The sequence below is a fragment of the Hydractinia symbiolongicarpus genome, chromosome 3 (genome assembly GCF_029227915.1).
Source record: "Hydractinia symbiolongicarpus strain clone_291-10 chromosome 3, HSymV2.1, whole genome shotgun sequence".
Taxonomy (NCBI): Eukaryota; Metazoa; Cnidaria; class Hydrozoa; order Anthoathecata; family Hydractiniidae; genus Hydractinia; species Hydractinia symbiolongicarpus.
The window spans coordinates 7,358,829-7,430,917 of record NC_079877.1 but is presented as its reverse complement, the minus strand read 5'-3'; positions in this window follow the sequence as shown (position 1 = coordinate 7,430,917).

Here is a 72,089-nt window from a genome sequence, read left to right as displayed (position 1 = left end):
GGCTAGGATTGGTCCCACAGTACAAAATGACTTATTTATCTTAGTTTTTAAATAAAGCGTTACCACAGCGCCTAGTGTAATCGCTGAGTTCCAGCAATCATGTCAAACTAAGAAGAATGTCATTTCTTGTAGTCAAAATGACTAATTTATCACATTTATAAGGTCAAAGTCCAAAATCAGTTCAACTAACTCCCACAGTCAATCGTTTCACTGTTGAAAGCGATACAACTTAGTAATATCGGAAGGAAATCACTAAATACATGTTGGTACGAATATGTGACGCAACCGTTGTAACTCAAACGGATTGACACGGTTAGAAAGTCAATGAAATGTAGTTTTTGAAACTGTCTCTATTTCTTCAACGCGCGATAACGGCTAGGATTGTTTCCACAGTACTAAATGACTTATTTATCTTAATTTTTAAACAAAGCGCTACCACAGCGGCCAGTGTAATCGCTGAGTTCCAGCAATCATGTCAAATTAAGAAGAATGTTATTTCTTTTAGTCAAAATGGCTTATTTATTATATTTATAAGGTCAAAGTCCAAAATCAGTTCAATTAATCCCACAGTCAATCGTTTCGCTGTTGAAAGCGATACAACTTAGTAATATCGGAAGAAAATCACTAAATACATGTTGGTACGATTATGTGACGCAACCGTTCTAACTCAAACGGATTGACACCGTTAGAAAGTCAATGAAATGTGGTTTTTGAAACTCTCTCTATTTCTTCAGCGCGCGAAAACAGCTAGGATTGGTCCCACAGTACAAAATGACTTATTTATCTTAGTTTTTAAATAAAGCGTTACCACAGCGCCCAGTGTAATCGCTGAGTTCCAGCAATCATGTCAAACTAAGAAGAATGTCATTTCTTGTAGTCAAAATGACTAATTTATCACATTTATAAGGTCAAAGTTCAAAATCAGTTCAACTAACTCCCACAGTCAATCGTTTCACTGTTGAAAGCGATACAACTTAGTAATATCGGAAGGAAATCACTAAATACATGTTGGTACGAATATGTGACGCAACCGTTGTAACTCAAACGGATTGACACCGTTAGAAAGTCAATGAAATGTGGTTTTTGAAACTCTCTCTATTTCTTCAGCGCGCGATCACGGCTAGGATTGGTCCCACAGTACAAAATGACTTATTTATCTTAATCTTTAAATAAAGCGTTACCACAGCGCCAAGTGTAATCGCTGAGTTCCAGCAATCATGTCAAACTAAGAAGAATGTCATTTCTTGTAGTCAAAATGACTCATTTATCACATTTATAAGGTCAAAGTCCAAAATCAGTTCAACTAAGTCCCACAGTCAATCGTTTCACTGTTGAAAGCGACACAACTTAGTAATATCGGAAAAGTATCACTAAATACATGTTGGTGCGAATGTGTCACGCAACCGTTGTAACTCAAACGGACTGACACCGTTAGAAAGTCAATGAAATGGAGTTTTTGAAACTATCTCCATATCTTCAGCGCGCGCTAACGGCTAGGATTGGTCCCACTGTAAAAATGACTTATTTATTTAAATTTTTAAATGAATCGCTACCACAGGGTCCAGTGTAATCGCGGAGTTCCGGCACTCATATCAAATTAAGAAGAATGTTCTTTCTTGGAGTCCAATTGTCTCATTTATCACACTTATGAGGTCAAAGTCCAAAGTTAGTTCAATTAATTCCCACAGCCAGTCGTTTCACTGTTAGAACGATGCAACCTAGTAATATCCGAAAAATTTCGCTAAATACATGTTGGTACGAAGATGTGACGCAACCGTTGTAACTCAAACGGAATTATACGGCCAAAAAATCAATGAAATGTAGTTTTTGAGAATGTCTTTATTTCTTCAGCGCGTGCTAACGGCCAGCATTGGTCCCAGAGTAAGAAAATCTTATTTATCTAAATTTTTAAATAAAGCGCTACCGCAGAGCCTAATGTAACCCCTGAATTCCGGCAATCATGTCAAATTCATAAGAATGTTACTCCTTGGAGACTAATTGGCGCATTAATCACATTTATAAGGTCACAGTCCAGAATCAGTTGAATTAATTCCCACGGTCAATCGTTTCACTGTTAAAAGCGATACAACTTAGTAATATCGGAAGGAAATCACTAAATACATGTTGGTACGAATATGTGACGCAACCGTTGTAACTCAAACGGATTGAGACGGTTAGAAAGTCAATGAAATGTAGTTTTTGAAACTGTCTCTATTTCTTCAGCGCCCGATAACGGCTAGGATTGTTTCCACAGTACTAAATGACTTATTTATCTTAATTTTTAAACAAAGCGCTACCACAGCGCCCAGTGTAATCGCTGAGTTCCAGCAATCATGTCAAATTAAGAATAATGTTATTTCTTTTAGTCAAATTGGCTCATTTATTACATTTATAAGGTCAAAGTCCATAATCAGTTCAATTAAGTCCCACAGTCAATCGTTTCGCTGTTGAAAGCGATACAACTTAGTAATATCGGAAGAAAATCACTAAATACATGTTAGTACGATTATGTGACGCAACCGTTGTAACTCAAACGGATTGACACGTTTAGAAAGTCAATGAAATGTAGTTTTTGAAACTGTCTCTATTTCTTCAACGCGCGATAACGGCTAGGATTGTTTCCACAGTACTAACTGACTTATTTATCTTAATTTTTAAACAAAGCGCTACCACAGCGCCAAGTGTAACCGCTGAGTTCCAGCAATCATGTCAAACTAAGAAGAATGTCATTTCTTGTAGTCAAAATGACTCATTTATCACATTTATAAGGTCAAAGTCCAAAATCAGTTTAACTAAGACCCACAGTCAATCGTTTCACTGTTGAAAGCGACACAACTTAGTAATATCGGAAAAATATCACTAAATACATGTTGGTACGAATGTGTGACGCAACCGTTGTAACTCAAACGGACTGACACCGTTAGAAAGTCAATGAAATGGAGTTTTTGAAACTGTCTCTATATCTTCAGCGCGCGCTAACGGCTAGGATTGGTCCCACAGTAAAAATGACTTATTTATTTAAATTTTTAAATGACTCGCTACCACAGGGTCCAGTGTAATCGTGGAGTTCCGGCACTCATATCAATTTAAGAAGAATGTTATTTCTTGGAGTCCAATTTTCTCACTTATAACATTTATAAGGTCAAAGTCAAAAAGCAGTTCAATTAAGTCGCACAGTCAAACGTTTCACAGTTAAAAGCGATGCAACCTAGTAATATCCGAATACTTTCGCTAAATACATGTTGGTACGAATATGTGACGCAACCGTTGTAACTCAAACGGAATTATACCGCCAAAAAATTAATGAAATGTAGTTTTTGAGAATGTCTTTATTTCTTCAGCGCGTGCTAACGGCCAGCATTGGTCCCAGAGTAAGAAAATCTTATTTATCTAAATTTTTAAATAAAGCGCTACCGCAGAGCCTAATGTAACCCCTGAATTCCAGCAATCATGTCAAATTCATAAGAATGTTACTCCTTGGAGACTAATTGGCGCATTAATCACATTTATAAGGTCACAGTCCAGAATCAGTTGAATTAATTCCCACGGTCAATCGTTTCACTGTTAAAAGCGATACAACTTAGTAATATCGGAAGGAAATCACTAAATACATGTTGGTACGAATATGTGACGCAACCGTTGTAACTCAAACGGATTGACACGGTTAGAAAGTCAATGAAATGTAGCTTTTGAAACTGTCTCTATTTCTTCAGCGCGCGATAACGGCTAGGATTGTTTCCACAGTACTAAATGACTAATTTATCTTAATTTTTAAACAAAGCGCTACCACAGCGGCCAGTGTAATCGCTGAGTCCCAGCAATCATGTCAAATTAAGAAGAATGTTATTTCTTTAAGTCAAAATGGCTCATTTATTACATTTATAAGGTCAAAGTCAAAAAACAGTTCAATTAAGTCCCACAGTCTATCGTTTCGCTGTTGAAAGCGATACAACTTAGTAATATCGGAAGAAAATCCCTAAATACATGTTGATACGATTATGTGACGCAACCGTTCTAACTTAAACGGATTGACACCGTTAGAAAGTCAATAAAATGTGGTTTTTGAAACTCTCTCTATTTCTTCAGCGCGCGATAACGGCTAGGATTGGTCCCACAGTACAAAATGACTTATTTATCTTAATTTTTAAATAAAGCGTTACCACAGCGCCCAGTGTAATCGCTGAGTTGCAGCAATCATGTCAAACTAAGAAGAATGTCATTTCTTGTAGTCAAAATGACTAATTTATCACATTTATAAGGTCAAAGTCCAAAATAAGTTCAACTAAGTCCCACAGTCAATCGCTTCACTGTTGAAAGCGATACAACTTAGTAATATCGGAAAAATATCACTAAATAAATGTTGGTACGAATGTGTGACGCAACCGTTGTAACTCAAACGGATTGACACCGTTAGAAAGTCAATGAAATGTGGTTTTAGAAACTCTCTCTATTTCTTCAGTGCGCGATAACGGCTAGGATTGGTCCCACAGTACAAAATGACTTATTTATCTTAATTTTTAAATAAAGCGTTACCACAGCGCCCAGTGTAATCGCTGAGTTCCAGCAATCATGTCAAACTAAGAAGAATGTCATTTCTTGTAGTCAAAATGACTAATTTATCACATTTATAAAGTCAAAGTCCAAAATCAGTTCAACTAAGTCCCACAGTCAATCGTTTCACTGCTGAAAGCGATACAACTTAGTAATATCGGAAAAATATCACTAAATACATGTTGGTACGAATGTGTGACGCAACCGTTGTAACTCAAACGGATTGACACCGTTAGAAAGTCAATGAAATGTGGTTTTTGAAACTCTCTCTATTTCTTCAGCGCGCGATAACGGCTAGGATTGGCCCCACAGTACAAAATGACTTATTTATCTTAATTTTTAAATAAAGCGTTACCACAGCGCCCAGTGTAATTGCTGAGTTCCAGCAATCATGTCAAACTAAGAAGAATGTCATTTCTTGTAGTCAAAATGACTAATTTATCACATTTATAAGGTCAAAGTCCAAAATCAGTTCAACTAAGTCCCACAGTCAATCTTTTCACTGCTGAAAGCGATACAACTTAGTAATATCGGAAAAATATCACTAAATACATGTTGGTACGAATGTGTGACGCAACCGTTGTAACTCAAACGGATTGACACCGTTAGAAAGTCAATGAAATGGAGTTTTTGAAACTGTCTCTATATCTTCCGCGCGCGCTAACGGCTAGGATTGGTCCCACAGTAAAAATGACTTATTTATTTAAAATTTCAAATGAATCGCTACCACAGGGTCCAGTGTAATCGCTGAGTTCCGACAATCATGTCAAATTAAAAAGAATGTTATTCCTTGGAGACCAATTGGCGCATTATTCACATTTATAAGGTCACAGTCCAGAATCAGTTGAATTAATTCCGACGGCCAATCGTTTCACTGTTAAAAGCGATACAACTTAGTAATATCGGAAGGAAATCACTAAATACATGTTGGTACGAATATGTGATGCAACCGTTGTAACTCAAACGGATTGACACCGTTAGAAAGTCAATAAAATGTAGTTTTTGAAACTGTCTCTATTTCTTCAGCGCGCGATTACGGCTAGGATTGGTCCCACAGTACAAAATGACTTATTTATCTTAATTTTTAAATAAAGCGTTACCACAGCGCCCAGTGTAATCGCTGAGTTCCAGCAATCATGTCAAACTAAGAAGAATGTCATTTCTTGTAGTCAAAATGACTAATTTATCACATTTATAAGGTCAAAGTCCAAAATCAGTTCAACTAAGTCCCACAGTCAATCGTTTCACTGTTGAAAGCGATACAACTTAGTAATATCGGAAAAATATCACTAAATAAATGTTGGTACGAATGTGTGACGCAACCGTTGTAACTCAAACGGATTGACACCGTTAGAAAGTCAATGAAATGTGGTTTTTGAAACTCTCTCTATTTCTTCAGTGCGCGATAACGGCTAGGATTGGTCCCACAGTACAAAATGACTTATTTATCTTAATTTTTGAATAAAGCGTTACCACAGCGCCCAGTGTAATCGCTGAGTTCCAGCAATCATGTCAAACTAAGAAGAATGTCATTTCTTGTAGTCAAAATGACTAATTTATCACATTTATAAAGTCAAAGTCCAAAATCAGTTCAACTAAGTCCCACAGTCAATCGTTTCACTGCTGAAAGCGATACAACTTAGTAATATCGGAAAAATATCACTAAATACATGTTGGTACGAATGTGTGACGCAACCGTTGTAACTCAAACGGATTGACACCGTTAGAAAGTCAATGAAATGTGGTTTTTGAAACTCTCTCTATTTCTTCAGCGCGCGATAACGGCTAGGATTGGCCCCACAGTACAAAATGACTTATTTATCTTAATTTTTAAATAAAGCGTTACCACAGCGCCCAGTGTAATTGCTGAGTTCCAGCAATCATGTCAAACTAAGAAGAATGTCATTTCTTGTAGTCAAAATGACTAATTTATCACATTTATAAGGTCAAAGTCCAAAATCAGTTCAACTAAGTCCCACAGTCAATCGTTTCACTGCTGAAAGCGATACAACTTAGTAATATCGGAAAAATATCACTAAATACATGTTGATACGAATGTGTGACGCAACCGTTGTAACTCAAACGGATTGACACCGTTAGAAAGTCAATGAAATGGAGTTTTTGAAACTGTCTCTATATCTTCAGCGCGCGCTAACGGCTAGGATTGGTCCCACAGTAAAAATGACTTATTTATTTAAAATTTCAAATGAATTGCTACCACAGGGTCCAGTGTAATTGCTGAGTTCCGACAATCATGTCAAATTAAAAAGAATGTTATTCCTTGGAGACCAATTGGCGCATTATTCACATTTATAAGGTCACAGTCCAGAATCAGTTGAATTAATTCCGACGGTCAATCGTTTCACTGTTAAAAGCGATACAACTTAGTAATATCGGAAGGAAATCACTAAATACATGTTGGTACGAATATGTGATGCAACCGTTGTAACTCACACGGATTGACACCGTTAGAAAGTCAATGAAATGTAGTTTTTGAAACTGTCTCTATTTCTTCAGCGCGCGATAACGGCTAGGATTGTTTCCACAGTACTAAATTACTTATTTATGTAAACTTTTAAACAAAGCGCTACCACAGCGCCCAGTGTAATCGCTGAGTTCCAGCAATCATGTCAAATTAAGAAGAATGTTATTTCTTTTAGTCAAAATGGCTCATTTATTACATTTATAAGGTCAAAGTCCAAAATCAGTTCAATTAAGTCCCACAGTCAACCGTTTCGCTGATGAAAGCGATACAACTTAGTAATATCGGAAGAAAATCACTAAATACATGTTGGTACGATTATGTGACGCAACCGTTTTAACTCAAACGCATTGACACCGTTAGAAAGTCAATGAAATGGAGTTTTTGAAACTGTTCCTATTTATTCAGCGTGTGGAAACATCCAGGATTGGTCCCACAGCAAGAAAAGACTTATTTATTTAAATTTTTTAAAAAAGCGCTACCACAGATCCTAAATTAATCGCTGAATTCCAGCAATCATGTCAATTTAAGAAGAATGTTATTCCTTGGAGACCAATTGGCTCATTTAACACATTTATAAGGTCACAGTCCTGAATCAGTTCAAGTAAATCCCACAGTCAATCGTTTCACTGTTAAAAGCGATACAACTTAGTAATATGGGAAGAAAATCACTAAATACATGTTGGTACGAATATGTGACGCAACCGTTGTAACTCAAACGCATTGACACTGCTAGAAAGTCAATGAAATGTAGTTTTTGAAACTGTCTCTATTTCTTCAGCGCGCGATAACGGCTAGGATTGGTCCCACAGTAAAAAATGACTTATTTATCTTAACTTTTAAATAAAGCGCTACCACAGCGCCCAGTGTAATCGCTGAGTTCCAGCAATCATGTCAAATCAAGAAGAATGTTATTTCTTTTAGTCAAAATGGCTCATTTATCACATTTATAAGGTCAAAGTCCAAAATCAGTTCAATTAAGTCCCACAGTCAAACGTTTCACTGTAAAAAGGGATGCAACCTAGTAATATCCGAATACTATCGCTAAATACATGTTGGTACGAATATGTGACGCAAACGTTGTTACTCAAACGGATTTACACTGTTAGAAAGTCAATGAAATGTAGTTTTTGAAACTGTGTCTGCGCGCGCTAACGGCTAGGATTGGTCCCACAGTTAAAATGACTTATTTATCTTAATTTTTAAATAAAGCGCTACCACAGCGCCCATTGTAATCGCTGAGTTCCAGTAATCATGTCAAATTAAGAAGAATGTTATTTCTTGGAGTCCAATTGGCGCATTTATCACATTTATAAGGATACAGTCCAGAATCAGTTAAATTAATTCCCACAGTCAATAGTTTCACTGTTAAAAACGATACAACTTAGTAATATCGGAAGGAAATCACTAAATACATGTTGGTACGAATATGTGACGCAACCGTTGTAACTCAAACGCATTGACACTGCTAGAAAGTCAATGAAATGTAGTTTTTGAAACTGTCTCTATTTCTTCAGCGCGCGATAACGGCTAGGATTGGTCCCACAGTAAAAAGTGACTTATTTATCTTAATTTTTAAATAAAGCGCTACCACAGCGCCCAGTGTAATCGCTGAGTTCCAGTAATCATGTCAAATTTAGAAGAATGTTATTTCTTGGAGTCCAATTGGCGCATTCATCACATTTATAAGGTAACAGTCCAGAATCAGTTAAATTAATTCCCACAGTCAATCGTTTCACTGTTAAAAGCGTTACAACTTAGTAATATCGGAAGGGAATCACTAAATGCATGTTATTACGAATTTGTGACGCAACTGGTGTAACTCAAACAGATTGACAACGTTAGTAAGTCAATGAAATGTGATTTTTGAAATTGTCTCTATTTCTTCAGCGCGTCATAACGGCTAGGATTGGTCCCACAGTAAAAAATGACTTACTTATCTTAATTTTTAAATAAAGCGCTACCACAGCGCCCAGTGTAATCGCTGAGTTCCAGTAATCATGTCAAATTAAGAAGAATGTTATTTCTTGGAGTCCAAGTGGCGCATTTATCACATTTATAAGGTCAAGTCCAGAATCAGTTAAATTAATTCCCACAGTCAATCGTTTCACTGTTAAAAGCGATACAACTTAGTAATATCGGAAGGAAATAACTAAATACATGTTGGTACGAATATGTGACGCAACCGATGTAACTCAAACGCATTGACACTGTTAGAAAGTCAATGAAATGTAGTTTTTGAAACTGTCTCTATTTCTTCAGCGCGCGATAAAGCTAGGATTGTTTCCACAGTAAAAATGACTTATTTATCCTAACTTTTAAATAAAGCGCTACCACAGCGCCCAGTGTAACCGCTGAGTTCCAGCAATCATGTCAAATCAAGAAGAATGTTATTTCTTTTAGTCAAAATGGCTTATTTATCCCATTTATAAGGTCAAAGTCCAAAATCAGTTCAATTAAGTCCCACAGTCAAACGTTTCACTGTAAAAAGCGATGCAACCTAGTAATATCCGAATACTATCGCTAAATACATGTTAGTACGGATATGGGACGCAACCGTTGTTACTCAAACGGATTTACACCGTTAGAAAGTCAATGAAATGGTGTTTTTGAAACTGCTTCTATATCTTCAACGCGCGCTAACGGCTAGGATTGGTCCCACAGTAAAAACTGAGCTTTTTATCTTAATTTTTTAATGAAGAGCTACCACAGCGCCCATTGTAATCTCTGAGTTTCGGCAATCATGTCAAATTAAGAAGAATGTATTTCTTGAAGTCCAATTGTCCCACTTTCACATTTATAGGGTCGAAGTCCAAAATCAGTTCAATTAAGTCCCACAGTCAAACGTTTCACTGTTAAAAGCGATGCAACCTAGTAATATCCGAATACTACCGCTAAATGCATGTTGGTACGACTATATGACGCAACCGTTGTAACTCAAACGGATATATACCGCTAGAAAGTCAATGAAATGTAGTCTTTGAAACTGTTCCATTTATTCAGCGCGTGTTAACGGCCAGTATTGGTCCCACAGTAAGAAAAGACTTATTTATCAAAATTTTTAAATAAAGCCCTACCACAGAGCCTAATGTAATCGCTGAATTCCAGCAATCATGTCAAATTAAGAAGAATGTTATTCCTTGGAGACCAATTGGCTCATTTATCACATTGATAAGGTCACAGTCCAGAATCTGTTCAATTAATTCGCACAGTCAATCGTTTCACTGTTAAAAGCGATACAACTTAGTAATATCGGAAGAGAATCACTAAATACATGTTGGTACGAATATGTGACGCAACTGTTGTAACTCAAACGGATTGACCCCGTTAGAAAGTCAATGAAGTGCAGTTTTTGAAAGTGTCTCTATTTCTTCAGCGCGCAATAACGGCTAGGATTGGTCCAACAGTAAAAAATGACTTTTTTATCTTAATTTTTAAATAAAGCGCTTCCACAGCGCCCAGTGTAATGGCTGTGTTCCATCAATCATGTCAATTTAAGAAGAATGTTATTTCTTGTAGTCAAAATGGCTCAATTATCACATTTATAAGGTCAAAGTCCAAAATCAGTTTAATTAAGTCCCACAGTCAATCGTTTCACTGTTGAAAGCGATACAACTTAGTAAAATCGGAAGAAAATATCTAAATACATGTTGGTACGAATATGTGACGCAACCGTTGTAACTCAAACCGATTGACACCGTTAGAAAGTCACTGAAATGTAGTTTTTGAAACTGTCTCCATTTTTTCAGCGCTCGATAACGGCTAGGATTGGTCCCACAGTAAAAAATGACTTATTTATCTGAATTTTTAAATAAAGCGCTACCACAGCGTCCGGTGTAATCGCTGAGTTCGCACAATCATGTCAAATTAAGAAGAATGTTATTTCTTGGAGTCCAATTCTCTCACTTATAACATTTATAAGGTCAAAGTCCAAAATCAGTTCAATTAAGTGTCGCAGTCAAACGTTTCACTGTTAAAAGCGATGCAACCTAGTAATATCCGAATACTATCGCTAAATAAATGTTGGTACGACTATATGACGCAACCGTTGTAACTCAAACGGATATATACCGCTAGAAAGTCAATGAAATGTAGTCTTTGAAACTGTTCCTATTTATTCAGCGCGTGCTAACGGCCAGTATTGGTCCCACAGTAAGGAAGGACTTATTTATCTAACTTTTTAAAAAAAGTGCTACCACAAAGACTAATGTAATTGCTGAATTCCAGCAATCATGGCAAATTAAGAAGAATGTTATTTCTTGGAGACCAATTGGCTCATTTATTACATTGATAAGGTCACAGTCCAGAATCTGTTCAATTAATTCCCACAGTCAATCGTTTCACTGTTAAAAGCGATACAACTTAGTAATATCGGAAGAGAATCACTAAATACATGTTGGTACGAATATGTGACGCAACCGTTGCAACTCAAACGGATTGAGCCCGTTAGAAAGTCAATGAAATGCAGTTTTTGAAACTGTCTCTATTTCTTCAGCGCGCAATAACGGCTAGGATTGGTCCCGCAGTAAAAAATGACTTATTTATCTTAATTTTTAAATAAAGCGCTACCACAGCGCCCAGTGTAATGGCTGAGTTCCATCAATCATGTCAATTTAAGAAGAATGTTATTTCTTGTAGTCAAAATGGCTCAATTATCACATTTATAAGGTCAAAGTTCAAAATCAGTTCAATTAAGTCCCGCAGTCAAACGTTTCACTGTTAAAAGCGATGTAACCTAGTAATATCCGAATAGTATCGCTAAATAAATGTTTGTACGAATATGTGACGCAACCGTTGTAACTCAAACGGATTCACACCGTTAGAAAGTCAATGAAATATAGTTTTTGAAACTGTCTCTACTTTTTCAGCGCGCGATAACGGCTACGATTGGTCCCACAGTAAAAATGACTTATTTATCTAAATTTTTAAATGAATCGCTACCACAATGTCCAGTGTAATCGCTGAGTTCCCACAAACATGTCAAATTAAGAAGAATGTTATTTCTTGGAGTCCAATTGTCTCACTTAAAACATTTATCAGGTCAAAGTCCAAAATCAGTTCAATTAAGTCCCACAGTCAATCGTTTCACTGTTGAAAGCGATACAACTTAGTAATATTGGAAGAGAATCACTAAATTTATGTTGGTACGAATATGTGACGCAACCTTTGTAACTCAAACCGATTGACACCGTTAGAAAGTCACTGAAATGTAGTTTTTGAAACTGTCTCCATTTTTTCAGCGCTCGATAACGGCTAGGATTGGTCCCACAGTAAAAAATGACTTATTTATCTTAATTTTTAAATAAAGCGCTACCACAGCGTCCGGTGTAATCGCTGAGTTCGCACAATCATGTCAAATTAAGAAGAATGTTATTTCTTGGAGTCCAATTGTCTCACTTATAACATTTATAAGGTCAAAGTCCAAAATCAGTTCAATTAAGTCTCGCAGTCAAACGTTTCACTGTTAAAAGCGATGCAACCTAGTAATATCCGAATACTATCGCTAAATAAATTTTGGTACGACTATATGACGCAACCGTTGTAACTCAAACGGATATATACCGCTAGAAAGTCAATGAAATGTAGTCTTTGAAACTGTTCCTATTTATTCAGCGCGTGCTAACGGCCAGTATTGGTCCCACAGTAAGGAAGGACTTATTTATCTAACTTTTTAAAAAAAGTGCTACCACAAAGACTAATGTAATTGCTGAATTCCAGCAATCATGGCAAATTAAGAAGAATGTTATTTCTTGGAGACCAATTGGCTCATTTATTACATTGATAAGGTCACAGTCCAGAATCTGTTCAATTAATTCCCACAGTCAATCGTTTCACTGTTAAAAGCGATACAACTTAGTAATATCGGAAGAGAATCACTAAATACATGTTGGTACGAATATGTGACGCAACCGTTGTAACTCAAACGGATTGACCCCGTTAGAAAGTCAATGAAATGCAGTTTTTGAAAATGTCTCTATTTTTTCAGCGCGCAATAACGGCTAGGTTGGTCCCACAGTAAAAAATGACTTATTTATCTTAATTTATAAATAAAGCGCTACCACAGCGCACAGTGTAATCGCTGAGTTCCAGCAATCATGTCAAATTAAGAAGAATGTTATTTCTTGTATTCAAAATTGCTCATTTATCACATTTATAAGGTCAAAGTCTAAAATCAGTTCAATTAAGTCCCACAGTCAATCGTTTCACTGTTGAAAGCGATACAACTTAGCAATACCGGAAGAAAATCACTAAATACATGTTCGTACGATTGTGTGACGCAACCGTTGTAACTCAAACGGATTGACACCGTTAGAAAGTCAATGAAATGTAGTTTTTGAAACTGTCTCTATTTCTTCAGCGCGCGCTAACGGCTAGGATTGGTCCCACAGTAAAAATGACTTATTTATCTAAATTTTTAAATGAATCGCTACCACAGGGTCCAGTGTAATGACTGAGTTCCCACAATCATGTCAATTTAAGAAGAATGTTATTTCTTGTAGTCAAAATGGCTCAATTATCACATTTACAAGGTCAAAGTCCAAAATCAGTTCAATTAAGTCCCACAGTCAATCGTTTCACTGTTGAAAGCGATACAACTTAGTAATATCGGAAGAAAATAACTAAATACATGTTGGTACGAATATGTGACGCAACCGTTGTAACTCAAACCGATTGACACTGTTAAAAAGTCAATGAAATGTAGTTTTTGAAACTGTCTCTATTTCTTTAGCGCGCGATAACGGCTAGGATTGGTCCCACAGTGAAAAATGGCTTATTTATCTTAATTTTTTATTAAAGCGCTACCACAGCACCCAGTGTAATCGCTGAGTTCCAGCAATCATGTCAAATTAAGAAGAATGTTATTTCTTATAGTCAAAATTGCTCATTTATCACATTTATAAGGTCAAAGTCCAAAATCAGTTCAATTAGGTCCCACAGTCAATCGTTTCACTATTGAAAGCGATACAACTTAGTAATACCGGAAGAAAATCACTAAATACATGTTGGTGCGAATATGTGACGCAATCGTTGCAACTCAAACGGATTAAAACTGTTAGAAAGTCAATGAAATGTAGTTTTTGAAACTGTCTCTATTTCTTCAGCGCGAACTAACGACTAGGATTCGTCCCACAGTAAAAATTGACTTATTTATCTTAATTTATAAATAAAGCGCTACCACAGCGACCAGTGTAATCGCTGAGTTCCAGCAATCATGTCAAATTAAGAAGAATGTTATTTCTTGTAGTCAAAATTGCTCAATAATCACATTTTTTAGGTCAAAGTCTAAAATCAGTTCAATTAAGTCCCACAGTCAATCGTTTCACTGTTGAAAGCGATACAACTTAGCAATACCGGAAGAAAATCACTAAATACATGTTCGTACAAATGTGTGACGCAACCGTTGTAACTCAAACGGATTGACACCGTTAGAAAGTCAATGAAATGTTGTTTTTGAAACTGTTTCTATTTCTTCAGCGCGCGCTAACGGCTAGGATTGGTCCCACAGTAAAAATGACTTATTTATCTAAATTTTTAAATAAATCGCTACCACAGGGTTCAGTGTAATGACTGAGTTCCCACAATCATGTCAATTTAAGAAGAATGTTATTTCTTGTAGTCAAAACGGCTCAATTATCACATTTATAAGGTCAAAGTCCAAAATCAGTTCAATTAAGTCCCACAGTCAATCGTTTTACTGTTGAAAGCGATACAACTTAGTAATATCGGAAGAAAATAACTAAATACATGTTGGTACGAATATGTGACGCAACCGTTGTAACTCAAACCGATTGACACTGTTAGAAAGTCAATGAAATGTAGTTTTTGAAACTGTCTCTATTTCTTTAGCGCGCGATAACGGCTAGGATTGGTCCCACAGTGAAAAATGGCTTATTTATCTTAATTTTTAAATAAATCGCTACCACAGCGCCCAGTGTAATCGCTGAGTTCCAGCAATCATGTCAAATTAAGAAGAATGTTATTTCTTATAGTCAAAATTGCTCATTTATCACATTTATAAGGTCAAAGTCCAAAATCATTTCAATTAGGTCCCACAGTCAATCATTTCACTATTGAAAGCGATACAACTTAGTAATACCAGAAGAAAATCACTAAATACATGTTGGTGCGAATATGTGACGCAACCGTTGCAACTCAAACGGATTAAAACAGTTAGAAAGTCAATGAAATGTAGTTTTTGAAACTGTCTCTATTTCTTCAGCGCGAACTAACGACTAGGATTCGTCCAACAGTAAAAAATGACTTATTTATCTTAATTTATAAATAAAGCGCTACCACAGCGCCCAGTGTAATGGCTGAGTTCCCACAATCATGTCAATTTAGGAAGAATGTTATTTCTTGTAGTCAAAATGGCTCAATTATCACATTTATAAGGTCAAAGTCCAAAATCAGTTCAATTAGGCCCCACAGTCAATCGTTTCACTATTGAAAGCGATACAACTTAGTAATACCGGAAGAAAATCACTAAATACATGTTGGTGCGAATATGTGACGCAACCGTTGCAACTCAAACAGATTAAAACTGTTAGAAAGTCAATGAAATGTAGTTTTTGAAACTGTCTCTATTTCTTCAGCGCGAACTAACGACTAGTATTCGTCCAACAGTAAAAAATGACTTATTTATCTTAATTTATAAATAAAGCGCTACCACAGCGCCCAGTGTAATCGCTGAGTTCCAGCAATTATGTCAAATTAAGAAGAATGTTATTTCTTGTAGTCAAAATTGCTCCATAATCACATTTTTTAGGTCAAAGTCTAAAATCAGTTCAATTAAGTCCCACAGTCAATCGTTTCACTGTTGAAAGCGATACAACTTAGCAATACCGGAAGAAAATCACTAAATACATGTTCGTACAAATGTGTGACGCAACCGTTGTAACTCAAACGGATTGACACCGTTAGAAAGTCAATGAAATGTTGTTTTTGAAACTGTCTCTATTTCTTCAGCGCGCGCTAACGGCTAGGATTGGTCCCACAGTAAAAATGACTTATTTATCTAAATTTTTAAATAAATCGCTACCACAGGGTTCAGTGTAATGACTGAGTTCCCACAATCATGTCAATTTAAGAAGAATGTTATTTCTTGTAGTCAAAACGGCTCAATTATCACATTTATAAGGTCAAAGTCCAAAATCAGTTCAATTAAGTCCCACAGTCAATCGTTTTACTGTTGAAAGCGATACAACTTAGTAATATCGGAAGAAAATAACTAAATACATGTTGGTACGAATATGTGACGCAACCGTTGTAACTCAAACCGATTGACGCTGTTAGAAAGTCAATGAAATGTAGTTTTTGAAACTGTCTCTATTTCTTTAGCGCGCGATAACGGCTAGGATTGGTCCCACAGTGAAAAATGGCTTATTTATCTTAATTTTTAAATAAATCGCTACCACAGCGCCCAGTGTAATCGCTGAGTTCCAGCAATCATGTCAAATTAAGAAGAATGTTATTTCTTGTAGTCAAAATTGCTCATTTATCACATTTATAAGGTCAAAGTCCAAAATCATTTCAATTAGGTCCCACAGTCAATCATTTCACTATTGAAAGCGATACAACTTAGTAATACCAGAAGAAAATCACTAAATACATGTTGGTGCGAATATGTGACGCAACCGTTGCAACTCAAACGGATTAAAACAGTTAGAAAGTCAATGAAATGTAGTTTTTGAAACTGTCTCTATTTCTTCAGCGCGAACTAACGACTAGGATTCGTCCAACAGTAAAAAATGACTTATTTATCTTAATTTATAAATAAAGCGCTACCACAGCGCCCAGTGTAATGGCTGAGTTCCCACAATCATGTCAATTTAGGAAGAATGTTATTTCTTGTAGTCAAAATGGCTCAATTATCACATTTATAAGGTCAAAGTCCAAAATCAGTTCAATTAGGCCCCACAGTCAATCGTTTCACTATTGAAAGCGATACAACTTAGTAATACCGGAAGAAAATCACTAAATACATGTTGGTGCGAATATGTGACGCAACCGTTGCAACTCAAACAATTTAAAACTGTTAGAAAGTCAATGAAATGTAGTTTTTGAAACTGTCTCTATTTTTTCAGCGCGAACTAACGACTAGTATTCGTCCAACAGTAAAAAATGACTTATTTATCTTAATTTATAAATAAAGCGCTACCACAGCGCCCAGTGTAATCGCTGAGTTCCAGCAATTATGTCAAATTAAGAAGAATGTTATTTCTTGTAGTCAAAATTGCTCATTTATCACATTTATAAGGTCAAAGTCCAAAATCAGTTCAATTAAGTCCCACAGTCAATCGTTTCACTGTTGAAAGCGATACAACTTAGGAATACCGGAAGAAAATCACTAAATACATGTTCGTACAAATGTGTGACGCAACCGTTGTAACTCAAACGGGGTGACACCGTTAGAAAGTCAATGAAATGTAGTTTTGGAAACTGTCTCTATTTCTTTAGCGCGCGATAACGGCTAGGATTGATCCCACAGTGAAAAATGGCTTATTTATCTTAATTTTTAAATAAAGCGCTACCACAGCGCCCAGTGTAATCGCTGAGTTCCAGCAATCATGTCAAATTAAGAAGAATGTTATTTGTTATAGTCAAAATTGCTCATTTATCACATTTATAAGGTCAAAGTCCAAAATCAGTTCAATTAGGCCCCACAGTCAATCGTTTCACTATTGAAAGCGATACAACTTGGTAATACCGGAAGAAAATCACTAAATACATGTTGGTGCGAATATGTGACGCAACCGTTGCAACTCAAACAGATTAAAACTGTTAGAAAGTCAATGAAATGTAGTTTTTGAAACTGTCTCTATTTCTTCAGCGCGAACTAACGACTAGTATTCGTCCAATCAGTAAAAAATGACTTATTTATCTTAATTTATAAATAAAGCGCTACCACAGCGCCCAGTGTAATCGCTGAGTTCCAGCAATTACGTCAAATTAAGAAGAATGTGATTTCTTGTAGTAAAAATTGCTCATTTATCACATTTATAAGGTCAAAGTCCAAAATCAGTTCAATTAAGTCCCACAGTCAATCGTTTCACTGTTGAAAGCGATACAACTTAGGAATACCGGAAGAAAATCACTAAATACATGTTCGTACGAATGTGTGACGCAACCGTTGTAACTCAAACGGGGTGACACCGTTAGAAAGTCAATGAAATGTAGTTTTTGAAACTGTCTCTATTTCTTCAGCGCGCACTAACGGCTAGGATTGGTCCCACAGTAAAAATGACTTATCTATCTAAATTTTTTAATGAATTGTTACCACAGGGTCCAGTGTAATGGCTGAGTTCCCACAATCATGTCAATTTAAGAAGAATGTTATTTCTTGTAGTCAAAATGGCTCAATTATCACATTTATAAGGTCAAAGTCCAAAATCAGTTCAATTAGGTCCCACAGTCAATCGTTTCACTATTGAAAGCGATACAACTTAGTAATACCGGAAGAAAATCACTAAATACATGTTGGTGCGAATATGTGACGCAACCGTTGCAACTCAAACAGATTAAAACTGTTAGAAAGTCAATGAAATGTAGTTTTTGAAACTGTCTCTATTTCTTCAGCGCGAACTAACGACTAGTATTCGTCCAACAGTAAAAAATGACTTATTTATCTTAATTTATAAATAAAGCGCTACCACAGCGCCCAGTGTAATCGCTGAGTTCCAGCAATTATGTCAAATTAAGAAGAATGTTATTTCTTGTACTCAAAATTGCTCAATAATCACATTTTTTAGGTCAAAGTCTAAAATCAGTTCAATTAAGTCCCACAGTCAATCGTTTCACTGTTGAAAGCGATACAACTTAGCAATACCGGAAGAAAATCACTAAATACATGTTCGTACAAATGTGTGACGCAACCGTTGTAACTCAAACGGATTGACACCGTTAGAAAGTCAATGAAATGTTGTTTTTGAAACTGTCTCTATTTCTTCAGCGCGCGCTAACGGCTAGGATTGGTCCCACAGTAAAAATGACTTATTTATCTAAATTTTTAAATAAATCGCTACGACAGGGTTCAGTGTAATGACTGAGTTCCCACAATCATGTCAATTTAAGAAGAATGTTATTTCTTGTAGTCAAAACGGCTCAATTATCACATTTATAAGGTCAAAGTCCAAAATCAGTTCAATTAAGTCCCACAGTCAATCGTTTTACTGTTGAAAGCGATACAACTTAGTAATATCGGAAGAAAATAACTAAATACATGTTGGTACGAATATGTGACGCAACCGTTGTAACTCAAACCGATTGACACTGTTAGAAAGTCAATGAAATGTAGTTTTTGAAACTGTCTCTATTTCTTTAGCGCGCGATAACGGCTAGGATTGGTCCCACAGTGAAAAATGGCTTATTTATCTTAATTTTTAAATAAATCGCTACCACAGCGCCCAGTGTAATCGCTGAGTTCCAGCAATCATGTCAAATTAAGAAGAATGTTATTTCTTGTAGTCAAAATTGCTCATTTATCACATTTATAAGGTCAAAGTCCAAAATCATTTCAATTAGGTCCCACAGTCAATCATTTCACTATTGAAAGCGATACAACTTAGTAATACCAGAAGAAAATCACTAAATACATGTTGGTGCGAATATGTGACGCAACCGTTGCAACTCAAACGGGGTGACACCGTTAGAAAGTCAATGAAATGTAGTTTTGGAAACTGTCTCTATTTCTTTAGCGCGCGATAACGGCTAGGATTGATCCCACAGTGAAAAATGGCTTATTTATCTTAATTTTTAAATAAAGCGCTACCACAGCGCCCAGTGTAATCGCTGAGTTCCAGCAATCATGTCAAATTAAGAAGAATGTTATTTGTTATAGTCAAAATTGCTCATTTATCACATTTATAAGGTCAAAGTCCAAAATCAGTTCAATTAGGCCCCACAGTCAATCGTTTCACTATTGAAAGCGATACAACTTGGTAATACCGGAAGAAAATCACTAAATACATGTTGGTGCGAATATGTGACGCAACCGTTGCAACTCAAACAGATTAAAACTGTTAGAAAGTCAATGAAATGTAGTTTTTGAAACTGTCTCTATTTCTTCAGCGCGAACTAACGACTAGTATTCGTCAAATCAGTAAAAAATGACTTATTTATCTTAATTTATAAATAAAGCGCTACCACAGCGCCCAGTGTAATCGCTGAGTTCCAGCAATTACGTCAAATTAAGAAGAATGTGATTTCTTGTAGTAAAAATTGCTCATTTATCACATTTATAAGGTCAAAGTCCAAAATCAGTTCAATTAAGTCCCACAGTCAATCGTTTCACTGTTGAAAGCGATACAACTTAGGAATACCGGAAGAAAATCACTAAATACATGTTCGTACGAATGTGTGACGCAACCGTTGTAACTCAAACGGGGTGACACCGTTAGAAAGTCAATGAAATGTAGTTTTTGAAACTGTCTCTATTTCTTCAGCGCGCACTAACGGCTAGGATTGGTCCCACAGTAAAAATGACTTATCTATCTAAATTTTTTAATGAATTGTTACCACAGGGTCCAGTGTAATGGCTGAGTTCCCACAATCATGTCAATTTAAGAAGAATGTTATTTCTTGTAGTCAACATGGCTCAATTATCACATTTATAAGGTCAAAGTCCAAAATCAGTTCAATTAAGTCCCACAGTCAATCGTTTCACTGTTGAAGGCGATACAACTTAGTAATATCGGAAGAAAATAACTAAATACATGTTGGTACGAATATGTGACGCAACCGTTGTAACTCAAACAGATTAAAACTGTTAGAAAGTCAATGAAATGTAGTTTTTGAAACTGTCTCTATTTCTTCAGCGCGAACTAACGAATAGTATTCGTCCAACAGTAAAAAATGACTTATTTATCTTAATTTATAAATAAAGCGCTACCACAGCGCCCAGTGTAATCGCTGAGTTCCAGCAATTATGTCAAATTAAGAAGAATGTTATTTCTTGTAGTCAAAATTGCTCATTTATCACATTTATAAGGTCAAAGTCCAAAATCAGTTCAATTAAGTCCCACAGTCAATCGTTTCACTGTTGAAAGCGATACAACTTAGGAATACCGGAAGAAAATCACTAAATACATGTTCGTACAAATGTGTGACGCAACCGTTGTAACTCAAACGGGGTGACACCGTTAGAAAGTCAATGAAATGTAGTTTTGGAAACTGTCTCTATTTCTTTAGCGCGCGATAACGGCTAGGATTGATCTCACAGTGAAAAATGGCTTATTTATCTTAATTTTTAAATAAAGCGCTACCACAGCGCCCAGTGTAATCGCTGAGTTCCAGCAATCATGTCAAATTAAGAAGAATGTTATTTGTTATAGTCAAAATTGCTCATTTATCACATTTATAAGGTCAAAGTCCAAAATCAGTTCAATTAGGCCCCACAGTCAATCGTTTCACTATTGAAAGCGATACAACTTGGTAATACCGGAAGAAAATCACTAAATACATGTTGGTGCGAATATGTGACGCAACCGTTGCAACTCAAACAGATTAAAACTGTTAGAAAGTCAATGAAATGTAGTTTTTGAAACTGTCTCTATTTCTTCAGCGCGAACTAACGACTAGTATTCGTCCAACAGTAAAAAATGACTTATTTATCTTAATTTATAAATAAAGCGCTACCACAGCGCCCAGTGTAATCGCTGAGTTCCAGCAATTACGTCAAATTAAGAAGAATGTTATTTCTTGTAGTAAAAATTGCTCATTTATCACATTTATAAGGTCAAAGTCCAAAATCAGTTCAATTAAGTCCCACAGTCAATCGTTTCACTGTTGAAAGCGATACAACTTAGGAATACCGGAAGAAAATCACTAAATACATGTTCGTACGAATGTGTGACGCAACCGTTGTAACTCAAACGGGGTGACACCGTTAGAAAGTCAATGAAATGTAGTTTTTGAAACTGTCTCTATTTCTTCAGCGCGCACTAACGGCTAGGATTGGTCCCACAGTAAAAATGACTTATCTATCTAAATTTTTTAATGAATTGTTACCACAGGGTCCAGTGTAATGGCTGAGTTCCCACAATCAAGTCAATTTAAGAAGAATGTTATTTCTTGTAGTCAACATGGCTCAATTATCACATTTATAAGGTCAAAGTCCAAAATCAGTTCAATTAAGTCCCACAGTCAATCGTTTCACTGTTGAAGGCGATACAACTTAGTAATATCGGAAGAAAATAACTAAATACATGTTGGTACGAATATGTGACGCAACCGTTGTAACTCAAACAGATTAAAACTGTTAGAAAGTCAATGAAATGTAGTTTTTGAAACTGTCTCTATTTCTTCAGCGCGAACTAACGAATAGTATTCGTCCAACAGTAAAAAATGACTTATTTATCTTAATTTATAAATAAAGCGCTACCACAGCGCCAAGTGTAATCGCTGAGTTCCAGCAATTATGTCAAATTAAGAAGAATGTTATTTCTTGTAGTCAAAATTGCTCATTTATCACATTTATAAGGTCAAAGTCCAAAATCAGTTCAATTAAGTCCCACAGTCAATCGTTTCACTGTTGAAAGCGATACAACTTAGGAATACCGGAAGAAAATCACTAAATACATGTTCGTACGAATGTGTGACGCAACCGTTGTAACTCAAACGGGGTAACACCGTTAGAAAGTCAATGAAATGTAGTTTTTGAAACTGTCTCTATTTCTTCAGCGCGCACTAACGGCTAGGATTGGTCCCACAGTAAAAATGACTTATTTATCTAAATTTTTAATTGAATCGTTACCACAGGGTCTAGTGTAATGGCTGAGTTCCCACAATTATGTCAATTTAAGAAGAATTTTATTTCTTGTATTCAAAATGGCTCAATTATCACATTTATAAGGTCAAAGTCCAAGATCAGTTCAATTAATCCCACAGTCAATCGTTTCACTGTTGAAAGCGATACAACTTAGTAATATCGGAAGAAAATAACTATATACATGTTGGTACGAATATGTGACGCAACCGTTGTAACTCAAACGGATTGACACCGTTGGAAAGTCAATGAAATGTAGGTTTTGAAACTGTCTCTACTTTTTCAGCGCGCGATAACGGCTAGGATTGGTCCCACAGTAAAAATGACTTATTTATCTAAATGTTTAAATGAATCGCTCCCACAAGGTCCAGTGTAATCGCTGAGTTCCCACAATCATGTCAAATTAAGAAGAATGTTATTTCTTGGAGTCCAATTGTCTCACTTATAACATTTATCAGGTCAAAGTCCAAAATCAGTTCAATTAAGACCCACAGTCAATCGTTTCACTGTTGAACGCGATACAACTTAGTAATATTGGAAGAAACTCACTTAATACGTGTTGGTACGAATATGTGACGCAACCGTTGTAACTCAAACCGATTGACAGCGTTAGAAAGTCATTGAAATGTAGTTTTTGAAACTGTCTCTATTCTTTCAGCGCGCGACAATTGGTCCCACTGTAAAGAATGATTTATTTATCTAAATTTTTAAATGAAGCGCTACCACAGCGCCCAATGTAATGGCTAAGTTCCGGCATTCACGTTAAATTAAAAAGAATGTTATTTCTTGCAGTTCAATTGTCTCATTTATCACATTTATCAGGTCACAGTCCAAAGTTAGTTGAATTAATTCCCACAGTCAATCGTTTCACTGTTAAAACCAATACAACTTAGTAATATCGGAAGAAAATCACTATATACATGTTGGTACTAATATGTGACGCAACCGTTGTAACTCAAACGGATTGACACCGTTAGAAAGTCAATGAAATGGAGTTTTCGAAACTGTCTCTATATCTTCAGCGCGCGCTAACGGCTAGGATTGGTCCCACAGTAAAATTGACTTATTTATCTAAATTTTTAAATGAATCGCTACCACAGGGTCCAGTGTAATCGCTGAGTTCCTACAATCATGTCAAATTAAGAAGAATGTCATTTCTTAGAGTCGAATTTTCTCACTTATAATATTTATAAGGTCACAGTCCAAAATCAGTTCAATTAAGTCCCACAGTCAATCGTTTCACTGTTAAAAGCGATGCAAACTAGTAATATGAGAAAAATATCGCTAAATACATGTTGGTACAAATATGTGACCCAACCGTTGTAACTCAAACGGACTGACACTGTTAGAACGTCATTGAAATGTACTTTTTGAAACTGTCGCTATTTTTTCAGCGCGCGACAACGGCTACGATTGGTCCCACAGTAAAGAATGACTTATTTATCTAAATTTTTAAATGAAGCGCTACCACAGCGCCCAATGTAATCGCTAAGTTCCGGCATTCACGTCAAATTAAGAAGAATGTTACTTCTTGGAGTCCAATTGTCTCATTTATCACATTTATCAGGTCACAGTCCAAAGTTAGTTAAATTAATTCCCACAGTCAATCGTTTCACTGTTGAAACCAATACAACTTAGTAATATCGGAAGAAAATCACTAGATACGTGTTGGTACTAATATGTGACGCAACCGTTGTAACTCAAACGGACTGATACAGTTAGAACGTCATTGAAATGTAGTTTTTGAAACTGTCGCAATTTTTCAGCGCGCGATAACGGCTAGGATTGGTCCCACAGTAAAAAATGACTTATTTATCTAAGTTTTTAAATGAAGCGCTTCCACTGCGCCAAGTGTAATCGCTGAGTTCCAACAATCATGTTAAATTAAGAAGAATGTTATTTGTTGTAGTCAAACTGGCTCATTTATCACAATTATAAGGTCAAAGACTAAAATCAGTTCACTTAAGTCCCACAGTCAAACGTTTCACTGTTAAAAGCGATGCAACCTAGTAATATCCGAATACTATCGCTAAATAAAACCGCTGTAACTCAAACGGATTTATACCGTTAGTAAGTCAATGAAATATAGCCTTTGGAACTGTTCCTATTTATTCAGCACGTGCTAACGGCCAGGATTGGTCCCCCAGTAAAAAAAAACTTATTTATCTAAGTTTTTAAATAAAGCGCTACCACAGAGCCTAATGTAATCGCTGAATTCCAGCAAACATGTCAAATTAAGGAGAATGTTATTCCTTGGAGACCAATTAGCTCCTTCATCACATTTGTAAGGTCACAGTCCAGAATCATTCAATTAACTCCCACAGTCAATCGTTTCACTGTTAAAAAAAACACAACTTAGTAATATCGGAAGAAAATCACTATATACATGTTGGTACAAATGTGTGACGCAACTGTTGTAACTCAAACAGATTGACACCGTTAAAAAGTCAATGAAATGGAGTTTTCGAAACTGTCTCTATATCTTTAGCGAGCACTAACGGCTATTATTGGTCCCACAGTAAAATTGACTTATTTATCTAAATTTTTAAATGAATCACTACCGCAGGGTCCAGTGTAGTCGCTGAGTTCCTACAATCATGTCAAATTAAGAAGAATGTCATTTCTTGGAGACCAATTAGCTCATTCATCACATTTATAAGATCACAGTCCAGAATAAGTTCAATTAATTCCCACAGTCAATCGTTTCACTGTTAAAAAAAATCCAACTTAGAACTATCGGAAGAAAATCATTAAATACATGTTGGTGCGAATTTGTGACGCAACCGTTGTAACCCCACCGGATTGACACCGTTAGAAAGTCAATGAAATGTAGTTTTTGAAACTCTCTCTATTTCTTCAATGCGCGATAACGGCTAGGATTGGTCCCACACTTATAAATAACTTATTTTCTTAATTTTTAAATAAAGCGATACCACAGAGCCTAGTGTACTCGCTGAATTCCAGCAATCATGTCGAATTAAGAAGAATGTTATTCTTGAAGTCCAATTGGCTCATTTATCGCATTCATAAGGTTACAGTCCAGAATCAGTTCAATAAAGTCCCACAGTCAATCGTTTCACTGTTAAAAGCAATACAACTTAGTAATATCGGAAAAAAATCACTAAATACATGTTGGTACGAATATGTGACGACAATGTTGTAACTCAAACGAATGGACACCGTTAGAAAATCAATGAAATGTAGTTTTTGAAACTGTCTCTATTTCTTCAGCCCGAACTAACGGCTAGGACTAGTCCCACAGTAAAAAATGACCTATTTGTCTTAATTTTTTAATAAAGCGCTACCACAGCGCCCAGCGTAATCGCTGAGTTCCAGCAATCATGTTAAATTAAGAAGAGTGTTATTTGTTGTAGTCAAACTGGCTCATTTATCACAATTATAAGGTCAAAGACTAAAATCAGTTCACTTAAGTCCCACAGTCAAACGTTTCACTGTTAAAAGCGATGCAACCTAGTAATATCCGAATACTATCGCTAAATAAAACCTCTGTAACTCAAACGGATTTATACCGTTAGTAAGTCAATGAAATATAGCCTTTGGAACTGTTCCTATTTATTCAGCACGTGCTAACGGCCAGGTTTGGTCCCCCAGTAAGAAAAAGCTTATTTATCTAAGTTTTTAAATAAAGCGCTACCACAGCACCCAGTGTAATCGCTGAGTTCCAGCAGTCATGTCAAATTAAGAAGAATGTTATTTCTTGTAGTCAAAAGTGCTCATTTATCACATTTATCAGGTCAAAGTCCAAAATCAGTTCAATTAAGTCCCACACTCAATCTTTGCACTGTTGAAAGCGATACAACTTAGTAATACGGGAAGAAAATCACTAAATACATGTTGGTGCGAATATGTGACGCTACCGTTGCAACTCAAACGGATTAAAACTGATAGAAAGTCAATGAAATGTAGTTTTTGAAACTGTCTCTATTTTTTCAGCGCGAACTAACAACTAGGATTCGTCCCACAGCAAAAAATGACTTATTTATCTTAATTTTTAAATAAAGCGCAACCACAGCGCCCAGTGTAATCGCTGAGTTCCAGCAATCATGTAAAATTAAGAAGAATGTTATTTCTTGCAGTCAAAATGGCTCACTTATCACATTTACAAGGTCAAAGTCCAAAATCAGTTCAATTAAGTGCCACAGTCAATCGTTTCACTGTTAAAAGCGATGCAAACTAGTAATATGAGAAAAATATCGCTAAACACATGTTGGTACAAATATGTGACCCAACCGTTGTAACTCAAACGGACTGACACCGTTAGAACGTCATTGAAATATTGTTTTTGAAACTGTTGCTGTTTTTTCAGCGCGCGACAACGGCTACGATTGGTCCCACAGTAAAGAATGACTTATTTATCTAAATTTTTAAATGAAGCGCTACCACAGCGCCCAATGTAATCGCTAAGTTTCGGCATTCACGTCAAATTAAGAAGAATGTGATTTCTGGGAGTCCAATTGTCTCATTTATCACATTTATCAGATCACAGTCCAAAGTTAGTTGAATTAATTCCCACAGTCAATCGTTTCACTGTTAAAACCAATACAACTTAGTAATATCGGAAGAAAATCACTAGATACATGTTGGTACGAATATGTGACGCAACCGTTGTAACTCAAACGGACTGATACAGTTAGAACGTCATTGAAATGTAGTTTTTGAAACTGTCGCAATTTTTCAGCGCGCGATAACGGCTAGGATTGGTCCCACAGTAAAAAATGACTTATTTATCTAAGTTTTTAAATGAAGCGCTTCCACTGCGCCAAGTGTAATCGCTGAGTTCCAACAATCATGTCAAAATAAGAAGAATGTTTTTTCTTGGAGTCCAGTTGGCTCACTTATCACATTTATAAGGTCACAGGCCAAAGCTAGCTCAATTAAGCCCCACAGTCAATCATTTCATTGTTAAAAGCGATATAACTGAGTAATATCGGAAAAAAATCACTAAATACATGTTGGTACGAATGTGTGACGCAACCGTTGTAACTCAAACGGATTGACACCGTTAGAAAGTCAATGAAATGAAGTTTTCGAAACTGTCTCTATTTCTTCAGCCCGAACTAACGGCTAGGACTAGTCCCACAGTAAAAAATGACTTATTTGTCTTAATTTTTTAATAAAGCGCTACCACAGCGCCCAGTGTAATCGCTGAGTTCCAGCAATCATGTCAAATTAAGAAGAATGTTATTCCTTGGAGACCAATTAGCTCCTTCATCACATTTGTAAGGTCACAGTCCAGAATCATTCAATTAACTCCCACAGTCAATCGTTTCACTGTTAAAAAAACACAACTTAGTAATATCGGAAGAAAATCACAAAATACATGTTGGTGCGAATATGTGACGCAACCGTTGTAACTCAAACGGATTGACACCGTTAGAAAGTCAATAAAATGTAGTTTTTGAAACTGTCTCTATTTCTTCAATGCGTGATAACGGCTAGGATTGGTCCCACACTAAAAAATAACTTATTTTCTTAATTTTTAAATAATGCGCTACCACAGCGCCCAGTGTAATCGCTGAGTTCCAGCAATCTTGTCAAATTAAGAAGAATGTTATTTCTTGTAGTCAAAATCGCTCATTTATTACATTTATAAGGTCGAAGTCCAAAATCAGTTCAATTAAGTCCCACAGTTAATCGTTTCACTGTTGAAAGCGATACAACTTAGTAATATCGGAAAAAAATCACTAAATACTTGTTGGTACGAATGTGTGACGCAATCGTTGTAACTCAAACGGATTGACCCCGTTAGAAAGTCAATGAAATGTAGTTTTTGAAACTGTCTCTATTTCTTTAGCGCGCTATAACGGCTAGGATTGGTCCCACAGTTAAAAATGACTTATTTATCTTAATTTTTAAATAAAGCGCTACCACAGCGCCCAGTGTAATCGCTGAGTTCCAGCAATCATGTCAAATTAAGAAGAGTTATTTCTTGTAGTCAAAATTGCTCATTTATCACATTTATAAGGTCAAAGTCCAAAATCAGTTCAATTAAGTCGCACAGTCAATCGTTTCACTGTTGAAAGCGATACAACTTAGTAATACGGGAAGAAAATCACTAAATACATGTTGGTGCGAATATGTGACGCAACCGTTGCAACTCAAACGGATTAAAACTGTTAGAAAGTCAATGAAATGTAGTTTTTGAAACTGTCTCTATTTCCTCAGCGCGGACTAACGACTAGGATGCGTCCTACAGTAAAAAATGACTTATTTATCTTAATTTTTAAATAAAGCGCAACCACAGCGCCCTGTGTAATCGCTGAGTTCCAGCAATCTTGTCAAATTAAGAAGAATGTTATTTCTTGTAGTCAAAATCGCTCATTTATTACATTTATAAGGTCGAAGTCCAAAATCAGTTCAATTAAGTCCCACAGTCAATCGTTTCACTGTTGAAAGCGATACAACTTAGTAATATCGGAAAAAAATCACTAAATACTTGTTGGTACGAATGTGTGACGCAACCGTTGTAACTCAAACGGATTGACCCCGTTAGAAAGTCAATGAAATGTAGTTTTTGAAACTGTCTCTATTTCTTTAGCGCGCTATAACGGCTAGGATTGGTCCCACAGTTAAAAATGACTTATTTATCTTAATTTTTAAATAAAGCGCTACCACAGCGCCCAGTGTAATCGCTGAGTTCCAGCAATCATGTCAAATTAAGAAGAGTTATTTCTTGAAGTCAAAATTGCTCATTTATCACATTTATAAGGTCAAAGTCCAAAATCAGTTCAATTAAGTCGCACAGTCAATCGTTTCACTGTTGAAAGCGATACAACTTAGTAATACGGGAAGAAAATCACTAAATACATGTTGGTGCGAATATGTGACGCAACCGTTGCAACTCAAACGGATTAAAACTGTTAGAAAGTCAATGAAATGTAGTTTTTGAAACTGTCTCTATTTCCTCAGCGCGGACTAACGACTAGGATGCGTCCTACAGTAAAAAATGACTTATTTATCTTAATTTTTAAATAAAGCGCAACCACAGCGCCCAGTGTAATCGCTGAGTTCCAGCAATCATGTAAAATTAAGAAGAATGTTATTTCTTGTAGTCAAAATGGCTCACTTATCACATTTATAAGGTCAAAGTCCAAAATCAGTTCAATTAAGTCCCACAGTCAATCGTTTTACTGTTGAAAGCGATACAACTTAGTAATATCGGAAAAAAATCACTAAATTCATGTTGGTACGAATGTGTGACGCAACCGTTGTAACTCAAACGGATTGACACCGTTAGAAAGTCATTGAAATGGAGTTTTCGAAACTGTCTCTATATCTTCAGCGCGCGCTATGGGCTAGGATTGGTCCCACAGTAAAATTGACTTATTTATCTAAATTTTTAAATGAATCACTACCACAGGGTCCAGTGTAATCGCTGAGTTCCTACAATCATGTCAAATTAAGAAGAATGTCATTTCTTAGAGTCCAATTTTCTCACTTATAATATTTATAAGGTCACAGTCTAAAATCAGTTCAATTAAGTCCCACAGTCAATCGTTTCACTGTTAAAAGCGATGCAAACTAGTAATATGAGAAAAATATCGCTAAATACATGTTGGTACAAATATGTGACCCAACCGTTGTAACTCAAACGGACCGACACCGTTAGAACGTCATTGAAATGTAGTTTTTGAAACTGTTGCTAGTTTTTCAGCGCGCGAAAACGGCTACGATTGGTCCCACAGTAAAGAATGACTTATTTATCTAAATTTTTAAATGAAGCGCTACCACAGCGCCCAATCTAATCGCTAAGTTCCGGCATTCACGTCAAATTAAGAAGAATGTTATTTCTTGGAGTGCAATTGTCTCATTTATCACATTTATCAGGTCACAGTCCAAAGTTAGTTGAATTAATTCCCACAGTCAATCGTTTCACTGTTAAAACCAATACAACTTAGTAATATCGGAAGAAAATCACTAGATACATGTTGGTACGAATATGTGACGCAACCGTTGTAACTCAAACGGACTGATACAGTTAGAACGTCATTGAAATGTAGTTTTTGAAACTGTCGCAATTTTTCAGTGCGCGATAACGGCTAGGATTGGTCCCACAGTAAAAAATGACTTATTTATCTAAGTTTTTAAATGAAGCGCTTCCACTGTGCCAAGTGTAATCGCTGAGTTCCAACAATCATGTCAAAATCAGAAAAATGTTTTTTCTTGGAGTCCAGTTGGATCACTTATCACATTTATAAGGTCACAGGCCAAAGCTAGCTCAATTAAGCTCCACAGTCAATCATTTCATTGTTAAAAGCGATATAACTTAGTAATATCGGGAAAAAATCACTAAATACATGTTGGTACAAATGTGTGACGCAACCGTTGTAACTCAAACGGATTGACACCGTTAGAAAGTCAATGAAATGGAGTTTTCGAAACTGTCTCTATATCTTTAGCGCGCGCTAACGGCTATTATTGGTCCCACAGTAAAATTGACTTATTTATCTAAATTTTTAAATGAATCACTACCACAGGGTCCAGTGTAATCGCTGAGTTCCTACAATCATGTCAAATTAAGAAGAATGTCATTTCTTAGAGTCCAATTTTCTCACTTATAATATTTATAAGGTCACAGTCTAAAATCAGTTCAATTAAGTCCCACAGTCAATCGTTTCACTGTTAAAAGCGATGCAAACTAGTAATATGAGAAAAATATCGCTAAATACATGTTGGTACAAATATGTGACCCAACCGTTGTAACTCAAACGGACCGACACCGTTAGAACGTCATTGAAATGTAGATTTTGAAACTGTTGCTAGTTTTTCAGCGCGCGACAACGGCTACGATTGGTCCCACAGTAAAGAATGACTTATTTATCTAAATTTTTAAATGAAGCGCTACCACAGCGCCCAATCTAATCGCTAAGTTCCGGCATTCACGTCAAATTAAGAAGAATGTTATTTCTTGGAGTGCAATTGTCTCATTTATCACATTTATCAGGTCACAGTCCAAAGTTAGTTGAATTAATTCCCACAGTCAATCGTTTCACTGTTAAAACCAATACAACTTAGTAATATCGGAAGAAAATCACTAGATACATGTTGGTACGAATATGTGACGCAACCGTTGTAACTCAAACGGACTGATACAGTTAGAACGTCATTGAAATGTAGTTTTTGAAACTGTCGCAATTTTTCAGTGCGCGATAACGGCTAGGATTGGTCTCACAGTAAAAAATGACTTATTTATCTAAGTTTTTAAATGAAGCGCTTCCACTGTGCCAAGTGTAATCGCTGAGTTCCAACAATCATGTCAAAATCAGAAAAATGTTTTTTCTTGGAGTCCAGTTGGATCACTTATCACATTTATAAGGTCACAGGCCAAAGCTAGCTCAATTAAGCTCCACAGTCAATCATTTCATTGTTAAAAGCGATATAACTTAGTAATATCGGGAAAAAATCACTAAATACATGTTGGTACAAATGTGTGACGCAACCGTTGTAACTCAAACGGATTGACACCGTTAGAAAGTCAATGAAATGGAGTTTTCGAAACTGTCTCTATATCTTTAGCGCGCGCTAACGGCTATTATTGGTCCCACAGTAAAATTGACTTATTTATCTAAATTTTTAAATGAATCACTACCACAGGGTCCAGTGTAATCGCTGAGTTCCTACAATCATGTCAAATTAAGAAGAATGTCATTTCTTAGAGTCCAATTTTCTCACTTATAATATTTATAAGGTCACAGTCTAAAATCAGTTCAATTAAGTCCCACAGTCAATCGTTTCACTGTTAAAAGCGATGCAAACTAGTAATATGAGAAAAATATCGCTAAATACATGTTGGTACAAATATGTGACCCAACCGTTGTAACTCAAACGGACCGACACCGTTAGAACGTCATTGAAATGTAGTTTTTGAAACTGTTGCTAGTTTTTCAGCGCGCGACAACGGCTACGATTGGTCCCACAGTAAAGAATGACTTATTTATCTAAATTTTTAAATGAAGCGCTACCACAGCGCCCAATCTAATCGCTAAGTTCCGGCATTCACGTCAAATTAAGAAGAATGTTATTTCTTGGAGTGCAATTGTCTCATTTATCACATTTATCAGGTCACAGTCCAAAGTTAGTTGAATTAATTCCCACAGTCAATCGTTTTACTGTTAAAACCAATACAACTTAGTAATATCGGAAAAAAATCACTAAATACATGTTGGTACGAATGTGTGACGCAACCGTTGTAACTCAAACGGATTGACACCGTTAGAAAGTCAATGAAATGGAGTTTTCGAAACTGTCTCTATTTCTTCAGCCCGAACTAACGGCTAGGACTAGTCCCACAGTAAAAAATGACTTATTTGTCTTAATTTTTTAATAAAGCGCTACCACAGCGCCCAGCGTAATCGCTGAGTTCCAGCAATCATGTCAAATTAAGAAGAATGTTATTCCTTGGAGACCAATTAGCTCCTTCATCACATTTGTAAGGTCACAGTCCAGAATCATTCAATTAACTCCCACAGTCAATCGTTTCACTGTTAAAAAAAACACAACTTAGTAATATCGGAAGAAAATCACTAAATACATGTTGGTGCGAATATGTGACGCAACCGTTGTAACTCAAACGGATTGACACCGTTAGAAAGTCAATAAAATGTAGTTTTTGAAACTGTCTCTATTTCTTCAATGCGCGATAACGGCTAGGATTGGTCCCACACTAAAAAATAACTTATTTTCTTAATTTTTAAATAAAGCGCTACCACAGCGCCCTGTGTAATCGCTGAGTTCCAGCAATCTTGTCAAATTAAGAAGAATGTTATTTCTTGTAGTCAAAATCGCTCATTTATTACATTTATAAGGTCGAAGTCCAAAATCAGTTCAATTAAGTCCCACAGTCAATCGTTTCACTGTTGAAAGCGATACAACTTAGTAATATCGGAAAAAAATCACTAAATACTTGTTGGTACGAATGTGTGACGCAACCGTTGTAACTCAAACGGATTGACCCCGTTAGAAAGTCAATGAAATGTAGTTTTTGAAACTGTCTCTATTTCTTTAGCGCGCTATAACGGCTAGGATTGGTCCCACAGTTAAAAATGACTTATTTATCTTAATTTTTAAATAAAGCGCTACCACAGCGCCCAGTGTAATCGCTGAGTTCCAGCAATCATGTCAAATTAAGAAGAGTTATTTCTTGTAGTCAAAATTGCTCATTTATCACATTTATAAGGTCAAAGTCCAAAATCAGTTCAATTAAGTCGCACAGTCAATCGTTTCACTGTTGAAAGCGATACAACTTAGTAATACGGGAAGAAAATCACTAAATACATGTTGGTGCGAATATGTGACGCAACCGTTGCAACTCAAACGGATTAAAACTGTTAGAAAGTCAATGAAATGTAGTTTTTGAAACTGTCTCTATTTCCTCAGCGCGGACTAACGACTAGGATGCGTCCTACAGTAAAAAATGACTTATTTATCCTAATTTTTAAATAAAGCGCAACCACAGCGCCCAGTGTAATCGCTGAGTTCCTACAATCATGTCAAATTAAGAAGAATGTCATTTCTTAGAGTCCAATTGTCTCATTTATCACATTTATCAGGTCACAGTCCAAAGTTAGTTAAATTAATTCCCACAGTCAATCGTTTCACTGTTAAAACCAATACAACTTAGTAATATCGGAAGAAAATCACTAGATACGTGTTGGTACTAATATGTGACGCAACCGTTGTAACTCAAACGGACTGATACAGTTAGAACGTCATTGAAATGTAGTTTTTGAAACTGTCGCAATTTTTCAGCGCGCGATAACGGCTAGGATTGATCCCACAGTAAAAAATGACTTATTTATCTAAGTTTTTAAATGAAGCGCTTCCACTGCGCCAAGTGTAATCGCGGAGTTCCAACAATCATGTTAAATTAAGAAGAATGTAATTTGTTGTAGTCAAACTGGCTCATTTATCACAAATATGAGGTCAAAGACTAAAATCAGTTCACTTAAGTCCCACAGTCAAACGTTTCACTGTTAAAAGCGATGCAACCTAGTAATATCCGAATACTATCGCTAAATAAAACCACTGTAACTCAAACGGATTTATACCGTTAGTAAGTCAATGAAATATAGCCTTTGGAACTGTTCCTATTTATTCAGCACGTGCTAACGGCCAGGATTGGTCCCCCAGTAAAATTGACTTATTTATCTAAATTTTTAAATGAATCACTACCGCAGGGTCCAGTGTAGTCGCTGAGTTCCTACAATCATGTCAAATTAAGAAGAATGTCATTTCTTGGAGACCAATTAGCTCATTCATCACATTTATAAGATCACAGTCCAGAATAAGTTCAATTAATTCCCACAGTCAATCGTTTCACTGTTAAAACCAATACAACTTAGAACTATCGGAAGAAAATCACTAGATACGTGTTGGTGCGAATTTGTGACGCAACCGTTGTAACTCCACCGGATTGACACCGTTAGAAAGTCAATGAAATGTAGTTTTTGAAACTCTCTCTATTTCTTCAATGCGCTATAACGGCTAGGATTGGTCCCACACTTATAAATAACTTATTTTCTTAATTTTTAAATAAAGCGATACCACAGAGCCTAGTGTACTCGCTGAATTCCAGCAATCATGTCGAATTAAGAAGAATGTTATTCTTGAAGTCCAATTGGCTCATTTATCGCATTCATAAGGTTACAGTCCAGAATCAGTTCAATTAAGTCCCACAGTCAATCGTTTCACTGTTAAAAGCAATACAACTTAGTAATATCGGAAAAAAATCACTAAATACATGTTGGTACGAATATGTGACGACAATGTTGTAACTCAAACGAATGGACACCGTTAGAAAATCAATGAAATGTAGTTTTTGAAACTGTCTCTATTTCTTCAGCCCGAACTAACGGCTAGGACTAGTCCCACAGTAAAAAATGACTGATTTGTCTTAATTTTTTAATAAAGCGCTACCACAGCGCCCAGCGTAATCGCTGAGTTCCAGCAATCATGTTAAATTAAGAAGAGTGTTATTTGTTGTAGTCAAACTGGCTCATTTATCACAATTATAAGGTCAAAGACTAAAATCAGTTCACTTAAGTCCCACAGTCAAACGTTTCACTGTTAAAAGCGATGCAACCTAGTAATATCCGAATACTATCGCTAAATAAAACCTCTGTAACTCAAACGGATTTATACCGTTAGTAAGTCAATGAAATATAGCCTTTGGAACTGTTCCTATTTATTCAGCACGTGCTAACGGCTAGGTTTGGTCCCCCAGTAAGAAAAATTTTATTTATCTAAGTTTTTAAATAAAGCGCTACCACAGCACCCAGTGTAATCGCTGAGTTCCAGCAGTCATGTCAAATTAAGAAGAATGTTATTTCTTGTAGTCAAAAGTGCTCATTTATCACATTTATCAGGTCAAAGTCCAAAATCAGTTCAATTAAGTCGCACAGTCAATCGTTTCACTGTTGAAAGCGATACAACTTAGTAATACGGGAAGAAAATCACTAAATACATGTTGGTGCGAATATGTGACGCAACCGTTGCAACTCAAACGGATTAAAACTGTTAGAAAGTCAATGAAATGTAGTTTTTGAAACTGTCTCTATTTCCTCAGCGCGGACTAACGACTAGGATGCGTCCTACAGTAAAAAATGACTTATTTATCTTAATTTTTAAATAAAGCGCAACCACAGCGCCCAGTGTAATCGCTGAGTTCCAGCAATCATGTAAAATTAAGAAGAATGTTATTTCTTGTAGTCAAAATGGCTCACTTATCACATTTATAAGGTCAAAGTCCAAAATCAGTTCAATTAAGTCCCACAGTCAATCGTTTTACTGTTGAAAGCGATACAACTTAGTAATATCGGAAAAAAATCACTAAATTCATGTTGGTACGAATGTGTGACGCAACCGTTGTAACTCAAACGGATTGACACCGTTAGAAAGTCATTGAAATGGAGTTTCCGAAACTGTCTCTATATCTTCAGCGCGCGCTATGGGCTAGGATTGGTCCCACAGTAAAATTGACTTATTTATCTAAATTTTTAAATGAATCACTACCACAGCGCCCAATCTAATCGCTAAGTTCCGGCATTCACGTCAAATTAAGAAGAATGTTATTTCTTGGAGTGCAATTGTCTCATTTATCACATTTATCAGGTCACAGTCCAAAGTTAGTTGAATTAATTCCCACAGTCAATCGTTTCACTGTTAAAACCAATACAACTTAGTAATATCGGAAGAAAATCACTAGATACATGTTGGTACGAATATGTGACGCAACCGTTGTAACTCAAACGGACTGATACAGTTAGAACGTCATTGAAATGTAGTGTTTGAAACTGTCGCAATTTTTCAGTGCGCGATAACGGCTAGGATTGGTCCCACAGTAAAAAATGACTTATTTATCTAAGTTTTTAAATGAAGCGCTTCCACTGTGCCAAGTGTAATCGCTGAGTTCCAACAATCATGTCAAAATAAGAAGAATGTTTTTTCTTGGAGTCCAGTTGGATCACTTATCACATTTATAAGGTCACAGGCCAAAGCTAGCTCAATTAAGCTCCACAGTCAATCATTTCATTGTTAAAAGCGATATAACTTAGTAATATCGGGAAAAAATCACTAAATACATGTTGGTACGAATGTGTGACGCAACCGTTGTAACTCAAACGGATTGACACCGTTAGAAAGTCAATGAAATGGAGTTTTCGAAACTGTCTCTATATCTTTAGCGCGCGCTAACGGCTATTATTGGTCCCACAGTAAAATTGACTTATTTATCTAAATTTTTAAATGAATCACTACCACAGGGTCCAGTGTAATCTCTGAGTTCCTACAATCATGTCAAATTAAGAAGAATGTCATTTCTTAGAGTCCAATTTTCTCACTTATAACATTTATAAAGTCACAGTCCAAAATCAGTTCAATTAAGTCCCACAGTCAATCGTTTCACTGTTAAAAGCGATGCAAACTAGTAATATGAGAAAAATATCGCTAAATACATGTTGGTGCAAATATGTGACCCAACCGTTGTAACTCAAACGGACTGAAACCGTTAGAACGTCATTGAAATGTAGTTTTTGAAACTGTCGCTATTTTTTCAGCGCGCGACAACGGCTACGATTGGTCTCACAGTAAAGAATGACTTATTTATCTAAATTTTTAAATAAAGCGCTACCACAGCGCCCAATGTAATCGCTAAGTTCCGGCATTCACGTTAAATTAAGAAGAATGTTATTTCTTGGAGTCCAATTGTCTCATTTATCACATTTATCAGGTCACAGTCCAAAGTTAGTTGAATTAATTCCCACAGTCAATCGTTTCACTGTTAAAACCAATACAACTTAGTAATATCAGAAAAAAATCACTAAATACATGTTGGTACGAATGTGTGACGCAACCGTTGTAACTCAAACGGATTAAAACTGTTAGAAAGTCAATGAAATGTAGTTTTTGAAACTGTCTCTATTTCCTCAGCGCGGACTAACGACTAGGATGCGTCCTACAGTAAAAAATGACTTATTTATCCTAATTTTTAAATAAAGCGCAACCACAGCGCCCAGTGTAATCGCTGAGTTCCTACAATCATGTCAAATTAAGAAGAATGTCATTTCTTAGAGTCCAATTGTCTCATTTATCACATTTATCAGGTCACAGTCCAAAGTTAGTTAAATTAATTCCCACAGTCAATCGTTTCACTGTTAAAACCAATACAACTTAGTAATATCGGAAGAAAATCACTAGATACGTGTTGGTACTAATATGTGACGCAACCGTTGTAACTCAAACGGACTGATACAGTTAGAACGTCATTGAAATGTAGTTTTTGAAACTGTCGCAATTTTTCAGCGCGCGATAACGGCTAGGATTGATCCCACAGTAAAAAATGACTTATTTATCTAAGTTTTTAAATGAAGCGCTTCCACTGCGCCAAGTGTAATGGCTGAGTTCCAACAATCATGTTAAATTAAGAAGAATGTAATTTGTTGTAGTCAAACTGGCTCATTTATCACAAATATGAGGTCAAAGACTAAAATCAGTTCACTTAAGTCCCACAGTCAAACGTTTCACTGTTAAAAGCGATGCAACCTAGTAATATCCGAATACTATCGCTAAATAAAACCACTGTAACTCAAACGGATTTATACCGTTAGTAAGTCAATGAAATATAGCCTTTGGAACTGTTCCTATTTATTCAGCACGTGCTAACGGCCAGGATTGGTCCCCCAGTAAAATTGACTTATTTATCTAAATTTTTAAATGAATCACTACCGCAGGGTCCAGTGTGGTCGCTGAGTTCCTACAATCATGTCAAATTAAGAAGAATGTCATTTCTTGGAGACCAATTAGCTCATTCATCACATTTATAAGATCACAGTCCAGAATAAGTTCAATTAATTCCCACAGTCAATCGTTTCACTGTTAAAACCAATACAACTTAGAACTATCGGAAGAAAATCACTAGATACGTGTTGGTGCGAATTTGTGACGCAACCGTTGTAACTCCACCGGATTGACACCGTTAGAAAGTCAATGAAATGTAGTTTTTGAAACTCTCTCTATTTCTTCAATGCGCTATAACGGCTAGGATTGGTCCCACACTTATAAATAACTTATTTTCTTAATTTTTAAATAAAGCGATACCACAGAGCCTAGTGTACTCGCTGAATTCCAGCAATCATGTCGAATTAGGAAGAATGTTATTCTTGAAGTCCAATTGGCTCATTTATCGCATTCATAAGGTTACAGTCCAGAATCAGTTCAATTAAGTCCCACAGTCAATCGTTTCACTGTTAAAAGCAATACAACTTAGTAATATCGGAAAAAAATCACTAAATACATGTTGGTACGAATATGTGACGACAATGTTGTAACTCAAACGAATGGACACCGTTAGAAAATCAATGAAATGTAGTTTTTGAAACTGTCTCTATTTCTTCAGCCCGAACTAACGGCTAGGACTAGTCCCACAGTAAAAAATGACTGATTTGTCTTAATTTTTTAATAAAGCGCTACCACAGCGCCCAGCGTAATAGCTGAGTTCCAGCAATCATGTTAAATTAAGAAGAGTGTTATTTGTTGTAGTCAAACTGGCTCATTTATCACAATTATAAGGTCAAAGACTAAAATCAGTTCACTTAAGTCCCACAGTCAAACGTTTCACTGTTAAAAGCGATGCAACCTAGTAATATCCGAATACTATCGCTAAATAAAACCTCTGTAACTCAAACGGATTTATACCGTTAGTAAGTCAATGAAATATAGCCTTTGGAACTGTTCCTATTTATTCAGCACGTGCTAACGGCTAGGTTTGGTCCCCCAGTAAGAAAAATTTTATTTATCTAAGTTTTTAAATAAAGCGCTACCACAGCACCCAGTGTAATCGCTGAGTTCCAGCAGTCATGTCAAATTAAGAAGAATGTTATTTCTTGTAGTCAAAAGTGCTCATTTATCACATTTATCAGGTCAAAGTCCAAAATCAGTTCAATTAAGTCGCACAGTCAATCGTTTCACTGTTGAAAGCGATACAACTTAGTAATACGGGAAGAAAATCACTAAATACATGTTGGTGCGAATATGTGACGCAACCGTTGCAACTCAAACGGATTAAAACTGTTAGAAAGTCAATGAAATGTAGTTTTTGAAACTGTCTCTATTTCCTCAGCGCGGACTAACGACTAGGATGCGTCCTACAGTAAAAAATGACTTATTTATCTTAATTTTTAAATAAAGCGCAACCACAGCGCCCAGTGTAATCGCTGAGTTCCAGCAATCATGTAAAATTAAGAAGAATGTTATTTCTTGTAGTCAAAATGGCTCACTTATCACATTTATAAGGTCAAAGTCCAAAATCAGTTCAATTAAGTCCCACAGTCAATCGTTTTACTGTTGAAAGCGATACAACTTAGTAATATCGGAAAAAAATCACTAAATTCATGTTGGTACGAATGTGTGACGCAACCGTTGTAACTCAAACGGATTGACACCGTTAGAAAGTCATTGAAATGGAGTTTTCGAAACTGTCTCTATATCTTCAGCGCGCGCTATGGGCTAGGATTGGTCCCACAGTAAAATTGACTTATTTATCTAAATTTTTAAATGAATCACTACCACAGGGTCCAGTGTAATCGCTGAGTTCCTACAATCATGTCAAATTAAGAAGAATGTCATTTCTTAGAGTCCAATTTTCTCACTTATAATATTTACAAGGTCACAGTCTAAAATCAGTTCAATTAAGTCCCACAGTCAATCGTTTCACTGTTAAAAGCGATGCAAACTATTAATATGAGAAAAATATCGCTAAATACATGTTGGTACAAATATGTGACCCAACCGTTGTAACTCAAACGGACTGACACCGTTAGAACGTCATTGAAATGTAGTTTTTGAAACTGTTGCTATTTTTTCAGCGCGCGACAACGGCTACGATTGGTCCCACAGTAAAGAATGACTTATTTATCTAAATTTTTAAATGAAGCGCTACCACAGCGCCCAATCTAATCGCTAAGTTCCGGCATTCACGTCAAATTAAGAAGAATGTTATTTCTTGGAGTGCAATTGTCTCATTTATCACATTTATCAGGTCACAGTCCAAAGTTAGTTGAATTAATTCCCACAGTCAATCGTTTCACTGTTAAAACCAATACAACTTAGTAATATCGGAAGAAAATCACTAGATACATGTTGGTACGAATATGTGACGCAACCGTTGTAACTCAAACGGACTGATACAGTTAGAACGTCATTGAAATGTAGTGTTTGAAACTGTCGCAATTTTTCAGTGCGCGATAACGGCTAGGATTGGTCCCACAGTAAAAAATGACTTATTTATCTAAGTTTTTAAATGAAGCGCTTCCACTGTGCCAAGTGTAATCGCTGAGTTCCAACAATCATGTCAAAATAAGAAGAATGTTTTTTCTTGGAGTCCAGTTGGATCACTTATCACATTTATAAGGTCACAGGCCAAAGCTAGCTCAATTAAGCTCCACAGTCAATCATTTCATTGTTAAAAGCGATATAACTTAGTAATATCGGGAAAAAATCACTAAATACATGTTGGTACGAATGTGTGACGCAACCGTTGTAACTCAAACGGATTGACACCGTTAGAAAGTCAATGAAATGGAGTTTTCGAAACTGTCTCTATATCTTTAGCGCGCGCTAACGGCTATTATTGGTCCCACAGTAAAATTGACTTATTTATCTAAATTTTTAAATGAATCACTACCACAGGGTCCAGTGTAATCTCTGAGTTCCTACAATCATGTCAAATTAAGAAGAATGTCATTTCTTAGAGTCCAATTTTCTCACTTATAACATTTATAAAGTCACAGTCCAAAATCAGTTCAATTAAGTCCCACAGTCAATCGTTTCACTGTTAAAAGCGATGCAAACTAGTAATATGAGAAAAATATCGCTAAATACATGTTGGTGCAAATATGTGACCCAACCGTTGTAACTCAAACGGACTGAAACCGTTAGAACGTCATTGAAATGTAGTTTTTGAAACTGTCGCTATTTTTTCAGCGCGCGACAACGGCTACGATTGGTCTCACAGTAAAGAATGACTTATTTATCTAAATTTTTAAATAAAGCGCTACCACAGCGCCCAATGTAATCGCTAAGTTCCGGCATTCACGTTAAATTAAGAAGAATGTTATTTCTTGGAGTCCAATTGTCTCATTTATCACATTTATCAGGTCACAGTCCAAAGTTAGTTGAATTAATTCCCACAGTCAATCGTTTCACTGTTAAAACCAATACAACTTAGTAATATCGGAAAAAAATCACTAAATACATGTTGGTACGAATGTGTGACGCAACCGTTGTAACTCAAACGGATTGACACCGTTAGAAAGTCAATGAAATGGAGTTTTCGAAACTGTCTCTATTTCTTCAGCCCGAACTAACGGCTAGGACTAGTCCCACAGTAAAAAATGACTTATTTGTCTTAATTTTTTAATAAAGCGCTACCACAGCGCCCAGCGTAATCGGTGAGTTCCAGCAATCATGTCAAATTAAGAAGAATGTTATTCCTTGGAGACCAATTAGCTCCTTCATCACATTTGTAAGGTCACAGTCCAGAATCATTCAATTAACTCCCACAGTCAATCGTTTCACTGTTAAAAAAAACACAACTTAGTAATATCGGAAGAAAATCACTAAATACATGTTGGTGCGAATATGTGACGCAACCGTTGTAACTCAAACGGATTGACACCGTTAGAAAGTCAATAAAATGTAGTTTTTGAAACTGTCTCTATTTCTTCAATGCGCGATAACGGCTAGGATTGGTCCCACACTAAAAAATAACTTATTTTCTTAATTTTTAAATAAAGCGCTACCACAGCGCCCTGTGTAATCGCTGAGTTCCAGCAATCTTGTCAAATTAAGAAGAATGTTATTTCTTGTAGTCAAAATCGCTCATTTATTACATTTATAAGGTCGAAGTCCAAAATCAGTTCAATTAAGTCCCACAGTCAATCGTTTCACTGTTGAAAGCGATACAACTTAGTAATATCGGAAAAAAATCACTAAATACTTGTTGGTACGAATGTGTGACGCAACCGTTGTAACTCAAACGGATTGACCCCGTTAGAAAGTCAATGAAATGTAGTTTTTGAAACTGTCTCTATTTCTTTAGCGCGCTATAACGGCTAGGATTGGTCCCACAGTTAAAAATGACTTATTTATCTTAATTTTTAAATAAAGCGCTACCACAGCGCCCAGTGTAATCGCTGAGTTCCAGCAATCATGTCAAATTAAGAAGAGTTATTTCTTGTTGTCAAAATTGCTCATTTATCACATTTATAAAGTCACAGTCCAAAATCAGTTCAATTAAGTCCCACAGTCAATCGTTTCACTGTTAAAAGCGATGCAAACTAGTAATATGAGAAAAATATCGCTAAATACATGTTGGTGCAAATATGTGACCCAACCGTTGTAACTCAAACGGACTGAAACCGTTAGAACGTCATTGAAATGTAGTTTTTGAAACTGTCGCTATTTTTTCAGCGCGCGACAACGGCTACGATTGGTCTCACAGTAAAGAATGACTTATTTATCTAAATTTTTAAATAAAGCGCTACCACAGCGCCCAATGTAATCGCTAAGTTCCGGCATTCACGTTAAATTAAGAAGAATGTTATTTCTTGGAGTCCAATTGTCTCATTTATCACATTTATCAGGTCACAGTCCAAAGTTAGTTGAATTAATTCCCACAGTCAATCGTTTCACTGTTAAAACCAATACAACTTAGTAATATCGGAAAAAAATCACTAAATACATGTTGGTACGAATGTGTGACGCAACCGTTGTAACTCAAACGGATTGACACCGTTAGAAAGTCAATGAAATGGAGTTTTCGAAACTGTCTCTATTTCTTCAGCCCGAACTAACGGCTAGGACTAGTCCTACAGTAAAAAATGACTTATTTGTCTTAATTTTTTAATAAAGCGCTACCACAGCGCCAAGCGTAATCGGTGAGTTCCAGCAATCATGTCAAATTAAGAAGAATGTTATTCCTTGGAGACCAATTAGCTCCTTCATCACATTTGTAAGGTCACAGTCCAGAATCATTCAATTAACTCCCACAGTCAATCGTTTCACTGTTAAAAAAAACACAACTTAGTAATATCGGAAGAAAATCACTAAATACATGTTGGTGCGAATATGTGACGCAACCGTTGCAACTCAAACGGATTAAAACTGTTAGAAAGTCAATGAAATGTAGTTTTTGAAACTGTCTCTATTTCCTCAGCGCGGACTAACGACTAGGATGCGTCCTACAGCAAAAAATTACTTATTTATCTTAATTTTTAAATAAAGCGCAACCACAGCGCCCAGTGTAATCTCTGAGTTCCTACAATCATGTCAAATTAAGAAGAATGTCATTTCTTAGAGTCCAATTTTCTCACTTATAATATTTATAAGGTCACAGTCTAAAATCAGTTCAATTAAGTCCCACAGTCAACCGTTTCACTGTTAAAAGCGATACAACTTAGTAATATCGGAAAAAAATCACTAAATACTTGTTGGTACGAATGTGTGACGCAACCGTTGTAACTCAAACGGATTGACCCCGTTAGAAAGTCAATGAAATGTAGTTTTTGAAACTGTGTCTATTTCTTTAGCGCGCTATAACGGCTAGGATTGGTCCCACAGTTAAAAATGACTTATTTATCTTAATTTTTAAATAAAGCGCTACCACAGCGCCCAGTGTAATCGCTGAGTTCCAGCAATCATGTCAAATTAAGAAGAGTTATTTCTTGTAGTCAAAATTGCTCATTTATCACATTTATAAGGTCAAAGTCTAAAATCAGTTCAATTAAGTCGCACAGTCAATCGTTTCACTGTTGAAAGCGATACAACTTAGTAATACGGGAAGAAAATCACTAAATACATGTTGGTGCGAATATGTGACGCAACCGTTGCAACTCAAACGGATTAAAACTGTTAGAAAGTCAATGAAATGTAGTTTTTGAAACTGTCTCTATTTCCTCAGCGCGGACTAACGACTAGGATGCGTCCTACAGCAAAAAATTACTTATTTATCTTAATTTTTAAATAAAGCGCAACCACAGCGCCCAGTGTAATCTCTGAGTTCCTACAATCATGTCAAATTAAGAAGAATGTCATTTCTTAGAGTCCAATTTTCTCACTTATAATATTTATAAGGTCACAGTCTAAAATCAGTTCAATTAAGTCCCACAGTCAACCGTTTCACTGTTAAAAGCGATGCAAACTAGTAATATGAGAAAAATATCGCTAAATACATGTTGGTACAAATATGTGACCCAACCGTTGTAACTCAAACGGACTGACACCGTTAGAACTTCATTGAAATGTAGTTTTTGAAACTGTTGCTATTTTTTCAGCGCGCGACAACGGCTACGATTGGTCCCACAGTAAAGAATGACTTATTTATCTAAATTTTTAAATGAAGCACTACCACAGCGCCCAGTGTAATCGCTGAGTTCCAGCAATCATGTCAAATTAAAAAGAATGTTATTTCTTGTAGTCAAAATTGCTCATTTATCACATTTATCAGGTCAAAGTCCAAAATCAGTTCAATTAAGTCCCACAGTCAATCGTTTCACTGTTGATAGCGATACAACTTAGTAATACCGGAAGAAAATCATTAAATACAAGTTGGTACGAATTTGTGACGCAACCGTTGTAACTCAAACGGATTGACACCGTTAGAAAGTCAATGAAATAGAGTTTTCGAAACTGTCTCTATGTCTTTAGCGCGCGCTAACGGCTATTATTGGTCCCACAGTAAAATTGACTTATTTATCTAATTTTTTAAATGAATCACTACCACAGGGCCCAGTGTAATCGCTGAGTTCCTACAATCATGTCAAATTAAGAAAAATGTCATTTCTTAGAGTCCAATTTCCTCACTTAAAACATTTGTAAGGTCACAGTCCAAAATCAGTTCAATTAAGTCCCACAGTCAATCGTTTCACTGTTAAAAGCGATGCAAACTAGTAATATGAGAAAAATATCGCTAAATACATGTTGGTACAAATATGTGACCCAACCGTTGTAACTCAAACGGACTGACACCGTTAAAACGTCATTGAAATGTAGTTTTTGAAACTGTCGCAATTTTTCAGCGCGCGATAACGGCTAGGATTAGTCCCACAGAAAAAAATGACTTATTTATCTAAGTTTTTAAATGAAGCGCTTCCACTGCGCCAAGTGTAATCGCTGAGTTCCAACAATCATGTCAAAAGAAGAAGAATGTTATTTCTTGGAGTCCAGTTGGCCCACTTATCACATTTATAAGGTCACAGGCCAAAGCTAGCTCAATTAAGCTCCACAGTCAATCATTTCATTGTTAAAAGCGATATAACTTAGTAATATCGGAAAAATGTCACTAAATACATGTTGTACGAATATGTGACGCAACCGTTGTAACTCAAACGGATTGATATCGCCAAAAAACCAATTAAATGTAGTTTTTGAGAATGCCTCTATTTTTTTGCCGCGTGCTAACGGCGAGGATTGGTCCTGCAGTAAAAAAAACTGATTTATCTAAATTTTTAAAAAAAGCACTACCACAAAGCATTGTGTACTCGCTGAATTCAACAAATAATGTCGAATTAAGAAGAATGTTATTCCTTGGAGTCCAATTCGCTCATTTATAACATTTATAAGGTCACAGTCCAGAATCAGTTCAAATAAGTCCCACAGTCAATCGTTTCACTGTTAAAAGCGATACAACTTAGTAATATCGGAAAAAAATCACTAAATACATGTTGGTACGAATATGTGACGACACCGTTGTAACTTAAACGGATTGACACCGTTAGAAAGTCAAAGAAATGTAGTTTTTGAAACTGTCTCTATTTCTTCAGCTCGCGCTAACGGCTAGGACTGGTCCCACAGTAAAAAATGACTTATTTATCTTAATTTTCAAATAAAGCGCTACCACAGCGCCCAGTGTAATCGCTGAGTTCCAGCAATCATGCCAAATTAAGAAGAATGTTATTTCTTGTAGTCAAAATTGCTCATTTATCACATTTATAAGGTCAAAGTCCAAAATCAGTTCAATTAAGTCCCACAGTCAATCGTTTCACTGTTGAAAGCGATACAACTTAGTAATACCGGAAGAAAATCAATAAATACATGTTAGTGCAAATATGCGACGCAACCGTTGCAACTCAAACGGATTAAAACTGTTAGAAAGTCAATGAAATGTAGTTTTTGAAACTGTCTCTATTTCTTCAGCGCGAACAAACGACTAGGATTCGTCCCACAGTAAAAAATGACTTATTTCTCTTAATTTTTAAATAAAGCGCAACCACAGCGCCCAGTGTAATCGCTGAGTTCCAGCAATCGTGTAAAATTAAGAAGAATGTCATTTCTCAGAGTCCAATTTTCTCACTTATAACATTTATAAGATCACAGTCCAAAATCAGTTCAATTAAGTCCCACAGTCAATCGTTTCACTGTTAAAAGCGATGCAAACTAGTAATATGAGAAAAGTATCGCTAAATACATGTTGGTACAAATATGTGTCCTAACCGTTGTAACTCAAACGGACTGACACAGTTGGAACGTCATTGAAATGTAGTTTTTGAAACTGTCGCTATTTTTTCAGCGCGCGACACGGCTACGATTGGTCCCACAGTAAAGAATGACTTATTTATCTAAATTTTTAAATGAAGCGCTACCACAGCGCCCAGTGTAATCGCTGAGTTCCAGCAATCATGTCAAATTAAAAAGAATGTTATTTCTTGTAGTCAAAATTGCTCATTTATCACATTTATAAGGTCAAAGTCCAAAATCAGTTCAATTAAGTCCCACAGTCAATCGTTTCACTGTTGAAAGCGATACAACTTAGTAATACCGGAAGAAAATCACTAAATACAAGTTGGTACGAATTTGTGACGCAACCGTTGTAACTCAAACGGATTGACACCGTTAGAAAGTCAATGAAATGGAGTTTTCGAAACTGTTTCTATGTCTTTAGTGCGCGCTGACGGCTATTATTGGTCCCACAGTAAAATTGACTTATTTATCTAAATTTTTAAATGAATCACTACCACAGGGCCCAGTGTAATCGCTGAGTTCCTACAATCATGTCAAATTAAGAAGAATGTCATTTCTTAGAGTCCAATTTCCTCACTTAAAACATTTGTAACGTCACAGTCCAAAATCAGTTCAATTAAGTCCCACAGTCAATCGTTTCACTGTTAAAAGCGATGCAAACTAGTAATATGAGAAAAATATTGCTAAATGCATGTTGGTACAAATATGTGACCCAACCGTTGTAACTCAAACGGACTGACACCGTTAGAACGTCATTGAAATGTAGTTTTTGAAACTGTCGCAATTTTTCAGCGCGCGATAACGGCTAGGATTAGTCCCACAGTAAAAAATGACTTATTTATCTAAGTTTTTAAATGAAGCGCTTCCACTGCGCCAAGTGTAATCGCTGAGTTCCAACAATCATGTCAAAAGAAGAAGAATGTTATTTCTTGGAGTCCAGTTGGCCCACTTATCACATTTATAAGGTCACAGGCCAAAGATAGCTCAATTAAGCTCCACAGTCAATCATTTCATTGTTAAAAGCGATATTACTTGGTAATATCGGAAAAATGTCACTAAATACATGTTGTACGAATATGTGACGCAACCGTTGTAACTCAAACGGATTGATACCGCCAAAAAACCAATTAAATGTAGTTTTTGAGAATGCCTCTATTTTTTTGCCGCGTGCTAACGGCCAGGATTGGTCCCGCAGTAAAAAAAAACTGATTTATCTAAATTTTTTTAAAAAGCACTACCACAAAGCATTGTGTACTCGTTGAATTCAACAAATCATGTCGAATTAAGAAGAATGTTATTCCTTGGAGTCCAATTCGTTCATTTATAACATTTATAAGGTCACAGTCCAGAATCAGTTCAAATAAGTCCCACAGTCAATCGTTTCACTGTTAAAAGCGATACAACTTAGTAATATCGGAAAAAAATCACTAAATACATGTTGGTACGAATATGTGACGACACCGTTGTAACTCAAACGGATTGACACCGTTAGAAAGTCAATGAAATGTAGTTTTTGAAACTGTCTCTATCTCTTCAGCGCGCGCTAACGGCTAGGACTGGTCCTACAGTAAAAAATGACTTATTTATCTTAATTTTTAAATAAATCGCTACCACAGCGCCCAGTGTAATCGCTGAGTTCCAGCAATCATGTCAAATTAAGAAGAATGTTATTTCTTGTAGTCAAAATTTCTCATTTATCACATTTATAAGGTCAAAGTCCAAAATCAGTTCAATTAAGTCCCACAGTCAATCGTTTCACTGTTGAAAGCGATACAACTAAGTAATACCGGAAGGAAATCACCAAATGCATGTTGGTGCGAATATGTGACGCAACCGTTGCAACTCAAACGGATTAAAACTGTTAGAAAGTCAATGAAATGTAGTTTTTGAAACTGTCTCTATTTCTTCAGCGCGAACAAACGACTAGGATTCGTCCCACAGTTAAAAATGACTTATTTATTTTAATTTTTAAATAAAGCGCAACCACAGCGCCCAGTGTAATCGCTAAGTTCCGGCATTCACGTCAAATTAAGAAGTAGTCAAAATTGCTCATTTATCACATTTATAAGGTCAAAGTCCAAAATCAGTTCAATTAAGTCCCACAGTCAATCGTTTCACTGTTGAAAGCGATACAACTTAGTAATACCGGAAGAAAATCACTAAATACAAGTTGGTACGAATGTGTGACGCAACCGTCGGAACTCAAACGGATTGACACCGTGAGAAAGTCAATGAAATGGAGTTTTCGAAACTCTCTCTATATCTTCAGCGCGCTAACGGCTAGGATTGGTCTCACAGTAAAATTGACTTATTTATCTAAATTTTTAAATGAATCACTACCACAGGGTCCAGTGTAATCGCTGAGTTCCTACAATCATGTCAAATTAAGAAGAATGTCATTTCTTAGTGTCCAATTTTTTCACTTATAACATTTATAAGGTCACAGTCAAAAATCAGTTCAATTAAGTCCCACAGTCAATCGTTTCACTGTTAAAAGCGATGCAAACTAGTAATATGAGAAAAATATCGCTAAATACATGTTAGTACAAATATGTGACCCAACCGTTCTAACTCAAACGAACTGACACCGTTAGAACGTCATTGAAATGTAGTTTTTGAAACTGTCGCTATTTTTTCAGCGCGAGACAACGGCTACGATTGGTCCCACAGTAAAGAATGACTTATTTATCTAAATTTTTAAATGAAGCGCTACCACAGCGCCCAATGTAATCGCTAAGTTCCGGCATTCAAGTCAAATTAAGAAGAATAAGATTTCTTGGAGTCCAATTGTCTCATTTATCACATTTATCAGGTCACAGTCCAAAGTTAGTTGAATTAATTCCCACAGTCAATCGTTTCACTGTTAAAACCAATACAACTTAGTAATATCGGAAGAAAATCACTTGATACATGTTGGTACGAATATGTGACGCAACCGTTGTAACTCAAACGTACTGATACAGTTAGAACGTCATTGAAATGTAGTTTTTGAAACTGTCGCAATTTTTCAGCGGGCGATAACGGCTAGGATTGGTCCCACAGTAAAAAATGACTTATTTATCTAAGTTTTTAAATGAAGCGCTTCCACTGCGCCAAGTGTAATCGCTGAGTTCCATCAATCATGTCAAAATAAGAACAATGTTATTTCTTGGAGTCCAGTTGACTCACTTATCACATTTATAAGGTCACAGGCAAAAGCTAGCTCAATTAAGCTCCACAGTGAATCATTTCATTGTTAAAAGCGATATAACTTAGTAATATCGAAAAAAAATCACTAAATACATGTTGGTACGAATGTGTGACGCAACCGTTGTAACTCAAACGGATTGACACTGTTAGAAAGTCGATGAAATGGAGTTTTCGAAACTGTCTCTATATCTTTAGCGCGCTAACGGCTATTATTGGTCCCACAGTAAAATTGACTTATTTATCTAAATTTTTAAATGAATCACTACCACAGGGTCCAATGTAATCGCTGAGTTCCTACAATCATGTCAAATTAAAAAAAATGTTATTTCTTGTAGTCAAAATTGCTCATTTATCACATTTATAAGGTCAAAGTCCAAAATCAGTTCAATTAAGTCCCACAGTGAATCGTTTCACTGTTGAAAGCGATACAACTTAGTAATACCGGAACAAAATCACTAAATACAAGTTGGTACGAATGTGTGACGCAACCGTTGTAACTCAAACGGATTGACACCGTTAGGAAGTCAATGAAATGGAGTTTTCGAAACTGTCTCTATCTCTTCAGCAATTTTTAAATGAATCACTACCACAGAGCCTAATGTAATCGCTGAATTCCAGCAATCATGTCAAATTAAGGAGAATGTTATTCCTTGGAGACCAATTAGCTCCTTCATCACATTTGTAAGGTCACAGTCCAGAATCATTCAATTAACTCCCACAGTCAATCGTTTCACTGTTAAAAAAAACACAACTTAGTAATATCGGAAGAAAATCACTAAATACATGTTGGTACGAATGTGTGACGCAACCGTTGTAACTCAAACAGATTGACACCGTTAGAAAGTCAATGAAATGGAGTTTTCGAAACTGTCTCTATATCTTTAGCGAGCACTAACGGCTATTATTGGTCCCACAGTAAAATTGACTTATTTATCTAAATTTTTAAATGAATCACTACCGCAGGGTCCAGTGTAGTCGCTGAGTTCCTACAATCATGTCAAATTAAGAAGAATGTCATTTCTTGGAGACCAATTAGCTCATTCATCACATTTATAAGATCACAGTCCAGAATAAGTTCAATTAATTCCCACAGTCAATCGTTTCACTGTTAAAAAAATACAACTTAAAACTATCGGAAGAAAATCATTAAATACATGTTGGTGCGAATTTGTGACGCAACCGTTGTAACTCCACCGGATTGACACCGTTAGAAAGTCAATGAAATGTAGTTTTTGAAACTCTCTCTATTTCTTCAATGCGCGATAACGGCTAGGATTGGTCCCATACTTATAAATAACTTATTTTCTTAATTTTTAAATAAAGCGATACCACAGAGCCTAGTGTACTCGCTGAATTCCAGCAATAATGTCGAATTAAGAAGAATGTTATTCTTGAAGTCCAATTGGCTCATTTATCGCATTCATAAGGTTACAGTCCAGAATCAGTTCAATTAAGTCCCACAGTCAATCGTTTCACTGTTAAAAGCAATACAACTTAGTAATATCGGAAAAAAATCACTAAATACATGTTGGTACGAATATGTGACGACAATGTTGTAACTCAAACGAATGGACACCGTTAGAAAATCAATGAAATGTAGTTTTTGAAACTGTCTCTATTTCTTCAGCCCGAACTAACGGCTAGGACTATCCCACAGTAAAAAATGACTTATTTGTCTTAATTTTTTAATAAAGCGCTACCACAGCGCCCAGCGTAATCGCTGAGTTCCAGCAATCATGTTAAATTAAGAAGAGTGTTATTTGTTGTAGTCAAACTGGCTCATTTATCACAATTATAAGGTCAAAGACTAAAATCAGTTCACTTAAGTCCCACAGTCAAACGTTTCACTGTTAAAAGCGATGCAACCTAGTAATATCCGAATACTATCGCTAAATAAAACCTCTGTAACTCAAACGGATTTATACCGTTAGTAATTCAATGAAATATAGCCTTTGGAACTGTTCCTATTTATTCAGCACGTGCTAACGGCCAGGTTTGGTCCCCCAGTAAGAAAAAACTTATTTATCTAAGTTTTTAAATAAAGCGCTACCACAGCACCCAGTGTAATCGCTGAGTTCCAGCAGTCATGTCAAATTAAGAAGAATGTTATTTCTTGTAGTCAAAAGTGCTCATTTATCACATTTATCAGGTCAAAGTCCAAAATCAGTTCAATTAAGTCGCACAGTCAATCGTTTCACTGTTGAAAGCGATACAACTTAGTAATACGGGAAGAAAATCACTAAATACATGTTGGTGCGAATATGTGACGCAACCGTTGCAACTCAAACGGATTAAAACTGTTAGAAAGTCAATGAAATGTAGTTTTTGAAACTGTCTCTATTTCCTCAGCGCGGACTAACGACTAGGATGCGTCCTACAGTAAAAAATGACTTATTTATCTTAATTTTTAAATAAAGCGCAACCACAGCGCCCAGTGTAATCGCTGAGTTCCAGCAATCATGTAAAATTAAGAAGAATGTTATTTCTTGTAGTCAAAATGGCTCACTTATCACATTTATAAGGTCAAAGTCCAAAATCAGTTCAATTAAGTCCCGCAGTCAATCGTTTTACTGTTGAAAGCGATACAACTTAGTAATATCGGAAAAAAATCACTAAATTCATGTTGGTACGAATGTGTGACGCAACCGTTGTAACTCAAACGGATTGACACCGTTAGAAAGTCATTGAAATGGAGTTTTCGAAACTGTCTCTATATCTTCAGCGCGCGCTATGGGCTAGGATTGGTCCCACAGTAAAATTGACTTATTTATCTAAATTTTTAAATGAATCACTACCACAGGGTCCAGTGTAATCGCTGAGTTCCTACAATCATGTCAAATTAAGAAGAATGTCATTTCTTAGAGTCCAATTTTCTCACTTATAATATTTACAAGGTCACAGTCTAAAATCAGTTCAATTAAGTCCCACAGTCAATCTTTTCACTGTTAAAAGCGATGCAAACTAGTAATATGAGAGAAATATCGCTAAATACATGTTGGTACAAATATGTGACCCAACCGTTGTAACTCAAACGGACTGACACCGTTAGAACGTCATTGAAATGTAGTTTTTGAAACTGTTGCTATTTTTTCAGCGCGCGACAACGGCTACGATTGGTCCCACAGTAAAGAATGACTTATTTATCTAAATTTTTAAATGAAGCGCTACCACAGCGCCCAATCTAATCGCTAAGTTCCGGCATTCACGTCAAATTAAGAAGAATGTTATTTCTTGGAGTGCAATTGTCTCATTTATCACATTTATCAGGTCACAGTCCAAAGTTAGTTGAATTAATTCCCACAGTCAATCGTTTCACTGTTAAAACTAATACAACTTAGTAATATCGGGAAAAAATCACTAAATACATGTTGGTACGAATGTGTGACGCAACCGTTGTAACTCAAACGGATTGACACCGTTAGAAAGTCAATGAAATGGAGTTTTCGAAACTGTCTCTATATCTTTAGCGCGCGCTAACGGCTATTATTGGTCCCACAGTAAAATTGACTTATTTATCTAAATTTTTAAATGAATCACTACCACAGGGTCCAGTGTAATCTCTGAGTTCCTACAATCATGTCAAATTAAGAAGAATGTCATTTCTTAGAGTCCAATTTTCTCACTTATAACATTTATAAAGTCAAAGTCCAAAATCAGTTCAATTAAGTCCCGCAGTCAATCGTTTCACTGTTAAAAGCGATGCAAACTAGTAATATGAGAAAAATATCGCTAAATACATGTTGGTGCAAATATGTGACCCAACCGTTGTAACTCAAACGGACTGACACCGTTAGAACGTCATTGAAATGTAGTTTTTGAAACTGTCGCTATTTTTTCAGCGCGCGACAACGGCTACGATTGGTCTCACAGTAAAGAATGACTTATTTATCTAAATTTTTAAATAAAGCGCTACCACAGCGCCCAATGTAATCGCTAAGTTCCGGCATTCACGTTAAATTAAGAAGAATGTTATTTCTTGGAGTCCAATTGTCTCATTTATCACATTTATCAGGTCACAGTCCAAAGTTAGTTGAATTAATTCCCACAGTCAATCGTTTCACTGTTAAAACCAATACAACTTAGTAATATCGGAAAAAAATCACTAAATACATGTTGGTACGAATGTGTGACGCAACTGTTGTAACTCAAACGGATTGACACCGTTATAAAGTCAATGAAATGGAGTTTTCGAAACTGTCTCTATTTCTTCAGCCCGAACTAACGGCTAGGACTAGTCCCACAGTAAAAAATGACTTATTTGTCTTAATTTTTTAATAAAGCGCTACCACAGCGCCCAGCGTAATCGCTGAGTTCCAGCAATCATGTCAAATTAAGAAGAATGTTATTCCTTGGAGACCAATTAGCTCCTTCATCACATTTGTAAGGTCACAGTCCAGAATCATTCAATTAACTCCCACAGTCAATCGTTTCACTGTTAAAAAAAACACAACTTAGTAATATCGGAAGAAAATCACTAAATACATGTTGGTGCGAATATGTGACGCAACCGTTGTAACTCAAACGGATTGACACCGTTAGAAAGTCAATAAAATGTAGTTTTTGAAACTGTCTCTATTTCTTCAATGCGCGATAACGGCTAGGATTGGTCCCACACTAAAAAATAACTTATTTTCTTAATTTTTAAATAAAGCGCTACCACAGCGCCCTGTGTAATCGCTGAGTTCCAGCAATCTTGTCAAATTAAGAAGAATGTTATTTCTTGTAGTCAAAATCGCTCATTTATTACATTTATAAGGTCGAAGTCCAAAATCATTTCAATTAAGTCCCACAGTCAATCGATTCACTGTTGAAAGCGATACAACTTAGTAATATCGGAAAAAAATCACTAAATACTTGTTGGTACGAATGTGTGACGCAACCGTTGTAACTCAAACGGATTGACCCCGTTAGAAAGTCAATGAAATGTAGTTTTTGAAACTGTCTCTATTTCTTTAGCGCGCTATAACGGCTAGGATTGGTCCCACAGTTAAAAATGACTTATTTATCTTAATTTTTAAATAAAGCGCTACCACAGCGCCCAGTGTAATCGCTGAGTTCCAGCAATCATGTCAAATTAAGAAGAGTTATTTCTTGTAGTCAAAATTGCTCATTTATCACATTTATAAGGTCAAAGTCCAAAATCAGTTCAATTAAGTCGCACAGTCAATCGTTTCACTGTTGAAAGCGATACAACTTAGTAATACGGGAAGAAAATCACTAAATACATGTTGGTGCGAATATGTGACGCAACCGTTGCAACTCAAACGGATTAAAACTGTTAGAAAGTCAGTGAAATGTAGTTTTTGAAACGGTCTCTATTTCCTCAGCGCGGACTAACGACTAGGATGCGTCCTACAGCAAAAAATTACTTATTTATCTTAATTTTTAAATAAAGCGCAACCACAGCGCCCAGTGTAATCTCTGAGTTCCTACAATCATGTCAAATTAAGAAGAATGTCATTTCTTAGAGTCCAATTTTCTCACTTATAATATTTATAAGGTCACAGTCTAAAATCAGTTCAATTAAGTCCCGCAGTCAATCGTTTCACTGTTAAAAGCGATGCAAACTAGTAATATGAGAAAAATATCGCTAAATACATGTTGGTACAAATATGTGACCCAACCGTTGTAACTCAAACGGACTGACACCGTTAGAACGTCATTGAAATGTAGTTTTTGAAACTGTCGCAATTTTTCAGCGCGCGATAACGGCTAGGATTAGTCCCACAGTAAAAAATGACTTATTTATCTAAGTTTTTAAATGAAGCGCTTCCACTGCGCCAAGTGTAATCGCTGAGTTCCAACAATCATGTCAAAAGAAGAAGAATGTTATCTCTTGGAGTCTAGTTGGCCCACTTATCACATTTATAAGGTCACAGGCCAAAGCTAGCTCAATTAAGCTCCACAGTCAATCATTTCATTGTTAAAAGCGATATAACTTAGTAATATGGGAAAAATGTCACTAAATACATGTTGGTACGAATATGTGACGCAACCGTTGTAACTCAAACGGATTGATACCGCCAAAAAACCAATTAAATGTAGTTTTTGAGAATGCCTCTATTTTTTTGCCGCGTGCTAACGGCCAGGATTGGTCCCGCAGTAAAAAAAACTGATTTATCTAAATTTTTCAAAAAAGCACTACCACAAAGCATTGTGTACTCGCTGAATTCAACAAATAATGTCGAATTAAGAAGAATGTTATTCCTTGGAGTCCAATTCGCTCATTTATAACATTTATAAGGTCACAGTCCAGAATCAGTTCAAATAAGTCCCACAGTCAATCGTTTCACTGTTAAAAGCGATACAACTTAGTAATATCGGAAAAAAATCACTAAATACATGTTGGTACGAATATGTGACGACACCGTTGTAACTTAAACGGATTGACACCGTTAGAAAGTCAAAGAAATGTAGTTTTTGAAACTGTCTCTATTTCTTCAGCGCGCGCTAACGGCTAGGACTGGTCCCACAGTAAAAAATGACTTATTTATCTTAATTTTCAAATAAAGCGCTACCACAGCGCCCAGTGTAATCGCTGAGTTCCAGCAATCATGCCAAATTAAGAAGAATGTTATTTCTTGTAGTCAAAATTGCTCATTTATCACATTTATAAGGTCAAAGTCCAAAATCAGTTCAATTAAGTCCCACAGTCAATCGTTTCACTGTTGAAAGCGATACAACTTAGTAATACCGGAAGAAAATCAATAAATACATGTTGGTGCGAATATGCGACGCAACCGTTGCAACTCAAACGGATTAAAACTGTTAGAAAGTCAATGAAATGTAGTTTTTGAAACTATCTCTATTTCTTCAGCGCGAACAAACGACTAGGATTCGTCCCACAGTAAAAAATGACTTATTTATCATAATTTTCAAATAAAGCGCTACCACAGCGTCCAGTGTAATCGCTGAGTTCCAGCAATCATGTCAAATTAAGAAGAACGTTATTTCTTGTAGTCAAAATTGCTCATTTATCACATTTATAAGGTCAAAGTCCAAAATCAGTTCAATTAAGTCCCACAGTCAATCGTTTCACTGTTGAAAGCGATACAACTTAGTAATACCGGAAGAAAATCAATAAATACATGTTAGTGCGAATATGCGACGCAACCGTTGCAACTCAAACGGATTAAAACTGTTAGAAAGTCAATGAAATGTAGTTTTTGAAACTGTCTCTATTTCTTCAGCGCGAACAAACGACTAGGATTCGTCCCACAGTAAAAAATGACTTATTTATCTTAATTTTTAAATAAAGCGCAACCACAGCGCCCAGTGTAATCGCTGAGTTCCAGCAATCATGTAAAATTAAGAAGAATGTCATTTCTCAGAGTCCAATTGGCTCATTTATTACATTGATAAGGTCACAGTCCAGAATCTGTTCAATTAATTCCCACAGTCAATCGTTTCACTGTTAAAAGCGATACAACTTAGTAATATCGGAAGAGAATCACTAAATACATGTTGGTACGAATATGTGACGCAACCGTTGTAACTCAAACGGATTGACCCCGTTAGAAAGTCAATGAAATGCAGTTTTTGAAACTGTCTCTATTTTTTCAGCGCGCAATAACGGCTAGGTTGGTCCCACAGTAAAAAATGACTTATTTATCTTAATTTATAAATAAAGCGCTACCACAGCGCCCAGTGTAATCGCTGAGTTCCAGCAATCATGTCAAATTAAGAAGAATGTTATTTCTTGTAGTCAAAATTGCTCATTTATCACATTTATAAGGTCAAAGTCTAAAATCAGTTCAATTAAGTCCCACAGTCAATCGTTTCACTGTTGAAAGCGATACAACTTAGCAATACCGGAAGAAAATCACTAAATACATGTTCGTACGAATGTGTGACGCAACCGTTGTAACTCAAACGGATTGACACCGTTAGAAAGTCAATGAAATGGAGTTTTCGAAACTGTCTCTATGTCTTTAGCGCGCGCTGACGGCTATTATTGGTCCCACAGTAAAATTGACTTATTTATCTAAATTTTTAAATGAATCACTACCACAGGGCCCAGTGTAATCGCTGAGTTCCTACAATCATGTCAAATTAAGAAGAATGTCATTTCTTAGAGTCCAATTTCCTCACTTAAAACATTTGTAAGGTCACAGTCCAAAATCAGTTCAATTAAGTCCCACAGTCAATCGTTTCACTGTTAAAAGCGATGCAAACTAGTAATATGAGAAAAATATCGCTAAATGCATTTTGGTACAAATATGTGACCCAACCGTTGTAACTCAAACGGACCGACACCGTTAGAACGTCATTGAAATGTAGTTTTTGAAACTGTCGCAATTTTTCAGCGCGCGATAACGGCTAGGATTAGTCCCACAGTAAAAAATGACTTATTTATCTAAGTTTTTAAATGAAGCGCTTCCACTGCGCCAAGTGTAATCGCTGAGTTCCAACAATCATGTCAAAAGAAGAAGAATGTTATTTCTTGGAGTCCAGTTGGCCCACTTATCACATTTATAAGGTCACAGGCCAAAGCTAGCTCAATTAAGCTCCACAGTCAATCATTTCATTGTTAAAAGCGATATTACTTAGTAATATCGGAAAAATGTCACTAAATACATGTTGTACGAATATGTGACGCAACCGTTATAACTCAAACGGATTGATACCGCCAAAAAACCAATTAAATGTAGTTTTTGAGAATGCCTCTATTTTTTTGCCGCGTGCTAACGGCCAGGATTGGTCCCGCAGTAAAAAAAACTGATTTATCTAAATTTTTTAAAAAAGCACTACCACAAAGCATTGTGTACTCGTTGAATTCAACAAATCATGTCGAATTAAGAAGAATGTTATTCCTTGGAGTCCAATTCGCTCATTTATAACATTTATAAGGTCACAGTCCAGAATCAGTTTAAATAAGTCCCACAGTCAATCGTTTCACTGTTAAAAGCGATACAACTTAGTAATATCGGAAAAAAATCACTAAATACATGTTTGTACGAATATGTGACGATTCCGTTGTAACTCAAACGGATTGACACCGTTAGAAAGTCAATGAAATGTAGTTTTTGAGACTGTCTCTATTTCTTCAGCGCGCGCTAACGGCTAGGACTGGTCCCACAGTAAAAAATGACTTATTTATCTTAATTTTTAAATAAAGCGCTACCACAGCGCCCAGTGTAATCGCTGAGTTCCAGCAATCATGTCAAATTAAGAAGAATGTTATTTCTTGTAGTCTAAATTGCTCATTTATCACATTTATAAGGTGAAAGTCCAAAATCAGTTCAATTAAGTCCCACAGTCAATCGTTTCACTGTTGAAAGCGATACAACTTAGTAATACCGGAAGGAAATCACTAAATGCATGTTGGTGCGAATATGTGACGCAACCGTTGCAACTCAAACGGATTAAAACTGTTAGAAAGTCAATGAAATGTAGTTTTTGAAACTGTCTCTATTTCTTCAGCGCGAACAAACGACTAGGATTCGTCCCACAGTAAAAACTGACTTATTTATCTTAATTTTTAAATAAAGCGCAACCACAGCGCCCAGTGTAATCGCTGAGTTCCAGCAATCATGTAAAATTAAGAAGAATGTCATTTCTTAGAGTCCAATTTTTTCAGTTATAACATTTATAAGGTCACAGTCCAAAATTAGTTCAATTAAGTCCCACAGTCAATCTTTTCACTGTTAAAAGCGATGCAAACTAGTAATATGAGAAAAATATCGCTAAATACATGTTGGTACAAATATGTGTCCCAACCGTTGTAACTCAAACGGACTGACACCGTTAGAACGTCATTGAAATGTGGTTTTTGAAACTGTCGCTATTTTTTCAGCGCGCGACAACGGCTACGATTGGTCCCACAGTAAAGAATGACCTATTTATCTAAATTTTTAAATGAAGCGCTACCACAGCGCTCAGTGTAATCGCTGAGTTCCAGCAATCATTTCAAATTGAAAAGAATGTTATTTCTTGTAGTCAAAATTGCTCATTTATCACATTTATAAGGTCAAAGTCCAAAATCAGTTCAATTAAGTCCCACAGTCAATCGTTTCACTGTTGAAAGCGATACAACTTAGTAATACCGGAAGAAAATCACTAAAAACAAGTTGGTACGAACGTGTGACGCAACCGTTGTAACTCATACGGATTGACACCGTTAGAAAGTCAATGAAATGGAGTTTTCGAAACTGTCTCTATATCTTCAGCGGGCGCTAACGGCTAGGATTGGTCCCACAGTAAAATTGACTTTGTTATCTAAATTTTTAAATGAATCACTACCACAGGGTCCAGTGTAATCGCTGAGTTCCCACAATCATGTCAAATAAAGAAGAATGTCATTTCTTGGAGTCCAATTTTCTCACTTATAACATTTATAAGGTCACAGACCAAAATCAGTTCAATTAAGTCCCAAAGTCAATCGTTTCACTGTTAAAAGCGATGCAAACTAGTAATATGAGAAAAATATCGCTAAATACATGTTGGTACAAATATGTGACCCAACCGTTGTAACTCAAACGGACTGACACCGTTAGAACGTCATTGAAATGTAGTTTTTGAAACTGTCGCAATTTTTCAGCGCGCGATAACGGCTAGGATTAGTCCCACAGTAAAAAATGACTTATTTATCTAAGTTTTTAAATGAAGCGCTTCCACTGCGCCAAGTGTAATCGCTGAGTTCCAACAATCATGTCAAAAGAAGAAGAATGTTATTTCTTGGAGTCCAGTTGGCCCACTTATCACATTTATAAGGTCACAGGCCAAAGCTAGCTCAATTAAGCTCGACAGTCAATCATTTCATTGTTAAAAGCGATATAACTTAGTAATGTCGGAAAAATGTCACTAAATACATGTTGTACAAATATGTGACGCAACCGTTGTAACTCTAACGGATTGATACCGCCAAAAAACCAATTAAATGTAGTTTTTGAGAATGCCTCTATTTTTTTGCTGCGTGCTAACGGCAGGATTGGTCCCGCAGTAAAAAAAACTGATTTATCTAAATTTTTTAAAAAAGCACTACTACAAAGCATTGTGTACTCGCTGAATTCAACAAATCATGTCGAATTAAGAAGAATGTTATTCCTTGGAGTCCAATTCGCTCATTTATAACATTTATAAGGTCACAGTCCAGAATCAGTTCAAATAAGTCCCACAGTCAATCGTTTCACTGTTAAAAGCGATACAACTTAGTAATATCGGAAAAAAATCACTAAATACATGTTGGTGCGAATATGTGACGACACCGTTGTAACTCAAACGGATTGACACCGTTAGAAAGTCAATGAAATGTAGTTTTTGAAACTGTCTCTATTTCTTCAGCGCGCGCTAACGGCTAGGACTGGTCCTACAGTAAAAAATGACTTATTTATCTTAATTTTTAAATAAATCGCTACCACAGCGCCCAGTGTAATCGCTGAGTTCCAGCAATCATGTCAAATTAAGAAGAATGTTATTTCTTGTAGTCAAAATTTCTCATTTATCACATTTATAAGGTCAAAGTCCAAAATCAGTTCAATTAAGTCCCACAGTCAATCGTTTCACTGTTGAAAGCGATACAACTTAGTAATACCGGAAGGAAATCACCAAATGCATGTTGGTGCGACTATGTGACGCAACCGTTGCAACTCAAACGGATTAAAACTGTTAGAAAGTCAATGAAATGTAGTTTTTGAAACTGTCTCTATTTCTTCAGCGCGAACAAACGACTAGGATTCGTCCCACAGTAAAAAATGACTTATTTATTTTAATTTTTAAATAAAGCGCAACCACAGCGCCCAGTGTAATCGCTAAGTTCCGGCATTCACGTCAAATTAAGAAGTAGTCAAAATTGCTCATTTATCACATTTATAAGGTCAAAGTCCAAAATCAGTTCAATTAAGTCCCACAGTCAATCGTTTCACTGTTGAAAGCGATACAACTTAGTAATACCGGAAGAAAATCACTAAATACAAGTTGGTACGAATGTGTGACGCAACCGTCGGAACTCAAACGGATTGACACCGTTAGAAAGTCAATGAAATGGAGTTTTCGAAACTGTCTCTATATCTTCAGCGCGCGCTAACGGCTAGGATTGGTCTCACAGTAAAATTGACTTATTTATCTAAATTTTTAAATGAATCACTACCACAGGGTCCAGTGTAATCGCTGAGTTCCTACAATCATGTCAAATTAAGAAGAATGTCATTTCTTAGTGTCCAATTTTTTCACTTATAACATTTATAAGGTCACAGTCCAAAATCAGTTCAATTAAGTCCCACAGTCAATCGTTTCACTGTTAAAAGCGATGCAAACTAGTAATATGAGAAAAATATCGCTAAATACATGTTAGTACAAATATGTGACCCAACCGTTCTAACTCAAACGAACTGACACCGTTAGAACGTCATTGAAATGTAGTTTTTGAAACTGTCGCTATTTTTTCAGCGCGAGACAACGGCTACGATTGGTCCCACAGTAAAGAATGACTTATTTATCTAAATTTTTAAATGAAGCGCTACCACAGCGCCCAATGTAATCGCTAAGTTCCGGCATTCACGTCAAATTAAGAAGAATAAGATTTCTTGGAGTCCAATTGTCTCATTTATCACATTTATCAGGTCACAGTCCAAAGTTAGTTGAATTAATTCCCACAGTCAATCGTTTCACTGTTAAAACCAATACAACTTAGTAATATCGGAAGAAAATCACTTGATACATGTTGGTACGAATATGTGACGCAACCGTTGTAACTCAAACGTACTGATACAGTTAGAACGTCATTGAAATGTAGTTTTTGAAACTGTCGCAATTTTTCAGCGGGCGATAACGGCTAGGATTGGTCCCACAGTAAAAAATGACTTATTTATCTAAGTTTTTAAATGAAGTGCTTCCACTGCGCCAAGTGTAATCGCTGAGTTCCATCAATCATGTCAAAATAAGAACAATGTTATTTCTTGGAGTCCAGTTGACTCACTTATCACATTTATAAGGTCACAGGCCAAAGCTAGCTCAATTAAGCTCCACAGTGAATCATTTCATTGTTAAAAGCGATATAACTTAGTAATATCGAAAAAAAATCACTAAATACATGTTGGTACGAATGTGTGACGCAACCGTTGTAACTCAAACGGATTGACACCGTTAGAAAGTCAATGAAATGGAGTTTTCGAAACTGTCTCTATATCTTTAGCGCGCGCTAACGGCTATTATTGGTCCCACAGTAAAATTGACTTATTTATCTAAATTTTTAAATGAATCACTACCACAGGGTCCAATGTAATCGCTGAGTTCCTACAATCATGTCAAATTAAAAAAAATGTTATTTCTTGTAGTCAAAATTGCTCATTTATCACATTTATAAGGTCAAAGTCCAAAATCAGTTCAATTAAGTCCCACAGTGAATCGTTTCACTGTTGAAAGCGATACAACTTAGTAATACCGGAACAAAATCACTAAATACAAGTTGGTACGAATGTGTGACGCAACCGTTGTAACTCAAACGGATTGACACCGTTAGGAAGTCAATGAAATGGAGTTTTCGAAACTGTCTCTATCTCTTCAGCAATTTTTAAATGAATCACTACCACAGGGTCCAGTGTAACCGCTGAGTTCCTACAATCATGTCAAATTAAGAAGAATGTCATTTCTTAGTGTCCAATTTTTTCACTTATAACATTTATAAGGTCACAGTCCAAAATCAGTTCAATTAAGTCCCACAGTCAATCGTTTCACTGTTAAAAGCGATGCAAACTAGTAATATGAGAAAAATATCGCTAAATACATGTTGGTACAAATATGTGACGCAACCGTTATAACTCAAACGGACTGACACCGTTAGAACGTCATTGAAATGTAGTTTTTGAAACTGTCGCTATTTTTTCAGAGCGAGACAACGGCTACGATTGGTCCCACAGTAAAAAATGACTTATTTATCTAAATATTTAAATGAAGCGCTACCACAGCGCCCAATGTAATCGCTAAGTTCCGGCATTCACGTCAAATTAAGAAGAATATTATTTCTTGGAGTCCAATTGTCTCATTTATCACATTTATCAGGTCACAGTCCAAAGATAGTTGAATTAATTCCCACAGTCAATCGTTTCACTGTTAAAACCAATACAACTTAGTAATATCGGAAGAAAATCACTAGATACATGTTGGTACGAATATGTGACGCAACCGTTATAACTCAAACGGACTGATACAGTTAGAACGTCTCTGAAATGTAGTTTTTGAAACTGTCGCAATTTTTTAGCGCGCGATAACGGCTAGGATTGGCCCCACAGTAAAAAATGACTTATTTATCTAAGTTTTTAAATGAAGCGCTTCCACTGCGCCAAGTGTAATCGCTGAGTTCCAACAATCATGTCAAAATCAGAAGAATGTTATTTCTTGGAGTCCAGTTGGCCCACTTATCACATTTATAAGGTCACAGGCCAAAGCTAGCTCAATTAAGCTCCACAGTCAATCATTTCATTGTTAAAAGCGATATAACTTAGTAATATCGGGGAAATGTCACTAAATACATGTAGTACGAATATGTGACGCAACCGTTGTAACTCAAACGGATTGATACCGCCAAAAAACCAATTAAATGTAGTTTTTGAGAATGCCTCTATTTCTTCAGCGCGCGCTAACGGCTAGGATTGGTCCCACAGTAAAAAATGACTTATTTATCTTAATTTTTAAATAAAGCGCTACCACAGCGCCCAGTGTAATCGCTGAGTTCCAGCAATCATGTCAAATTAAGAAGAATGTTATTTCTTGTAGTCAAAATTGCTCATTTATCACATTTATAAGGTCAAAGTCCAAAATCAGTTCAATTAAGTCCCACAGTCAATCGTTTCACTGTTGAAAGCGATACAACTTAGTAATACCGGAAGAAAATCACTAAATACATGTTGGTGCGAATATGTGACGCAACCATTGCAACTCAAACGGATTAAAACTGTTAGAAAGTCAATGAAATGTAGTTTTTGAAACTGTCTCTATTTCTTCAGCGCGAACTAACGACTAGGATTCGTCCCACAGTAAAAAATGACTTATTTATCTTAATTTTTAAATAAAGCGCAACCACAGCGCCCAATGTAATCGCTAAGTTTCGGCATTCACGTCAAATTAAGAAGAATGTGATTTCTTTGAGTCCAATTGCCTCATTTATCACATTTATCAGGTCACAGTCCAAAGTTAGTTGAATTAATTCCCACAGTCAATCGTGTCACTGTTAAAACCAATACAACTTAGTAATATCGGAAGAAAATCACTAGATACATGTTGGTACGAATATGTGACGCAACCGTTGTAACTCAAACGGACTGATACAGTTAGAACGTCATTGAAATGTAGTTTTTGAAACTGTCGAAAATTTTTAAGCGCGCGATAACGGCTAGGATTGGTCCCACAGTAAAAAATGACTTATTTATCTAAGTTTTTAAATGAAGCGCTTCCACTGCGCCATGTGTAATCGCTAAGTTCCATCAATCATGTCAAAATAAGAAGAATGTTATTTCTTGGAGTCCAGTTGGCTCACTTATCGCATTTATAAGGTCACAGGCCAAAGCTAGCTCAATTAAGCTCCACAGTCAATCATTTCATTGTTAAAAGCGATATAACTTAGTAATATCGAAAAAAAATCACTAAATACAGGTTGGTACGAATGTGTGACGCAACCGTTGTAACTCAAACGGATTGACACCGTTAGAAAGTCAATGAAATGGAGTTTTCGAAACTGTCTCTATATCTTAGCGCGCGCTAACGGCTATTATTGGTCCCACAGTAAAATTGACTTATTTATCTAAATTTTTAAATGAATCACTACCACAGGGTCCAGTGTAATCGCTGAGTTCCTACAATCATGTCAAATTAAGAAGAATGTCATTTCTTAGAGTCCAATTTTCTCACTTATAACATTTATAAGGTCACAGTCCAAAATCAGTTCAATTAAGTGCCACAGTCAATCGTTTAACTGTTAAAAGCGATGCAAACTAGTAATATGAGAAAAATATCGCTAAATACATGTTGGTACAAATATGTAACCCAACCGTTCTAACTCAAACGGACTGACACCGTTAGAACGTCATTGAAATGTTGTTTTTGAAACTGTCGCTATTTTTTCAGCGCGAACTAACGACTAGGATTCGTCCCACACTAAAAAATGACTTATTTATCTTAATTTTTAAATAAAGCGCAACCATAGCGCCCAGTGTAATTGCTGAGTTCCAGCAATCATGTAAAATTAAGAAGAATGTCATTTCTTAGAGTCCAATTTTCTCACTTATAACATTTATAAGGTCACAGTCCAAAATCAGTTTAATTAAGTCCCACAGTCAATCGTTTCACTGTTAAAAGCGATGCTAACTAGTAATATGAGAAAAATATCGCTAAATACATGTTGGCACAAATATGTGTCCCAACCGTTGTAACTCAAAGGGATTGATACTGCCAAAAAACCAATTAAATGTAGTTTTTGAGAGTGCCTCTATTTTTTTACCGCGTGCTAACGGCCAGGATTGGTCCCGCAGTAAAAAAGACTGATTTATCTAAATTCTTTAAAAAAGCACTACCACAGAGCATTTTGTACTCGCTGAATTCCAGCAATCATGTCGAATTAAGAAGAATGTTATTCCTTGGAGTCCAATTGTCTCATTTATCACATTTATCAGGTCACAGTGCAAAGTTAGTTGAATTAATACCCACAGTCAATCGTTTCACTGTTAAAAGCATTACAACTTAGTAATATCGGAAAAAAATCACTAAATACATGTTGGTACGAATATGTGACGACACCGTTGTAACTCAAACGGATTGACACCGTTAGAAAATCAATGAAATGTAGTTTTTGAAACGGTCTCTATTTCTTCAGCCCGAACTAACGGCTACGATTGGTCCCACAATAATTATGACTGATTTATCTAAGTTTTTAAATAAAGCACTACCACAGAGCCTAGTGTAATTCCTGAAATGCAGCAATCATGTCGAATTAAGAAGAATGTTATTCCTTGGAGTCAAATTGGCTCATTTATCACATTTATCAGGTTACAGTCAAAAGTTATTTCATTAAGTCCCACTGTCAATCGATTCACTGTTAAAAGCAATGTAGCCTAGTAATAGCGAAAAAATATCGCTAAATACATGTTGGTACGAATATGTAACGCAACCGTTGTAACTCAAACTGATTTATACCGCTAGGAATTCAATGAAATGTAGTTTTGGAAACTGTTCCTATTTATTCAGCGCGTGCTAACGGCCAGGATTGGTCCCGCAGTAAAAAAGACTGATTTATCTAAATTTTTTATAAAAGCACTACCACAGAGCATTTTGTACTCGCTGAATTCCAGCAATCATGTCGAATTAAGAAGAATGTTATTCCTTGGAGTCCAATTGTCTCATTTATCACATTTATCAGGTCACAGTGCAAAGTTAGTGGAATTAATACCCACAGTCAATCGTTTCACTGTTAAAAGCATTACAACTTAGTAATATCGGAAAAAAATCACTAAATACATGTTGGTACGAATATGTGACGACACCGTTGTAACTCAAACGGATTGACACCGTTAGAAAATCAATGAAATGTAGTTTTTGAAACGGTCTCTATTTCTTCAGCCCGAACTAACGGCTACGATTGGTCCCACAATAATTATGACTTATTTATCTAAGTTTTTAAATAAAGCACTACCACAGGGCCTAGTGTAATTCCTGAAATGCAGCAATCATGTCGAATTAAGAAGAATGTTATTCCTTGGAGTCAAATTGGCTCATTTATCACATTTATCAGGTTACAGTCAAAAGTTATTTCATTAAGTTCCACTGTCAAACGCTTCACTGTTAAAAGCAATGTAGCCTAGTAATAGCGAAAAAATATCGCTAAATACATGTTGGTACGAATATGTGACGAAACCGTTGTAACTCAAACGGATTGATACCGCTAGAAAGTCAATGAAATGTAGTTATTGAAACTATTCTTATTTATTCAGCGCGTGCTAACGGCCAAGATTGGTCCCACAATAATTATGACTTATTTATCTAAGTTTTTAAATAAAGCACTACCACAGAGCCTAGTGTAATTCCTGAAATGCAGCAATCATGTCGAATTAAGAAGAATGTTATTCCTTGGAGTCAAATTGGCTCATCTATCACATTTATAAGGTCACAGTCCAAAGTCAGTTCAATTAAGTCCCACAGTCAATCGTTTCACTGTTAAAAGCGATGCAGCCTAGTAATATCCGAACACTATCGCTAAATACATGTTAGTAAAAATATGTGACCCAACCGTTGTAACTCAAACGGACTGACACCGTTAGAAAGTCAATGAAATGTAGTTTTTTAACATGTCGCTATTTCATCAGCGCCCGAAAGCGGCTAGGATTGGTCCCACAGTGAAGAATGACTGGTTTATCTGAATTTTTAAATGAAGTGCTACCACAGCGCCCGGTGTAATCGCTGAGTTCCGGTATTCATGTCAAATTAAGAAGAATGTTATTTCTTGGATCCACTTGTCTCACTTATAACATTTATTAGGTCAAAGTCCAAAGTTACATCAATTAAGTAACAGAGTCAATCGTTTCACTGTTCAAAGCGATATAACTTAGTAATATCCGAAAAATATCACTAAATACATGTTGGCACGAATATGTGACGCAACCGTTGTAACTCAAACGGATTGATACCGGCAAGAAGTCAATGAAATGTAGTTTTTGAGAATCTGTCTATTTCTTTAGGGCGTGCTAACGGCCAGGATTGGTCCCACAGTAAAAAAAGACTTATTTATCTAAATTTTTAAATAAAGCACTACCACAGAGCCTAGTGTAATTCCTGAAATCCAGCAATCATGTCGATTTAAGAAGAATGTCATTCCTTGGAGACAAATTGGCTCATCTATCACATTTATAAGCTCACAGTCCAAAGTCAGTTCAATTAAGTCCCACAGTGAAACGTTTCACTGTTAAAAGCGATGCAGCCTAGTAATATCCGAACACTATCGCTATATACATGTTGTAACGAATATGTGACGCAACTCTTTTAACTCAAACGGACTGATACCGTTAGAAGGTCATTGAAATGTAGTTTTTGAAACCGTCGCTATTTCTTCAGCACGCGATAACGGTTAGGATTCGTCCCACAGTAAAAAATGACTTATTTATCTAAATATTTTAATGAAGCGCTACCACAGAGCCCAGTGTAATCGCTGAGTTCCGGCAATCACGTCAAACTAAGAAGAATGTTATTTATTGGGGTTCAATTGGCTCACTTATCACATTCTAAAGGTCACAGTCTAGAATCAGTTCAATTAAATCGCACAGTCAATCGTTTCACTGTTAAAAGCGATGCAACGTAGTAATATCAGAAAAATATCGCTAAATACATGTTAGTACGAATATGTGACCCAATCGTTGTAACTCAAACGGACTGACACCGTTAGAAAGTCAATGAAATGTAGTTTTTTAACCTGTCACTATTTCATCAGCGCGCAATAGCGCCTAGGATTGGTCCCACAGTAAAGAATGACTTATTTATCTAAATTTTTAAATGAAGTGCTACCACAGCGTCCGGTGTAATCGCTGAGTTGCGGAAATCATGTCAAATTAAGAAGAATGTTCTTTCTTGGAGTCCAATTGTCTCATTTATCACACTTATGAGGTCACAGTCCAAAGTTAGTTCAATTAAATCCCACAGTCAATCGTTTCACTGTTAGAAGCGATGCAACCTAGTAATATCAGAAAAACATCGTTAATACATGTTGGTACGAATATGTGACCCAACCGTTGTAACTCAAAAGGATTGACACCGTTAGAAAGTCAATGAAATGTACTTTTTGAAGCTGTCTCTATTTTTTCAGCGCGAACTAACGGCTAGGATTGGTCCCACAGTAAAAAAGACTTATTTATCCTAATTTTTAAATAAAGCGCTACCACAGCGCCCAGTGTAATCGCTGAGTTCCAGCAATCATGTCAAATTAAGAAGAATGTTATTTCTTGGCGTCCAATTGTCTCACTTATAACATTTATAAGGTCAAAGTCCAAAATCAGTTCAAATAATTCCCACAGTCAATCGTTTCACTGTTAAAAGCGATACCACTTAGTATTATCCGAAGAAAATCACTAAATACATTTTGGCACGAATATTTGACGCAACTGTTGTAACTCAAAGGATTGACACCGTTAGAAAGTCAATGAAATGTGGTTTTTGAAACTGTCTCTATTTCTTCAGCGCGCGATAGCGGCTAGGATTGGTCTCACAGTAAAAAAAGACTTATTTATCTTAATTTTTTAATTAAGCGCTACCACAGCGCCCAGTGTAATCGCTGAGTTCCAGCAATCATGTCAAATTAAGAAGAATGTTATTTCTTGGCGTCCAATTGTCTCACTTATAACATTTATAAGGTCAAAGTCCAAAATCAGTTGATTTAAGTCGCACAGTCAAACGTTTCACAGTTAAAAGCGATGCAGCCTAGTAATATCCGAACACTATCGCTATATACATGTTGGTACGAATATGTGACGCAACCGTTGTAACTCAAACGGATTGAAACGTTAGAAAGTCCATGAAATGTAGTTTTTGAAACTGTCTCTATTTCTTCAGCGCTAACTAACGGCTAGGATTGGTCCCACAGTAAAAATGGTTTATTTATCTTAATTTATACATAAAGCGCTACCACAGCACCCACTGTAATCGCTGAGTTCCAGCAATTATGTCAAATTAAAAACAACGTTATTTCTTGTAGTCAAACTGGCTTTTTTATTACATTTATAAGGTCAAAGTCCACAATCAGTTCATTTAAATGCCACAGTAAATCGTTTCACTGTTAAAAGCGATGCAACCTAGTAATATCAGAAAAATATCGCTAAATACATGTTAGTACGAATATGTGACCCAATCGTTGTAACTCAAACGGACTGACACCGTTAGAAAGTCAATGAAATGTAGTTTTTTAACCTGTCACTATTTCATCAGCGCGCGATAGCGCCTAGGATTGGTCCCACAGTAAAGAATGACTTATTTATCTAAATTTTTAAATGAAGTGCTACCACAGCGTCCTGTGTAATCGCTGAGTTGCGGAAATCATGTCAAATTAAGAAGAATGTTCTTTCTTGGAGTCCAATTGTCTCATTTATCACACTTATGAGGTCA